Consider the following 72,089-nt stretch of genomic DNA (forward strand, 5'->3'; position numbering starts at 1 on the left):
TTACTGCTTGGACTCTGGTTGGACTTTCCCCTCTTTGCACTTCTTGCCCATGTATACAACCTGCCCTAAGCCTTCAGTGGACTTGCCTATAGCTTGGCTACAGTTTGCATTTCCCAAGTTGCAATTCCTCTGTGGTTACTGAATAAACTCAATTTCTGGTAATTTGAGTTTGCCTCAGTTAACCTCTTTATTTAGGTTGACACTAGGTTATTTGGCCCCTTTGGAACCTACAGATTTTATAGGGTGAAAGGTCACTTGGTGGTTTATTAGGCTTACTCTGCTGTGAAAGGGATGGATAGAATTGGCAGGGCCCTTAATTCTTCAAGAAATTGGTAGTGTGAAATAATGAAAAGACTGATGATATTAAAGTCACGTAAGGGGAGTTTCATGTGAACCTTTGTGTCACTACCTAATTGGGGATTCTAGGCTAGGTTGTATCAGTTCTCTGGACTTCAATTTCTTTATTGGCATAAAATAATCTATCATTAAATGATAAATGATGGAAAAAAACCATATGATATAATTTATAAACTCTATAAAACATCAATTTAGTATGACTTATAATTACCTGGGTTCACAATCACAATAGATTTGACCATGTCTCCAAAGAAAGTCCTGCTATGTAGGACTTTTTCTTAATCTACATATGGTGACTTACAACTGCAGAAACTACATAATTTATATTTTATGTCCCATGGTTAGATATCCATCTAGGAAAATATATTTGTACTAGATGTGATAATTAATATGAGCAAGGGCACCAGGGTTGATCAGGTTATTTTACCTTTTCTTGGAGACTATTCATAATGTTTCAAATTTGAGATATATTTTGATGGACTTAACAACTCCAAAAATAAGCATTTCGTTAGCATTATTTAGCACCAATCACCACTAAGTATTTGTCAAGGTTTGCTAAGGTGTCACCTGTTGGCATTTAGTCACAGGCATGAGCAGTAAGAAGGCATTCAAGCAGTGCTGATCTGGTAGATCCTGTGTGCCCATGTGAGACTCCTTGCTTGCATATCCTCCTCTCCAATTCAGCTCCAGGAAAAGTAGGGTGTGCTAGCTTCAACTGACTCCGGATAGAAGATTCAAAGGTGAGGGTGGAAGGCATCCGAACTAGCTTATGTCTGTAGGGAACTGAGCCTCAGGGAATTATGTTTGGCTCTTGGGCATAGGTCAGCACTCTGGGAAAATCTGATGCTAAGAGTGTAGATAGGAGGAGGTTCAACACAAGTCTAATCATAGCTGCAAAGCCTTCTAGGTTCACTTCTCCTTTCAAGGATGGCTTTCTCCTATAAAATCCTCTGGGGCCGGCCCCATGGCTTAGCGGTTAAGTGCGCGCGCTCTGCTACTGGCGGCCCAGGTTCGGTCCTGGGCGCGCACCGACGCACCGCTTCTCCGGCCATGCTGAGGCCGTGACCCACATACAGCAACTAGAAGGATGTGCAACTATGACATACTACTATCTACTGGGGCTTTGGGGAAGAAAAAAAGGAGGAGGATTGGCAATAGATGTTAGCTCAGAGTCGGTCTTCCTCAGCAAAAAGAGGAGGATTAGCAAGGATGTTAGCTCAGGGCTGATCTCCCTCACCCCCCCAAAAAAAAAAAAAAAAATTCTGGTGCAAAAAAAAAAAAAATCCTCTGAATTCTGCCTACATGATTAGACAATGCAAGAATAGGAACACAGACAGGGCATTGTAATGTTTTTCTTCCCCTCATTTATTGAATTCCTCTCTTAGGTGTGACAATTGGACTTTGACCGGGGTTCTCCTTGAGTCAGAAACACCTATTAGGAAAAAAAAAAGTACTTTGGAATCAAACACGCCTTGGTTTGGATCCTGGATCTATTCATTACAAGTCTTATGAACTTGGCTATTTACTTAATCTATGAGCTTTAGCTTCTTCTCCATAAAATGGGAATAATAACACCTACTTCTTAGATTTATTGATAGACTTCAGTGAAATAATAGTTATTAATTACCAAGCACAGAACCTGGCAAAACAAAACGAAAATACTGCGCAGTAATAGTTTTATAACCCCTTTACTTTTTCTTTCTCTTTTTTTCCCCCAATTAGGCCATAGACTATACCTTAATTACAAGCTGTTTAACTTGGGATATTTTCTTATCAAGACTAAGTCTTAGGTTCCCTTAGAAAGGTGCGAAGGGACCAGGCCCAGAGGCCACCAATTTTTTTATTTGTTTTTTGTTTTTATAATATTCACTTGTAAGTATTGAGCAGATCTTTCTTCTGATCTTGTCATTTCTCTCTTCTTTCCACATTTTCCCCATCTATCATGTACCAAATTGAAGCATTCATCTTCACTGTGGTAAATGTTCTTTGTAATGGATGTTGTGGTGTACCACCCAGATTCCTCCTCAATCGTTGAGGCACTCATCCCCCCACCTGCTGGGAGTTTTGGCAGCTGACGGTCCACAGCTGTGTCTCTCTTTGGAGCGTTCCCTCAGCTGGAGAGAGCTGCCTTGTCCAAGATTTTTACTCCTTCCTGGGGGTAGACTACATCCAACGACTATTCCATGTAGCAGTACAAAGGCCCTACACCTTAGCCTCAATTTGGGATTTGTCTAAAGGACTATCTCAGTTTTAGAGATCACTATGGGATTGGCTGAAGCTTCTGATGATACTGGATTGCAGTTAACTTCCCTTCTGCACAGTCCTCTTCTCTCACCCTCTCACAGCTGTTTCCGAAGACATGCCCCAGTAAACCTCCAGTGGTGAATCTCCTTCTCAGAGTTTGTTTCCTGGGAAACAAGCTTGCGATAGTCTTACATAGGTTGTAACTCAGTAGATTTACTTAGTAAGACTCATTTTGCTCATCTATTACACAGAAACTACAAGAGTAGCACAATGTAAATAAATTCCAGTTATTAGGCTCAGGTGTACTTATTTTTGCAGCTATCTTCCTTTGTGTTAGCCTCAGTAGAGAAATTATGGAAGGCCCAGAAAGACCATTTTAGAAGGTGGAAACACTACCCACACCCATGGACATCTTCATGCTCTTCCTTCAGGATGTCCTCTGTGTTCAGCAAACCTGAAAACTCCATCCTTGACTTCTCACTCAGAATGAAGATGCTACTTTAGACGTTACCCAGAAAAGCTATGGCCTCATGATCAGTTGACCATCTCCCCTGGGCCAGCTACTGTGGAAACCAACAGGATGAAAATACAAGTGATATAGGCCCAGCTGGGTCCAAGCTCTCCTTAGCAATAAAGACAACAACAACAAAAGAGAAACTATCTAATAGCACTTATAATTTCATTTTTAAATTTATTCAATTATACCATTCATAAAAGAAATAAGATACCTAATATACATATGGACTGTATAATAGGGTAAAATTTGTTTAAAAATTGAGTGAAAAGTAAATTAGTAGTGTAAAGTTAGAAAACAAACATGTATAACAAATTCTTTCACATTTTCAAAAAGTGTGTCACAATCTCTTCATGAACATCCTTCATGTAAATTAAGAGATGGAGACAAGATCAGACCGAAGGTTTGCAGGGTCAATAAAATTTGTTTTCACTAACGTCAACGGGAGCTTTTTCCTTGTAGGATCTCAGAACTTATAGCTGACAATAAAAAAAGATGAACTGAACTCACAAGAGATAGTTTTCTGTATACTACACACTAACAATATTCCTAATGAAGGTAGTAGAGATATCCAATCCAGGAGTGCTCAGAGACACCCTGCTTTATATCTAGCTGGCTATTCTTCCTTTGTTGTCATCGGTTTCTAGGCCTTAGTCTTGTTAACTCCAATGAACTTTCCTTTGATCCATATGATGGAGTTTTGTAAGCTGCATTCTAATAAACTGTTTCCTCTCTTGAGAAAGAATGTTGTAACAATGGAGGCTGCTCACCATGGAACACAGAATAATGAAATAATCAAAATACAATCCAGTATTACATATACAGTTCCATCCTTGGGACACCGCAAACAAAATGTATTTGGATCTTGCAGAAGTTAACTCCATCCTGGATCTAGTTGTTTAGACAAGATGAATCTTGCAGAAGCATCTGAAGTCTGAGGACCCTCTCTAGGCCTATGGTGATCCATCCAAGTAGGATAAGGTGATTTTATGGGTTTTGCCTCCGGATGGCTGGTTGGCCTGCTCCACAGGCAATAACTAGCTCATCCATGTCCCTTAAAAACACTGATAGACAAAGTCATTGAATAAAATATCACACCCACTGGAGCAGATGAGGCATGAAACTTTAATTTCAATACCTTGTTTACAGATTTTCTTTTCATCCATATAAACAAATAAGATGAATATGTTTAGACTCAATGTTTGTGATTACCTAGAATCAGTGTTTGTGGTAAATGATTGTAGAGATTGGGTGGGTAATAGGGTTTACACTCCTTCCTCCTCTTCAAATAACACCATCACACAGTGGTCATTGTTGTCTGGTAGTGAAATCTTCAAATAAAGATGAAAATCAGAATAGCTGTGTTGCTTTTATTCATGATACAAATTCCCAGTCCCTACCTTTGGAGAGATTCTGAATTGATGGAACTGGGCATCTAATAACTAGGAAAGAAAAAATTTTCCCATGTATACTAAGGGTACTTGGATTAAGAACACCAGAACAGTGCCTACTCATTGAATCCTTTCCACCTACATGGTTCCTACATCAATCCATTCACCTTCAGCTGAATTATTCTTTGCAAGCACTGTCATGTTCAGGCTAGAACCTTCTGTGATAATTATCTACAATTGTCTCAGCACCTCTAAACCTAAGTCTCAGGGAAATTACATTTATACTAGCAACAATCACCTTCTCCATTGAATAAAGCCATCATCCACATATATCCAAGGACACCTCTACGATAAAGAGGAAGTAATGTGTACACATTGGCCTCATTATTCCCAAGCTCCAGTGAGAGTGGAAAAGACAAAGAAAACTCATCAATACCCAATATTGGGGAAATTATAATTTATGTAATTTTGCTCATATATATTAAATATATCCATGAATCTTTCCCCACAATATGTGTATACAATAGTAAATCATTTCTTTTGCAATGTAATTTCTACGGGGTAGGAATCTTTTCTTTCTCAGCCTTAGTTGATCAATTCAGCATGCTCTAAGAAAAATAGTAACATGGGGAGTGTGTGTTGATGAATTCACTGAGACATTCGAAGTACAATATGAGAGTATTCTCACCTTATAATCATAGATACTTCAAGACCTCCTGCATGCTGTTCCTTTACTCTACTTCATATACAGGATTATAGTTGTGCAAATCCTTGTCACGATAACTCTGCACATACACAGTGTTTACTCATCCTCCATATACATATTCCAAATAATCAAAATAATTTATGGTATAGTCCAGCAAATCTAAAACCATGTTTTTCATGTTTTAACATTTAGAAACTAGGAAAGTTCTAAAATTGATGGTGTCTCGGTTTTATGCATTACGATATTTATACCTTGAATTATATCCAGACTTATGTAAAAATACCTATTTCTTCATAAAGTCAGACACAATTGCAAATCCTATAAGGATAAATTATTTCAAAATTTACTAGGTTTAAAATTTTACACTTTTGGTATATTAGTTATTGTCATGGTGATGCTAAAGTTGAACACTTAGATGATATAGCAAGTCAAACATGAAACAATAAGCAATTGTCTAATTATAATGTTATGTTAATATTGAATAAATGCTTAATACTTTTCTGGAAAAATAATTCATTCTGCCTAAGTGATTCATTAATTAAAAAAATGTTTTATTTACAAAGTAAATCAAGATATCAGGCTTAATGTTGAACTCATGTAGAAAAATAAGTATTTTCCAGGATTTGATTTAAACCACCTGTTTTGCAGCTTTCTGGATAATGTTGGAGATTATCCAGATGAGTGTGCTTGCTCTAAGATTATTTAAGGACAGAAATTAAGACAGCACCAAAAGGATCTCTAATCAACAATTTTTTCACAGCTACTTTCACGTGTTTTGTTTTGTAGACTGTAGATAATAGGATTCAACATGGGGGTTAATGCAACATATGCCGAAGTCATAAATTTATCTGTTTCCTGTGAATCTACAGCCGAGGGCTTCAGATGCATAAAGAGAGCTGTCCCGTAGAACAAAACCACCACAGTCAGGTGGGCTGCACGTGTTGAAAAGGCTTTGCTTCGACCATCCACTGAGCTGATTCTCAGGATGTTGGAGAGAATGAGTGCATAAGAGACACCAATGAGGAGCATAGGCATAGGAAGAAGAAGTATGGTGATCACCAGCAGGATTAACTGCACCATGGAGATGTGCACGCAAACCAGTTCCAAGACAGCCAGAATTTCACAAGCAAAATGATTGAAGATGCTATTACCACACAGAGACAACTGCAGCACCGACACTGTTTCCATCAGGGCAGTGAGGCAGCCTGTCATCCAGCAGCCAGCTGCAATCTGCACACAAACCCTCTTGTTCATGATGATGGGGTATCTCAGGGGGTTGCAGATGGCCACATACCGGTCATATGCCATCATGGACAGGAGCACACACACAGTGGAGCCCACGGCAAGAGAGATGTACATCTGAGCAGCACACCCTGAGAATGAGATGGTGTTTCTCCCTGAAACAAAGTTTGCCAACACTGGAGTGAGAGCAGGAGAAGTGTACCAGATGTCTAAAAAGGAGAGGTTGCTGAGGAAGAAGTACATGGGTGTGTGTAGGTGGGAGTCCAGGATGGTGATGGAGATCAGAATCATATTACCCAGCAAGGTGAGCAGGTGCATCAGCAAGCACAGCACAAATATGATGATCTCAACTTTGGGGTAGCGGGAAAATCCCACGAAGAAAAAAAGTGTTACAGATGCCGAATTTGCCTGGAACGTTTTATTATGTCATGTTTATTTGTATATATGCATAGAAGGATTAACATCACATATTATACATGAAATATAAAATCCCCTCCCTTAGTATTTTCTGTTATTCTTTCTTCAGATAAATTTGTGGTCCGTGCTTAAATGCTTCTCCAGCTTGGTGATAATATTAATAATATGTGTTTGAAGAAATTTGTCATTAACGTGAAAATTTCAAGCAGGAAGTCAATAGATAAAAAATCCTCAAGCTGCTATTTTTGCTGCAAGACTTTTTCTGGCAATGCTGGGGAGGGGAGAAGGTTTATTTCATAAACATCATGAAAGATAGAGGAAAGAAACAGTCTTATGTGTTCTTTCATTTTCCAAAACCACATTTATAACTGATCTATGGCAAAGTCATTCATTTACCTCTGAACCATTGGAGTGATTTTCTTCCCCTAGTTTGGTAACTTACTTAGGAACTGTTTTGCTTTCCAAGTTCACAGTTTCTTCTGCCACTCCTAGAGTTCTGTCCAAAATAATTTGGGAAGTTCAGTGAGTAAAAAAAGATATAGATTTCTGCAGCCACAGATTAATTCACCGAAAACCTTGAACATATAGACACAAGTTCAGAGTCTCTGTCTCAAATCCAGGAAGATGGTGAGATATTCTCAAGGTGAGAGACGTATGGCACAGATTTCTTTCATAGCCAGAGTTTCCCTGGCATCTGTGTTACAGAAACATTTTTGAAAAGACCAACCATTGGCAGTGTAAGGCAGTTTAAGTTATTTGCTGCTTGTGAAAAATTTCTAAATCAAGCAGCAAATTAAAGTTAGAAATGTATTTGTGCAGTATTACAAATTCTGAAACTCCAGGGACAATGTCCCATAGATCCAATTATAGTCAGTATCTGGTCTGTTCTAATTGCAGTGTTATTGAAACAATAAACAAACATGTTTCTAACTAGGCTGTCTTTGAAGGGGAACTTTGCTCTGCTCCCGCAAGTGTTATGAAATCAGTCAAGCTGGTTAATTTGAATAAAGTTAAGGAGAATGAATAATGTTCACAGTTTCTCCTTTCGATTGAATTGAATATGAAGTTATAATATGGAGCCCACCAAAGGAGCCCACGGAGGAAGGAGAGTTTAAGTATGTTCTATTGCTCCATTGTTCTATTGCTTAAGTACTGTTCTATTGCTCATTGTGGTTTAAAGATAAGACTTACGAGATTGCCAATGTTCTTTATGGAACTTGAAGAGCCATTTGTTTTAAGGAACACTTCCTTCAAGGTAGACCCCTTTTGAGAAGTTAGCTTCACCATATAAAGTCATTTTGATCCTCTGAAAATCCACTGAAAACTCTGTTTATTTGAGTGATCCTTTATAAGTATGTTCACAATTTTTCCATTTTCCAAGTGAGAGACTAGTGGTGAATGGTGTATGGTACTGTGGAGAAAACATGCTGTCAATTTCATCACTGTACAATTGTGATCAGATGCTTTGTTTTTTGGTAACAGATTGTAATCACGGTTATTACTGAATTATTTGTCTCACATCAAACATGTCCTCATTCTCAGAGAAGATTATAAATTTGAACTATTGCTAATACCTTTAAAAACACAACCAGAAATCCCCTTCTCACTGTCTAGTTTATTGCAATCAGAATACAGCCTTGGGGTCTTCCATTTACTATGTTCTCATGGAGATATAACCTTCAAGACCCTGGGATGTTGCATATGATTCACTTATTTAACTATAGGAAAGCTTGGTGCACAGGAAAGTCTAAGGTTTTAGTGCTACAAACACTTTCCACTTCACCACTTCAGTTTTGTCACCTAGAGCAAGTTGATGATGCTCGTTGAGAGTCAGCTTATTGTAAAAGGGCAATGACGATATTTCTTTGTCAGAGTTGTGAGGAATAGAGATATTTTATGTAAAGCAATTAACATAGTAAGTACCTGATATATATTGTAGGTACTTATAGATAATAGAATTTTCTCCCTTCTGTGGTTTTCTGATTGCTTCTTGAATCCTCTTCCTTTTTGTCATTATTTCTCCTTCTCACTGTTTCCCTGCTTGTTTGACTATGGCAATGTGCTTGCATTTCTTTCCTCATTTAGAAAAGATTGACTACAACCATAACACTAATGGTTGAAACAAAGGAGAAAAGAGCTTGATTGATATCTGGCCCCAGAGTCCCACTTCCCTCTGAAATTTTTATCCAGTATGACTCCCAACTCACTTGTTCAATTCCTATAGACCAAGGGTGGAAGTAAATCATTTAGGTAGACCTGATTGTGCCTAGGGGGAAAATCAGAAGAGGATCTATACTAGGGCTACCCCCACAGAGAGTCAGATGGAGGTAGTGACCAAGACTGAGGAAGGTTGCCAACCTGTCTTCCCACTATTTATAAAGCACCAGACCACCCTTCTGCTTTGGAGATACCTCAAAGCACACTGAAAAGAAGAGAAATTCTGAACCTCCATGTAATTTTGTGTCTGAAAAAGAAATAGCCAAAATCTAGGCAAGTTTCCTGATGCTATGAGTCTCTAGTTTTCCCCCCACCCCCCTCCATTAATAGCACAAGCATTTACTCACATACTAAGCCAAAAAACTAGAAGTAATCTTTGGTTCCTTTTTCCCCCTCGTAACCCGTATCCAGCACAAAAGGAAATCTGTCATATCTTCCCAAAATGTATATCTCAGACTTCCAACTTCTAGTAACAATAGAGCATCTTGTGGTAGAGTAGGTTAAATCAGACTAACCCTCCTTCTACTAACAATTGTAAACCCTGAATCAGGTATAACAACTGTTTGAAGGCCCTGGAGAGTGGCCCAAAGCAGGAAGGTATTCAACCTCTGAAAGAAGGGAACCATGCTGGGTGAGATTTGAATTTATATGGTTTTTCCTTTGAGGGCACTCCCCAGTCTGTGTAGCAGATGGTACTCATGTGGAAAATAGCAGTCTTATTGATCTGAGAAGTCAAAGATCAGCATTTGGGGCTTCAGGAACAGCTGAAAAGGTAGGAAGAAATCCTTGAAAAGAGGAGAATACAGAAAGAAACTAAACCACATATAAAATCTCCCATCAAATCCTGACTGACCACTGAGTTGGGCATGAAGACAATGAGACTTCTTGGAACCTAAAGAAAAGTGACAATTAGAAAGCTAAAAGGGTTAAGCAGAGATTTTAACAAGAAGCTCATGGCAGGGGAGACAGAGTTTGGCATTCAAGTCCCACCAAAGAGAGGGGCTTGGTAAATACTTCTAGATTTCCATTGAAACCCAGGTTGTTTCTCCATGCATCAGACAGGCACACTGGCCCAAGAATAATGGATGTGGTCTTAAGTGAGATTTGCAGTTACCTCACACAGAGCATTTAAGTTAAGAAGCATCTCATTTTATACCCCAGCACATTGTGTAACATAAGAAACATTCTTCAGGGAGCCATGTATTATATAGGAATTTGCAACCCCAGAAGAGATTATTTACTGTAAGTGATTCTGTATCCAAGGACACTCTGAAAAAGGCATTGAGTAGATAAAGTAACTTCATCACAGCAAACGTCATTAGTCTCCACTCAGAGATGCAGTTGATAAGGAGCCTACATTGGGCAACCTGTTTTTTCTTCTCTTTCCCCCAAGAGATTCCTCCTGGTAAGGGGAGGGAATGGATCACAGGTGAGTTGCTTTCACTCCTTCATTGTTGGGCAAATGGAAATTTTCTGCCATAAGGTTTTTACAATTTACATTAGGTGATTTAATATTAATTCAATGTAGAGTGAAAGAAGTTGAGGAACCATACTGAAACCCTAAGAGCAACCACTATAAATACTAAAAATAAATTTAGCTTATATAAGAAATATATAGAAAAATAGAGGGAACAAATAGAAAGCAAATAGTAAGATGATATATTTAAACAAAAAATATTAATCATTACATTAAATATAAACAGACTAAAAACTCCAATTGAAAGACAGAGACTGTTAGACTGGATAAAAAAAGGAAGACCCAACTTTATGTTCTTTTAAGAAATTCACTTTGGACAAAGATACAGATAGGTTGAAAGTAAAAGGATGGAGAAAGATATAAAATTCAAAGACTAAATGAAAGTTGGAATGGCTAGATTAGTAACAGACAAATTAACTTCAAGAATTAGAGTATCACCAGAGATAAATGACAAAAAGGTCAAATCATCAAGAAGACATTAAAATAAAATTTAAATGTATTTTCAGCTAATAGCATAGCTTTAAATCCATGACCTAAAAATTGACATAACTAAAGGGAAAATAGATAAATTTATCCTATCTGGAGATTTTTAACACCCACCTTCAGTAATTGGTAGATGAAGTAAACAAAAATTCAATATGCATTTAGAAAATTGAAAAACACTATCAAACAAATTCGTCCATTGACATTTATAAAACATGATTCAACAATTGCAGAATAAAATTTTTTCAAGTATGGAACATTCACCAAGAGATATGCTTGTTCCTAAAACAAGTCTCAATAAATTTCAAAACACTGAAAATACACAGAGAATGCTCTCTGACCACAACAGAACAAAATTTTAAATGAATATCAAAATAATAACTAGAAAATTTCAAAATATTTATAAATTAAGCAATATGCCCCTAAATAAACAATATGTGGCAAAGAAGAAATCACAAGGGAAGCTAAAACATGTTTTGGACTGAATGATCCTGTAAATAGAATATGTCAAAATTAGTGGGATGCAGGGAAAGCAGTGTTTAGACAGAAAAGAATAGTTTTAAATGATTATAGTAAGAAACAAGAAAGGTTTTAAGTCATTTACCTAAGATGTCAACTAAAGAAGCTTGAAAAAGAAGACCAAAGTATCTCAAAGCAAGTAGAAGGAAATAATAAAGAGCAGAAATAAATGAATTAGAAAGCAAAACAAAAAAAAATAGAGAAATGAGCAAAGCCAGAAGTTGGCTATTTGAAAAGATTAAGAAAATTGATAAACCTCTAGCTAACTGATTAAGAAAAAATGTGAAAGCACAAATTAAACATTTCAGGAATGAAAGAGGGGATATTACTGCAACCTGGACAGCTTTGCTAGTGAATTTTATCAGTTTAAAGAGTAAGCAATATTAATCTTACAGAAACATTTATAAAATAAAATGCACTCAGCAAACTAGCAATAAAAGGATACTTCCACGAGGACATCAGCAAGATGGTGGAATTGGAGTTTCCAGAGCTTGTCCCCTCACAGAAATGTCAGCTTGAACAACTATCCGCAAGTGAAAATACCTCCACAAGAGCTAAGGATTCCAGGTGAGAGATTACAGGTTGGTAAATACTTCTGGATTTCCACTGAAACCCAGTACAAAAATAAGAAAAGATGTATTGAAGAGAGTAAGAACAACAGTTTCACGTTACCCATGTCATCCACCCCCTAAGCCCAAGCAGTGCAGTGTATAGAGAGACACCCGCCTCGTGGGGAAAGAAGAGTGAAGTGAAAGAAAAGGCATCCAAATTGGAAAGGAAGAAGTAAAATTGTCTGCTTGCAGATGACATTTTCTTATATCTAGAAAACCCTAAAGACTCCACCAAAAAAACGTTAGAACTAATAAACAAATTCAGTCAAGTTGCAGGATACAAAACTTAACATACAAAAATCAGTTGCATTTCTATACAGTGACACTGAATTATCAGAAAGAGATATTAAGAAAATAATCTTATTTAAAATAGCAATAAAAATAATAAAAAACTTAAGAATAAATCTAGCCAAGGAGGCAAAGATATGTACACCAAAAATTATAACACATGTTGACGAAGGAAATTGAAAAAGACACAAATAAATGGAAAGATATTCCATGCTAATGGATTAGAAGAATTAATATTGTTAAAATGTCCATACCACCCAAATCAATCTACAGATTCAATGCAATCCCTATTAAAATTCCAATAGCATTTTTCACAGAAATAGAAAAAATAATCCTAAAATTTGTATGGAACTACAAAAGACCCCAGATAGCCAAAGCAATCTTGAGAAATAACGAAGCTGATAGCATCACATTTCCTGAATTCAAAATATACTACAAAGCTGTAGCAATTAAAACAGCATGGTTCTGGCATAAAAACAGACCTATAGACCAATACAACATAATAGAAAGGCCAGTTATAAATCCATGCATTTATGGTCAAATAATCTTCAACAAAGGTGCCAAGATCATGCAATGGATACAATGGGGAAAGGACAGTCTCTTCAATGAATGGTGTTTGTAAAACTGGATAGCCATATGCAGATGAATGAAATAGGACCCTTACCGTACACCACATACTAAAATCACCTCAAAATGAATTAAAGACTTAAATGTAAGACTTGAAAGTGTAAAACTACTAGTAGAAAACATAGGGAAAAAACTTTCTGACATTATTCTTGGCAATGACTTTTAGTTATGACTCCAAAAGCACGGGCAACAAAAGCAAAAATGGGCAAATGGGATTGCATCAAATTAAAAAGTTTCTGAACAGCAAAGAAACAATCAGCAGAGTGAAGAGTCAACCTGCAGAATGGGAGAAAATATTTGTAAACCATACATATAATAAGGGGTTAATATCAAAATAGATGAGGAACTCAAACAACCCAATAACAAGAAAACAAATACCCAATTAAAAGTGGGCAAAGGACCTGAATAGACATTTTTCTAAAGAAGATATACAAGTAGCCAATAGATATATGAGAATACTCAACACTGTCATTTTGTATATCAAAACTACAATGAAATATTACCTCAAATCTGTTAAAATGGCTCTTATCAAAAAGACAAAAGATAATTATTTGTGAGGATGTGGAGAAAAGGGAATGCTTGTACACTGTTGGTGGGAATATAAATTAGTACAGCCATTACTGATAATAGTATGGAGGTTCCTTGAAAAACTAAAAATAGTGCTACCATATGATCAAGCAATCCTACTTCTGGGTACACATCCAAAGGAAATGAAATACGTATCTATCTCAAAGAGCTATCTTCGCTCCCATTTTCATTGTAGCATTATTCACAATAGCCAAGATATTGGATCAACCTAAGTGTCTATCAATGGATGAATGGATAAAGAAAATTTGGTATATTCATACTATTCAGCCTTAAAAGAGAAGGAAATCCTGTCACATGCTACAAAAAGGGTGAACCTTAAAGACATCGTACTAAGTAAAATAGGCCGGGCACAGAAAGACAAATGCTACATGATCTCACTTATATGTGGAATCTAAAAAAGTTGAACTCATAGAATCATAGAGTAGAATGGGGCCAGGGGCTCAGGTTAGAGGAAATGGGGAAATGTTGGTCAAATGGTACAAAGTTTCAGTTATGTAGAATGAATAAGTTCTGGAGATCTCATGTACAGAATGGTAAGTGTAGTTAATAATACTATATTTTATACACACACAATAGATGATAACTATATGAGGTGATGGATAGACATGTTAATTAGTTTGATTGTGGTAATCATTTTATAATATATACCCATTTCAAAACATCACATAGTACATTGTGAATACATAAATTTTTGTTTGTCAGTTGTACCTATATAAAGCTGGAAAAAAAATAGCACCTAACAACAAGGACAAAAAATGAAGGATACTTCCAAAACATGATAAAGGACTTTTGTGGAAAACTTGAGCTAACATCAAAAATAGTGAAAGAAGAGCTGAAGTTTTTAGTTTTGAAAATTATAAAATTTGAATTTTTCTCTTATAGATGGTGACATTTTTTTTATCTTATCTAATAAATCTTTGCCTTCCCGAGGGTAAAAATGATATTCTGTGTGCCCCACAAGGACATTTATAGATTGAATGTTTTTGTTTAAGTCTATGATCTACTTCAAGTTGATTGTTGTGTATGGTGTGAGATATTGATATATAGTTGTTCCAGCATTATTTATTGAAAAAACTATCCTTTCCCCATTGAATTACCTTACCATCTTTGTTGAAAGTCAATTGATCATATATGCATGGATTTCTTTCTGTACACCTTTGTTCTGTTCCATTGATTTATTTGTCTGTCTTTATGTCAGTACCACAGTGACTTGATTATGATGGTGTATAATAAGTTTAATAGTGAGGTAGTGTAAATCCTCCAACTTTATTCTTTTTCAAGATTGTTTTGGCTATTCTAGGTCCTTTCTATTTCAATATCAGTTTTAGAATCATCTTTTCAGTTTCTGCAAAATCTCTGTCTGGATTTTGAATGGGTTGGCATTAATCTGTAAATAAATTTGGGAAGAATTGATATCTTAATAATATTGAGTCTTCTAATCTGTGACAAGGCATCTCTGTAATAGGTCTTCCTTAATTTCTCTCTGCAATGCTTTGTAGCTTTCAGTATAAAAGTTTTGCATGTCTTCTGTTCATTTTCTCTCAGTTATTTTATAATTTTAATCTATTACAGATGGTGTTTCAGAATATATTTTCCAACTGTTTGTTGTTGGTAAATAGAAATGCAATTGCTTTGTGTGATCTGACACATCCTGACAGCTTGGTAAATTCTCTTATTAATTTTATTAGTTATGTGGTGGATTCCTTGGCATTTTTTGTAGTTGTTTAGCCACACGATCTGTTTGTGAATAAAGACAGTTTCCTTCTTTCTTTCTAATTGTAGTGACTTCTATTATTTCCCTTGTCTTATTGCACTGCCTAGGACACCCAATACAATGTTATACAGAGGTGGTGATGGTGGACATTCTTGCTTTGTCCTTGATCTTAGGAGAACATTCAGTTTTTTAACTGACTTTATCCTGCTGTTTCACCTTGGACATATCCCCACGTGCAGCCCCTTTTTTCTTGTCTTTAAATGGAGGGGGTCAAAATAGATCATCTTTTTATTTTTAATTGTGGAAAAATTGGTTAAATTTACCATCTTAACCATTTTTAAGTGTACAGTTCAGTTGTGTTATATATATTCACATTGTTGTGCAACAGATCTCCAGAATGTTTTTCATCTTGTAAAAGATGAAACTATATACTAATTTGTTGGGCAACCAACTTTCAGTTTTATGTTTCTATGATTTTGATTACTTCATATGACTAGAAATCATAGTTATTTGTTCTTTATGACTGACTTTTTTTCACTTAGCATAATATCCTTGAGGTTCATTCATGTTGTAGCATGTGACAGGATTTCCTTCACTTTTAATGCTGCATAATATTCCATTATATGTATATATCACATTACCTTTATCCTTTTAATTGTTGATGGGCATTTGTGTTGATTCCTCCTCTTGGCTATTGTGAATAATGCTGCATTAAAGGTGAGTGTACAGGGGCTGACCCCATGGTCTAGTGGTTAAGTTCAGTGTACTCCATTTCAGGGGTCTGGGTTTGGTTCCTGAGTGGGGACCTACACCACTCTTCAGTGGCCATGCTGTGGCAATGACCCATGTACAAAATAGATGAAGATTGCACAGATGTTAGGTCAGGACAAATCTTCCTCAAGCAAAAAGAGGAAAATTGGCAACAGATGTTAGCTCAGGGTGAATCTTCCTCAGCTGAAAAAAAAAAAAAAGTGTACAGATATCTCTTTGAAATCTTGCTTTGAGTTCTTTTAGATATATACTCAGAAGTGGGATTGCTGAATCATATGGCAGTTCTATTTCTAATTTTTTGAGGAATCTCCATGTTTTCCATACTGGTTGTGCCATTTTACATTTTACATTCTTACCAACAGTGCACAAGAGTTCCAAACTCTCTGCCTCCTCACCAACACCTGGGCACAAGAGCTGTTGGATTGACGGGCTTCTCTTACTCAGATGACCCAGGTATTGCAAAATCAACATTTTTAATACTTCCAACCCCAACCCTGCCAAAAACACGCAAGCAAGCAGACATCATGTTCCTCCTGTTCTATTCTGATCTTGAATAAATTACTTAATTATCACCAGCCAATTTTCAATTACTGTGTTAGGTGCTGGTGATCAGAAGATGATAAAGGTATAAAACCTTCTCTTAGCATCTTCTCAGTCTAATTAGGAAGATACAGTGTAAGGACAGAATTATTTATGAGGCCAGGGAGTGAGTGAGTAACCTTTGCTACGGTCTGGGAATGGGTTACAAAGGACTTCCTGGAAGGGTTGACACCAGAGTTGAATTTGGAAGGTTATTAAGGACAATCAAATGAATACGTGAAAGAAAAGCCTCTCAGGCAAGGAGAATAACATGTAAACTTGAAGTTGTAAAATGTCATTTTGCATTCAGGAAAAGATAAGTAGATCAGTGTGATCTGATCATTAAATGTGAAAGAGGAAGTAGCAGGTGATAAAGCTAGAATTGTCACATGAGGTGCTCTATGCCAATTTAGGAGCTTTATAACTCACATTTTAGTTACTGAAGAAGGACTTTTTTACCAGGAGAAAAGCAATATGAATGTGGCTTGAATTTTTTAAAAAATCACTTTGGTGAGGTTGGAGAGAAGGAATTAGAAATGATTAAAATTAAAGCTCTGACCATGAAAATGGATGGGAAGAGTTTGAGTCCTGAGATATCAAGATAGACTGGGGTATGTATTACTTGGGTTATAACGTCATCTGGTGTTCACTGAACAGTATAACTTGATTCAGGGAGCTAGAACATCATAGTCAAATATAATTTGAGAAAATTGAGAAAAGAGGAAAATGAGCTCTCAGCTGAGATCATAATGCAGCCTTGCAGGTGCTTAATTAATGTCTTATTTTGACACTTCTAGAAGTTCTTGGGAGCAACATGGAAGATGTATTCATAAAGGACCCGGGGTAGGGGGGTGGATGGCCCCTTTCAGTGATCTCAGGAGGATCTATGTGCATAGTTCACTTGTGAGGGAAGCAACCCGATCAATATGTGGGGCTGAGGGAATTTGATACTTTACTGATCTTCCCTAGAGAGGACAATCATTCAGCCTGACAGAACATAAGTCTGACTGAAAAATCATTATAGCTCCCCAAAGAAGAGTCAAGATCAAAAGAAAGAACATCATCTTCTAGAAGTAGGTCTGTTACTCAAGTTGAAGTCTCCATGGAGTCAAATTTTCCAGAAGGAAAAGAACATTGAATCAAAATTAGGTTATTGCATAAGATATGTATTAGTTTGGTAGGCTGCCATAACAAAATACCACAGACTCAGTGGCTTACATGATAAATTTATTTTCTCCCAGTGCTGGAGGCTGGAAGTCCAAGATCAAGGTGTTGGCAGGGTTGGTTTCTTCCCTGAGAATGCTCCCCTGAGGCTTCTCTCCTTAGCTTGCAGATGGCTACCTTCTTTGTGCATGTTCACACAATCGTCTCTCTGAATGCACCTGTCTGGTGTCTCTCTGTATGTCCAAATTTCCTCTTCTTACAGGGACACCAGTCATATGATTAGGGTGCACCCTGATGAATTCATTTTAACTTGATTATCTCTTTAAAAACCCTATCTCCAAATATGGTCACATTCTCAGGTACTGGAGGTTAGAACTTTAACTTATGAATTTTGGGAGATACAATTCAGCCCATAACAGAGAGTATGATCACTTGGCACCTGGTTATTTTACACTTCTTCAGAAACATACCCACGGCCTATTATTAAGGCTAGTGCCTAGATGTGGGAAAAATTGGGGGGTCCTGTGAAGTAATCTGCCCACCAAAATCCATACTGATCTGCTCCCCAAGTAGTAGTGAGTTTTCTTTCTTGGTGGCAGGCAGCACATCCACCTGATAAGCTTTCTGCCACTTTTCTTGAGCTGGGACCCCAGAAAAGCAGATGCTTTAGGCAAGTGTACTGGCCATTGCTGACAGCTGGATGCACACAATTGTGTTTGCTCTGCATTTCCGGAACAGAGAGTGAAGAAAGCTTTGTCTCACCCCCAGTGAACAGGGACTTCAAGGCCTGAGGATTTCAATGTGGTGTCATTTTTGCTTCCCAGTACAATTTTTGGTTTGTTAGGGTTCTCTAAGGCTGGCATAGAAGCTAGAGTAAAAAAAAAAACCTATGTTTAAGAAAAATTTTTAAGAAGCAAAATCAGAAGTGTTGCCAAAATGTCATCAAAACAAAAGATGATTTTCAGCCTGAACCAGGAACATGGTGGCAAAATCAAGGGGTTAGAAAATCCAGGGAGATGAAATCAAGCAATAATGGATCCAACTGGTTGGAGGGAGGGCTATTAGTGAACAGAGCAACCACAAATGGGTGGGATTTTGAATATTGCTGGTAGCATAGCAAGGGCAGAATAAATTAATTTAAACAGACATTTAAATCTGACTCCCTTACATCATATGACTTCCTGTTTTGTGGATAAGGTGGCTTATATTGCTTTTGATTGCCATTACAGTGCCTGGAGTACAGTGGTGGCTGAACAGAGATTTGTTTCATGGATAAATAGTTCATCACAAAGGTCATGCTCCTGCAGACTGGCAGAAGGTAACAAGCAAGGAAAGACTACACTGACTACCCTGTGTAGAAACAGGAATCAGCTCTACATGTGAGCTCTACACTCCTGCGTTTTACTAAGTGTAATTTTAACTATTATTCCTTCAGAGGGATTCAGTTTAGATTTAAGCTCTATACTGTTATAATCCTCTATTTTCACTAGGTGGCGACAGAGACTAGCTTGTCTTGAGGCCGCCCTACTGGAAAGCTTTCTCAGAAAGAAAAATCAGAAATTCACTTCTTCGTTTTTCTACCTGTTGTTATTGATATTTACAAGTGGTGAAAAAAAGTCGTTTTACTTATATTTTTATTCAAAAGATTTTAAAACAAAAATAAATTATCAAAGAGAGTTGATAGTGTCTTATATCGAAGATTAAATGCTAATTAATAGGTCTGCGCTCAGCATTGAGCTGGAGGCTGTGAGGACTAAAAAGAAGACTTCATCCCTGCTCTTGAACTCATTAATTAATGTAATTTAATGTGTCAGTAAACAGCTCTCTTGCCTCGCCATTGCTTAAGGTAAACGACATAGAGCTTTCTATGAGGAGCGTCTGTGGCTCTAACGCTACTCCTGCTTCTGCTTTGTGTAATCATGAAGGAACAAGATAAGATACAGTGTTGGTTTCAGTGGCAAGTGATTTTTACAGCTTTACCTGAGGCAGAACTCAAGGTTGTCCCATAGTATGGTTTCAGTGGGAGTGGGAGTGTGGTAGTGGCCTGTCTTGACAAGACAGAAACTATAATTTCTGGTCAATGACTTCAAAGAAGATGTATTAGTTTGCTAGGGCTGCTGTACTAAAGTATCACAAACTGGGTGAGTTAAACAACAGATATGTGTTATCTCACAGTTCAAGAGGCTACAAATCCAAGACCAAGGTGTTGGCAGGGTTGGTTCCTTCTGAGGGCTGTGAGAGAGAATCTGTTCTATGTCTCTTGCCTAGCTTCTGATAGCTTGCTGGAAATCTTTGGCATTCCTTGGCTTGTAGAAGCATCACCCCAATCTCTGCCTTTGTCTTTGCATGGTGTTTTTCCTGTGTCCATTTCTGTGACCAAAATTTCCCTGTTTAAAAGGACACCAGTCATATTGGGTTAGGGACCCACCCCACTCTAGTCTGACTTCATCTTAACTAATTACATCTGCAATGACCCTATTTCCAAATAAGGTCACATTCTGAAGCACAGGAGGTTAGGACTTCAACATATGAATATCTGGGGACACAATTCAACTCGTAACAGAAGGCTTTAAAACTATTTCCCAAGAAGGTATTACAAGTATCCTCTGGTTGATTTCTTTCTTTGGGAGGGATGGGTGTTAAATTTCATGAGACGGCCAACATACCCCCATGTAGAAATGTGTAAAATGTATCATAGAATCTTTTTGTTAAAAAGCAGTGATAATTATCTATTTCTTTTCTCCTTCCTTCATTCCTTCTTTATTATTTTTTTTTCACACAATGATATTGAGATTACATCTGGTAAATGACTGAAAAATATTGAATCATTGGAAATAGGAAGGACATAAAAGTGGGAAAGGATAGGAGAAGTTTATAATTTATCAAAATATTAGCACTCATACTTCATGCTTTAGCCAAAAACAACAACATAGAGCCTCATTAAGTTATGAATAACTAAGTTTCCTGTAACAGATATTCTAAGGCCTCTTGGCCAAATGGACCCAATTTTTCTTTCCGTTCTTTTTTTTTTTTTTTTTTTTCACGTCTTGAAGGACACTAGGTCCTTATGTCATAGGCAAGGCAAGGTGCTCCTTGTAACAACATTCTGACTTCTGTTTGCTATCCAAGATGAAGCCCACTAGGGAATAATGTGTGGTCTATAGCAGCCAAACTGGCCATGAGGAGGAATGCTCAAAAACAGTATGTTAGTGAGTGACTTTGCTTTACGGAGCACATGAGTCAACTATGGTTGAAGAAAACTTCCTATGTGTAGGCTCAGTTTTCAGCACAGAGAACTCTGAGCTGGATAAGGCCTTGTTTCTGTCTTCAGGAGAATAATCCCATGCAGTTAAGCTTACTCAACAACCTAGATACCCACGTGTGCATTACAGCATCGTGAAGAATGATCTGAGTATCCACTGAGACTAGTGTGAAATCCAGGACAAGTGCCAGAAACTCTGCATGTGGTTGATCGAGATCCCACACCAGCTTGTGGGTAATTCTTGTACTCTTGCCATTGTCTCTTTTCTCAAACCTCTTTGACCATTCTGTTGGCCACGTTTATGGGTCAGACAAGAGAGGGTGGGCAGAACACCTGGAGAACATCTCCTGGATAAATCTTTGAGCATATTTGCTGAGTATGATTGTCATCATGATTAGTGTCCTCTTCCCCAATGAAGGAGGACTCTTGAATGTCCTCTATTAACCTGAATGTGCTCATTAATTCTTCAATTCATTAGCATTCTCAATAATATGATTTAAATACTTAACTCTTCTTTCATTGGCTTAAATTTATTTTCAACACTCCGATTTTGCTTTATTCAGCAGATCTTTAATATATGAAACAATGTATTCCTGATTATAATTTTACAATTTATTCATGCAGTACAGTCATATTTCTGCAGAAAAATTCTTCCTAATTTGTATGCCAGATCAACTATACTTTTTCAGAGAACACTATGTTTTTCAGGTGCTCTGCCAAACACCTGACACCTATAGGAGCCCTTGTAGCAGGACCTAGCCAAAAATGGAGCCATACATGCTAATATAAAATATGGTCCAAGCCTTCAAGGAGTCACACAGACTGAAGATGGCAACTCATTTGTTTTTATTCACACTGTGTTCCCAGCATTAAGCACAACATAAATACATGTTTACTGAGTGTTATGACTGAACAGATTGAAAACAGTTTACTCAGAAGTTTTGGAATTGGAGGCCATATTAAAAACTGTATAAGGACCAACAATTTGTTTGACAACCAATTTTCAGGCAAGTCACAGGAAACCTTGTAGTCTTGAGACTATAAGTCCAGATGTTTTTATTATTGATTTTATTATTTTTAAGAAGAAATAATTTAGAAATTGACAAATATAATTAAAGTATGGTCTACAAAATCAGATCAAATCAAATTTTCAAATTTCTAAATCAATAATCTAGAAAAGTTGTATATCATGGAATAAGTTTAAGTTCTTTGTGACCCTAACTTCTTATTAATTCACCATAATGCCTAACATAGTGCTCCCAACTAGAGCATGGTGTTTGCTTGCTTAGTCAGTGCTCAGTAACCATTTATTAACTTGAAATTGAAGAAGAAATGACCCTAAAGTAATCTCAAATCAAGAGCAATGAAAATTCTTTTGTAATCAAAACTTTACACCATGATGATAGATTTAGAGCTCTCATTTAACATTAGTTGACTTCCTACTATGTACCAAATACCTAGATTCAAGATGTAACCTCCTTTTCTGAACTTTATTCATTATTCAACAATAACAATTTTTCTTATCATGTCGATACAAAATTAAATTGCATATCATTCTCTATTAATAGTGACAAAGAGTTTCTATTATTAAGCTTTTATTGGAAACAAAATTCTTCCCACTGTGAGAAAGATCAAATAATTTCTAGCCTTTAAAATTCTTTAAATTCATAAAAAATTAATGCCAGGAATATTTCAATTAGGAAATATGTGCAGTAGTTAACTTGCTTAAGAGCTTGGTAAAAAGTCATTTCAAAGAGATTCAATTCATGGGGGACATTAATTATATAGCAAGAGGTCTTTTGATATTGACATCGTGTTTGTGCTAAGGTCATAGACGTTCTTTATAGTATAAGTGTTTTGACATGTGCTGACATGTTTAACTTGCTGAAACACATTTAAATATTTCTGTAAATCATTTACCAAAGGTGAAGAGAAGGCTACCCATAACACCACCTATCCTTGAGAAATGACCGTGGCATTCACTGTGAAGTCACATTACAGAGTCGAAGTTGCCAGTCCTTTTGCAGTGTAAAATGAAATGTTTTATGTGTCTTAGTGGGACCAGTGGGTGTTGGTGCTGCCATTTCTACAGGAGACATGGCGAGATGACTTCAATGCCTGGAGGTAGGTAAAATCATCTTCTGTGAGGGTGTCTCATAGGACTCAGCACACAATATCCAAGAGTTTAATGATCTGCAGACATGACCATACAGTTTACAAACAAGTACAAAGACAAATGACTGAGTTGTGGACAATGTCTTATTAAAGTGACCAGGCTGTAACAAGAGAAAGTTGTCACTGAGTCATCTGCAGTGTGCACATTTCTGTGAACAAAAGAGGAGTCTTATCTGCTTGAGTCTAGAAAAGAGGAATTTTATCCAAGATAGAAACACTTTATCCAAAAGACACAGAGACTGATCCCTGGAAAAGTGACCAGGATTGGGGGACAAGGAGAGACTGCTAGCTTCTCTATATTTTTGTTGAAATATTCCTCAAGAGCATCTGATTACTTTGCTCTGATTCTTTGTTACTGAGCAAACTTCTGATGACACATCGATTTCCAAACTACTGAAGTATCTTGTATCTAATACCAAGGTAAGAGTGCCCTGAGTTTGTGGGAAGTATTTATTCTTCCATGGTAAATTAACAAATCTACCAATGTCTGTTTTAACATCTGTCTCTTGAGTATTTGGTTGTTATGAACCAGCCCCTAAGACACCAATTAACTGTTGGCACATGGACAAATTCAAGTTTCTGGGACTTTTGAAAAAGAGGAAACTTTTGAAGGTGATGAATATAGTTGTGATCTGGATTGCGGTGATGGTCTCACAGGTGTATACATATGTCAAAACTCATCAAGTTGTATACTTTAAATATGTGCAATTTCTTGTATATCAATTATACCTCAATATAGCTGTCTAAAAAAAAATCAAGGGCCAGACTCTGGACCTTGTAAGCTCAGCAGGCTCTGAGGGAGGCTCTGAGGCCCTGCTAGGCCCACTGCTTGTCCTCTTCTCTGATATCTGTGCTCTTTCAAAGTCAGCATGTTCTAATTATAAGCATCCGTTGATTAGTATGTGACTTGGAACATCCAAATTTTCTCAGAAACAGATTTTTTGTCTTTAAGCAGACCTAGCAACCTAAAAATGCATGGATGAGGTAAGATCTCCTTATAGATTCTTTTAGTTTACAGGAAACATTTTGATACTACACGTCCTAGCATGTCAGTTAATTCTTCTGCTGAGGTCCTCTGTGTAAAGCTGGGCCCCAGCCACTAAGATCCTGTCGCATGCGTCAGCTCTTCCAGGCTCTACAATGCAAAAGACTTGTCCCAGGTGCAACTGTTTGGAATAACAACAGCAGCAGTGACAAATCTGTCAGTAATTACTATGAGTTAGCCAATATGCTGGGTACTTTCTCATATATTTAATTATCTAATTAGCTCCTTGCCTGTGAAACAATTTCCATTTTACAGGTGAAGTAATAGAGTCTTGGGATAATAAAGTAACTTACTCAAAGTCACACAGTGGTGTATTTACGGTTTGGACCTAGGCTTATCTGAGTCCAAGATCCGTGCTTTCTGTGGTATTGCCTGCTGTCTCTCACTAATTTATTAAATGAATTTTAATAGACACCCTGTCCTTTACTACTACAATAACTTTCTGGTATAAAGAAAACTCCTACATTGCAAGCAACCTAGATGTTACAGAGGAATATATCTCACCAATTAAAACAATAAAATACAAAATGTACTATCTGCTAATTAAACTGATTTAGAATTTCTTATAGACCTCCATTTAACTAAAAGATTTTTGACTATTAATTAACTCGGCCATGGTTGGGCTGGATTGATTGTCTGCCTTAATTGCTCCAGCGCCTTCTGCATTGACAGTCTTCTCACAAATACATTTAAAGTTGAGTCCATTACCTGGTGTGTGTGAAGGGCTACTAAATTTACCATTTACGCTGAATTTTCTCAATAGCCCAAGTGTAATAAAAGAGATAGTAAGATAAATATAATTGTAATGAAATGTGTTGTTACGACCATCTGAACAAATTGCTGTGGGAACCAGAGGTGAAGGCAATGAATCACCTGGGCTTGTGAGATAGCTTTACCTGTGAGGAGGTATCATTTGGGTCAAATGTTAAAGGATAGATGGGTGTGAGGCTGGTCCCATGGTGTAGTGGTTGAGTTCCACATGATCTACTTTGGCAGCCCAGGTTCAAGTGTTTGACGTCCCAGCCCAGACCTATACCACTTGACAGCCATGTGGTGGCAACCCATATACAAAATAGAGGAAGATTGGCACAGATGTTAGCTCAGGGCTAATCTTCCTCAAACAAAAAAAAGAGGAAGATTGGCAACAGATGTTGGCTCAGGGCAAATCTTCCTCGGCAAAAAAAAAGGATAGATGGGTGTTTGCTAAGTGAAGAATTAAAGATGGGAAAGGGCTTTGCAGGCAGTGAACCTATGTTCTACAAAGACATTAACATGAAAAATTCTGTGAGACTACAGAATGATAAGAAATGCAATGTGGTAGGTTTTTATTTGTTTGTTTTTGTAATTGTGAGCACATTGGTTAGAGATTAAGATAGGTGGCTAGCAAGCCGGAGCCAGATCACGATGCTTGACGTGCTGAAGTGCTTGACTCTGTTGATAACAGCTTTAACAGCTTTTCTCTCGGTGAGTGACTTCCAGTCTAAAGGAGGAGACTCAATGAGACAGACTTAGGTCCTCCATCATCAGGTAGGTTCTAATTTTAACGTCTGATTATCTCAGTTTCCTGGACTTTGATTAGCTTCTGCTTCAGGTCACATTCAGTGTATGCACTAGAAAAAGGATGGATCTTTTCAGTCACACCGAGCATTCTTTAGATAGGAGATTATCAATGTGTGGTTATGAAACCATTGTATCAGAAAAATCTGGAGAGCTTGCTGAAAGGCAGATTCCTGGATGCTGGAATTCTCATATTATTGGTTTGAGTTCATGCCAAGAATCTAAATTTTTAACAAACATTCTTCAAGCTTCTGTTATATACATAAATCTGGGTACCCTTGTCTATAAGATAAAATTCAAAAAGATGTAGTTACATTAATTAATTGGAACTCTCATATAGTCAAACTTTTCTACACTTTAAAAGAAACTACAAGACAACATATTGATAACATTAATATAGAATTACAAGTCTAGCTTCTAGAACTAGAAGACTGTATACAATACGGGTTAGGATTAATTCAATTTATGTATTATTCTTATATGCATTCGAGCAGAGGCTACAAAATGAAAGTCCATTCAATTGGAATTTGCCCATGGAAATGTTTGTTTTGGCCTATAGTCTAATTTCTAAAAGCTCAAATTAACTTCCACATATAAACACTGTGATATCTTATACAAAATATAGCATGCAGGCAAAGCAATATATGGCTGGAACTGGTTAGGGGATGCCTCCTTTGGGAAAGAATCCAAGGTCTCTAGTTCACCATAGACCCCACTCAGCCTGCTCCATCCTGGGCTTTTGTCTGGTCCACAGAACTTGTCCTGTCTCCCCAAAGTAAGGCCGCTCCACCTCTGGCCACTACATGCCTTCTGGTTTCATTCCTGCTCTTTCCTCAATTCTCATGCTCGAGCATTGCCAGATATTGGGAGACAGTTGCACAGAGACTTTCACACCTCTGTGTCTTTGCACATGCTCTCCCTTAGGTCTAAAATGTCCTTGTCAACTTTATATTCCTGGTCATTTTTTAAGACCTATTGCAACTATGATACCAATTGTGCAATCTTCCCTGACTCCTCCTGGACTAGGTTAGTAATTCCTCCTCTGCTTTCCAACAACTTGCAAAACTCTCTTGTACCTCTTATCAACATTACACTATAATCAGCTATTTACTTGAAAATCTCCACCACTAGACCATAAATTTATTCGGTACTTAACACTTAAAAGAAATTTTTACCAAAGCTTAATATATAAAAAATCATCTCAAACCCACAGTTAACCAGAAGACCTAATAATCCCACAGACCCAGTTCCTTAATTATCTTAGTAGTAGAAATTTTGACCTTATTTTAGAAGAATGCATAACCATTTTGACTTTACCAACAAATGTTTAGGCAGAGTTCTTCAAGTAGGTGCAGTGCATTGTTTTTTTTTAATTTTCTTATTCCATTATTGTGATTACGCTTCTGAAATGAAGTTGAACATATCACAGAAGACCTAGAAATCTACTTTATTAAAATTCTTCCTATCAGAAATGTTACAACTACATCTTAGCTGAATGCAATTTGTGGTAATTTCTTAGAAGAAAATCCTGTTCTATATTCAGATACAGACTTATCTGACATTGAAGTGACATTTAACTCTGAATTCTGTTTATTCCCTTGTTGGTAAAATAGTCTATCACCCCTTTATAATAATGCTAGTTTCAGCTATTCTCCATCACTTTCAACATTCCGTTTCCTCCAAATATCGTCTAAAGTTATTTTTCCTGTTCTTGAATGTACTTATTAGTTTCTCCCACTCCTTTTCTGGCCAAATGCTGTGTGGGTTTTAATTAATTTCTTCTGTATTATTTGCATGCTATGATTTTCTTTAATTTATTCTGTCTACACTTTTGCCTTGTTTAATTCAAGGGAACATTTGGGGAATGGATATAGTTTGCATAAAGGATGCTTTGCAAATAAATTATGCTGCTTCCAACTGCCAGAATGGGTAAGCAAAACCTTGCAAAGCCATTTCTATAAAGTCCATCTGCAAACAATGAGAATATTTCTGATTAATGTAGGTTAAAGCAACACTGAAAGTTATTTATGCACTTCAATTGCATTTGCCCACTGCAAGTTTTAAAAGGTAACCCTGAGTTTAAATTTTTGAAATTACTTTTTCAGCACCAGTTCTAAAAAGAATGTGTAAATCTGGCCATGTTTGGCTGATAGTTCTCTGTCCAGATGGAATTGTGCGTGTGAATTTTTGAGCATTACAAGCTCGGAGGTCCAGTGAGTGTACCATGATGTTTCACAAATCTAATTCCTGTCTTTGTGAATTGTTGCCAATATGGTAGCATTTAATTTCTTGAAAATAACTTCAATGCCATTAAAATTAACTGGACAAAGTAATATAAAGCATATTTTTGGAAGCTGTTAGGAGATGGAGGAAGCCTGAGGAGAAGGAGAAGCCGGCTTAGAGGTAGAGGTACCGGCATAAAGTGACACCAAGAGGGAAAAGTGTCTGATGAGACGTCTCCAAGAGGGAGAGAGAGAGAGGATACAGAGAAGGGGCCAAGCTGGAATGATTATTTCACTTTTCTCACTGTCTATTACCTCTCTCTGTTTTTTTTTTTCCTATAGAAAATTTTACAATTCAATATTTTATAAACACTTATTTGTTTAATTGCTTATTCTCGCTCTCTTCCAGCAGAATGTGGGTTCCAGGAGTGCAGGGTCTGTGTTAGTTTTATTTTCAAATATATACCCAGCACCTATCACAGCGCTGGTATGTTGTAGACTCTCGATAAATATTTGTTTAATAAAATAAAAAAGGCTGAGAATTTCATACATTTCTAGGTTCTGGAATAGAAGCGATAAAGATCTGAGCAACCCAGGCAGGAAAGAAATTGTGAAGGCAACTTAGAGTTAAGTACAAGGGAGACTGAAATAGCAACAAGATGAGAGATGGAGCAGGAGAAAATTCTGGTGATTCCCTACAGAACCAATATGATAATCTTAAAATTCCTTAAAAGATAAAATAATCTGTTGGTAATGGATTAAAGTAGAAAAAGAAGTAATCAATATTAGTATGTGTGTATATGAGTTTTATTTTGCAGGGGAGAGTAGAAGAAGTAAGAGCAGAATATTTTAATGGTGTTACACCAGGCATAGTTATTATAGCCATGTTTCTGAACAAATGGGAGATTCTTCTTCTATCTCTACCAAAAGAGATAAGAACACAGTACGGGCTGAATGGGCTCCTTTAAGGCTGCTCCCTGTAAGGCAAAGGACTGGGATGAATTCCATATCAATTTATGGTAGGGGATAAGGAATAGGCTTTATTGGAGGAAAAGAAATCTCACAAGGCAAGATCAGTGACACAGAGATACATAGTGTGCCAGTCTCTCACCATTGCACAGAATGGTACAGCAGAACCAAGGCTTCCATTGTTGAAGTTGCGGGTCCTCCTTCTTAAAGGACCAACATAAGAAAGTAGCCTTATCAAGGGAGGAATAAACAGGCCATTTGGATTTTGGAGACTAGCTATTTATAGGAGTTGTCTGCCATGCTCATGGCCCAATACCTGAAGACCTTGGGACCTGTGCAATATTGCAATTCTCTGGGGAAGAAAGCCCAGATGCTGAGCCTGCACAAGCCCCTTTTATTGTGAGCCCATACCACTTCCTCAATCTGCTTGTTTTCTGGGAAACCCGGGCAGAGAAGCACAAGTCATTAGTAGTACTTGCTTTGTGCCCTCTGTGCCCTTGGACAAATTAACTTCCCAAGGCCTCAGCTTCCTTATCTTAAAATAGGAATTATGTGTGTCTCATAGAATTCCTTGGAAATTTGCATCTTATTCCAAATGAACTAGATGTATTTGTTTCCAAAAAAAGAACTATAGAATCATTTATCGGTGACCACTGAAAACCACAAAGTTGCATTTTCTTGATCTTTTCGAATGTGCACGCAAATGACAACTCCATTCCAGGTATGAGCTAATACTGGGATTTCAGTGGAGAGTGCCAGAAAACTAGAATTTCTTCTTAACTTAAACATTATTTAACATTTGTTTAAACATTATTATGTGGACATGAATATTTAGAACAAAATGCCCAATGATCAAGATTTTGAACTTTTTATTTATAAATTTATTGCAATGTAGCTCTGGCTGCAAAAAGAAAAGGACAGAAAGATTGTTCAGGTAACGTCAAAAGGACAATTCCTGAGTTTTCTGGCACATACCAATTGCATATTTCTCTGAATCTCAATGACATTGACATGGAGAATCTCGATATCTATGTTCTTCTTGTTCAGAAATAACTCAAGCAAGACATTCCATATGGTCAGAGAGCCTCAGGCCTTTCTAGACCAATCTATGAAGAGGGAAGCTTTAGTGTGGTGTGCGGTGGAACTTACAAAATGCCTTCTATGTGTCAGGAGCCAAGACTTGCTTTTTATGCATATTATTGCATTGCATTTTCACAGCGTTCCTATTGCTCTCCTTCAGAGGTTCATCTAAATTAAACAACAGATTACTAATGGATACTGGGTAGCTATCTGAGGAGAAAAGATATCTTCTATTCTTATTGAAGAAATGAATTATTTTAAAAACTTTCCATGGACTTAAGGTCTTAAGAAATTTCAGAGCTAAGCAGCAGAAATATTTTTTTAAAAATACCAAAATTGGCCAAAGGCTAATAGACTAAACTCTAAATAGAAGAATAATTTAAGTCAGAAAAAGACCAAGGACAATGGCTATACTCACATTCTAATGAGAAGACAGGCTCGTTGTCTGCAGTGAGAAAACTGGATAGGGCTGTTCCAGATACAGCGAATAATGCCTGAACTCATCATAGTGCTAGAGATTAGAAGATTAGGAGCTGGAGTTAGACAGATGCAAGTTCAATCCAGGCTTCCCTATTTTCTAACTCTGTGGCTTTACGCAAGTCATTTAAATTCTTTGAATATTTGTTTTCTATTTATAAAATGAGAATAGTACAATGTCTACGTCATATAGTACAGATTAATGTAGTTGGTACAAATTACATCTAGCACAGTGCTAGGTTCATGAACATTCAGTAAGGGGAGTAGTTGCTATTAAAATGTTTATTGCCTGGGCAACTCTTAAAAGGTAGGCTTCCAGGTTTCTAAGATCGGAGTGAATCTTTGGTGCCTAGGATTCCTGTATCCCCAGTTGAGAAAACAGTGGCTGGGCACTGTGCCTGGCCTCAGGAGTTCATACCTTAAGGGAATAAGGCAGATCTTTTTCCATTTATAATACAGGGAATCATCAGGAAGCAGATGCTCTTCTTAATCTTGTTCAAACCAAGTTACATGTTTCCCTTTCCTTATAGAGCACCACATAGATTTCAAGCCAAAGTCCTTGTTAATGCAAATATGATATGAACTATTGGCTTTAAGAAATCATCTGTACTATTTTAAATAGTTGGTACTGATACGTAGTGTGTGTATATTAACAAATACACAATGCACAAATTTATAGCAAAACATAGATCTTATCTGAATGTCTTTTGACAATAGAAATCGTTAACTGCTCATTCCTTACCATTTTTTCTCCCATGGTAAAGAAAAGGCATCAGCGCTTCCTGAGAGTGAAACCTGAGAACTACTTTTCTGCATACTAGATTTATAAATACTCTAAAGTATTGTCATAAGAGTGATAGTAAAATTCCAAATCAATCACTGCCACAAAAGTTAAAGTACAAACACCTACTGGAGTTTCTTCTAATCATCTTTTAGTCTACCAAGATAGTCAAAGTAGAATACCAATGATTTATATTTCTGAAAATACTTTCCCTTAGGGCACCACGTTGTTGTTATCAGACCAAGAACTCCCTTATACCAATTTGTGTGAGTTTTATAAATTAATGAAGATCTTGTTTGAGGGAAAAGCATACCATTTAAGATATTGTATGTTAGAGAGAAAGATCTCCAAAATTCGTAGATTCCCTTCCACTTAGATGCTTAAATGCTCAGGTTATTCTGAAAGCTTCTTGAGGAATTCCATGTGCAGTTGCCTCTGCAAGTGAGCAGCAAAGTCCAAGAGGGTCATTTGAGAGATGTTTTGATCCATAGCTGATGTCACTGGAGGGATGGCTCAGTTCAATATAAGACACGAGAAGTCTTCAAAGACCTAGGATCTGTGGTTTAATTAAAATGAATGGAGGGAGGTGTTAAGGGGGAAATTTTTTCAAGAACATCAAGAGAAGAATTTATTGACTTCAAAGACAAAGAAAGTAGACAAGATGATAGTCCCAGAGGATAGAATATAATGGGCTAGCAAAAATGGAGAAGCATTTTAATTCTATTTAAGACCTCTTAAACATTGCAAAACAAATAGAAAATGTTCAAAGCACCCTTCATAGCTCTGGTTCTTAGATTTCTATGTGCATGAGGATCATCTGTTAAAATGTAGATGCCCAAGTCAGACACTAACCCTAAAGATTGAGATTTTCTGAGAGACAAGCTAGGTGACTTCTGATACAAATCAAGGTTTAAGAATAGCTACTCCAGGGGCCGGCCTGGTGGCATAGATTTGCATATTTAAAAACCCTTTCTGTCACTCTGATCACATTATGAAGGATGATTAAAGGTGTGGTCATGCAACTGAGGTCTGAGAAAATATGGTCATCTGGGCAAATGACAATGAGAGAGATGGGAATGGATAGGAAAGATATGAAGAAGACATTAAACAAGACTTGCAGACTTAATATGAGTTGGCTGTGAGTAAATAAATGCACACAAAATCAATATTTGCCCTGCAGAAATACTTCACTGCCAAATGTTTGAATAAAATGCCCATTCTCCATAAGCACACAGGATTTAGAGAGAAAACTAAAGTAGACTTGACTCTCTTGAAATCCAGAAACACTTCCCTGTGCTCTAGGCATCGGGGCGGCAGCTGTGTAGCAGGAGTCCTTGGAGTTTGATAGGCATCTGTTCTAGTTCACTATCTTCTTAATATTTTCTTAATTGGAAAATGATCTGGTAAGTGTTTTAAAAATACTGAATTTGGATCAATGGGAGGAAAATATATGGGTTTCCTCTTATTAATGTTTTAAATAATCTGGTATTAAGGTGGTTAACCTAGGGTTAACAATATCTATTGAGCATTCAACAATATTAATTGCTCAATATTAGGCAGCTATTATAGTCCATGAACTGAGAAGGCTGAGTGAAGAACTCTGCCTTCATAGGACTTATATTCTAGTCCTAGTCTAGTGTAGGGCACAACACATCGTGTTCTATATATCAGATCGTTCCAGCAGTGTTGTGTGAGGTGGAGGGAAAGGTAGTCACCTGCGACACTTCACGGAATGGATGAGACTCAAATTTGCTTTAAAATCTATGGTATTTTTGATTTCCACAATGGCACAAAAAGACACCAGGCAGAAGTAAAAATGTAGATCCATTTAAGGGGATTAATAGCATTTATTTTTTCCTGATTAACTGTAAGAAGAAGAGAGAGGAAGGAGGAAGAGAAGAAAGACACGGAGGAGGAGGGGGAGGAGGAAGAGGAAGAAGAGGAGAAAAAAAGAGAAAATAAAGTGAGAAAAATTATTTTAAAAAATTACCTGTAACACTTCCATTCAGATATAGGCTTCATTAACAGTTTTCTGAATAATATTCAAGTCTGTTTTTAAAGTACATATTATACAGTTTTTGCAGCTGTTTTTTGCCTTAACTTTATATCGTTTTACATAAAGTAACTATGAGACCAATAAGTAAAAAGGTCTGTGTGAGAATATTAATTACAGCACTGTTTACACTTCTCTATCTGTCCAGCTTATTACATTTAGCCTTTTAGTGTCATTATGTTTATTATTTTAAAATGATAACAAACACAAAAGTAACATTAATATTTTGGTATATTTTCTATATCTCTACCTATATATTTTTTAAATAAACATTGGGACAATACTGTATATACAATTTAATATTCTTCTTTTCCTTCTTATATAACTTTATCATAAGTTCTTTAAATATTTGTTTTAAACATTATTTAAAATGGCTGCATGGTATTGTATCATATGAGCCACATTTTTTAAATATTGTTAAGCATTCTGGTTATAAATAAATATACACATGTACATGTATTTTCTTAGTACACCATGGTAATATGGTGCTAAGTAATAGGCTTTATTTCACTGGTTCATGCTGCATCTGCTGGTGCAGAATCCCACCTTCTCTTTGTTCCATCATCATTTCTGTAGCCCTCTGGATATATAGATTAGATGTGCTTATCACCAAGTCTGGCCCACTGTCATATGGCATCTGTCATTTTCCTTGCTCCCTTGCCTGCCTGGACTCCAATGGTCCTGCTTCTGCCCAGTACGCAAGGCAGGTTTGCCTTGTCTCACCCTCCTGTACTCGCAGGTGGGCTGCCTCCCCTCTGGTGCCATGATAATGCTGGGTACCCCCTCATTTTTTTGCCTATTTTCTTCTGGCTATGGGCTTACTTCCACAATGTGCCATGTCTTCTTACCGTGGTAAGATCCGGGTGAAAAAACAGCTTTGGGTACTCTGGAGCCAAAAAAAAGAAAGTGAGGAAATTTTCCTCTCAGAAGCAAAAGCTTTCTTTCTTTTCTTAAAATTACATTTTCAGGTCCATAAAGGAGTACAGCATGTGCCTTAATCATTTATACAGGTTTTTATAAACTAGCTCTTTCAGATTTTATTTATTGCTCTCTCATGGGCTTTAGACATACGTACAATAGGAACTCGGCTAGAAAATACATCTAGAATGGGCAACACGTTATATTTGAAATCTTTCTGCCTCTTCAATGACTATGGCTTTGTTATTAAGTCAACCTCCTTGTGCCTGGGTTTTTCTGTCTTTATAATTACGTCTCTGGGAGTAAATATTTTTAAGAAAGTATTGTGTTTAGGTTTAAACTGGGACTTTTACTTACTTTTTCTTTAGAAAGTTCTTAAAAATTTTTTGAAGAGGTCCTTAATAATATCTAATAATCCATTCCGGATGGGAATGGGATGGAAATATTTTTAATATAGTCACCCTGTCTCTTCTCCTTGGGCAGGCTGTTAGAGATAAAGACAGCTATTTGCCAACCCTTGCTAAAAGGTAAATGAGGTTCTCACAAGATCTATATGAGTGAGTTTGGCACTAGTCGTATTTCTTTGGCTTTGTCTTGGGAATCTCAACCTCTAACTAGGCCTTTTCAATCCCTGAGCTTTCTCTTAGGCATGCTTGCCATTTTCTCAGGCAAGATGACCCGTTTCTGTGGAAGGCTGTCTCATACCTGGTGTGGTGTAGGAACTGATACTGAATTGTTGGCTCAAAGACAATAGAATTGGATTGGCAACCCTCATAAAACCCCTCCCTTTCCTAGCAGATTTTCTCTAGTTTCTGCTTCAGACTCTGCCCATAATTAACCAATTATCAGAGAGCTGAAAGAACTACCTCTGTGAACCATGGCATCCTCTACATGCTTCTATGTAGGTTGGGATGGTACGTGCTGATGGCCTCTTTCTCTGCTCTGGTTCTTTTCTCTAGTGTTCTTTTCCAATACAACAGCAAAGAAAAAGAAGCATTGCTCCCAAGCATCTGATTTCTGAACTTAATTGATCTGGGTTGAACATAAAAGTCAGAAAGGAATAGAGTTGACAAAAAAGAGAAGACAACCAATAAACATATGAAAAGACTATGACCTTTTCATATACTATAAAGAAATGCAATATATTAAAACAACTATAGAATTTCATTTTTTATATATCATGTTGACAAAAATGCAAAGGTTTGGAAATGTCTTGAGTTGGTAAGGACAAAATTATGCAAAAGCATATACTGGTGCTGAGAGAGTAGACGTGTACGTGTCAATTTGGTAACACTCATATAAATTAAAACTGCCCATAACTTTTGTTCCAGGAATTACACCACTAAAATATACTTCATATATACCCTCACCAAATTGTGCCAAGATATCTGTACAAGGATATTTATTTAATGTTGTGGTATAGAAAAATAATCAGTAACCGTGAAAAAAGAAACAAAAAGACATCAAAAAAGATCTGGATAGAACCAGGACTTCAATCAACAGAGGACTGAAAAACATGTTATGGAAAAGAATAAGAGTATATACCGAAAAGGAAGGACTTCTAAGATATACTAAATGAAAAAAGCAATATAAAGAACACAATGTATAGTGCGATTCTGGTCTATGGAAATAAAAACAAATATATCTGTCTTTGTGCTATTAACATTTTTTCCAGATGATAAAAGAAAATACTAGTAGTTATTACCTTTGGGACGATAGATTGGTTGGAGAAGAGCAGCTCTCATTTTCCATTTGGAATCCTGTGTCATTTAATGCAATTTTTATTTAGTTTTTATAAATGTCAATAGGAGATATGTGGACTGAGTTTTTACACCAAGTTTTTATTATGTAAACACACAAAACAAAATGTGTGTGTCTATATGTATTTAAAATTGTTTTTATTTAAATTTTAAATTTTTAGATCATTGTATGTTCACACGCTATTGTAAAGAACAATACAGAGACTGTTTTGATTATGTCTCTTTGTATAGCTTTTTTAATGTTGCTAAATGAGTAGCGAAAGCTGTTTAAATATATAAATGCTTACTGGTTAAGGAGCTGAAGTTTTTAAAGTGTTATTGTATTAAAACATGACTGGGGTGGGAAAAAGACTCTCAAACACGGCAGCACATTAGAATCACCTGGGAGCTTTTAAGAACTCGTGATGCTCAGGCCCCACATCACACCAATTAAATCAGAATCTTTTGTGAGCACAGGGATAGGACGCAGAAATTTTTAAAATTCTCCAAGTAGTTTTAATATACAGCCAGAGTTGAGAACTATTGGCTATACCAATGCTTCTCAAATTTTAATGTACAGAAAAATTACCTGGAAATCCTATTAAAATGCAGATCTGATCCCACAGGTCTGGGGTGGGGTCTGAGATCCTGCATATCTAACAAGCTTCAGGGTGATGATCATCCATGCATCCATGGACTGCACTTGGAGTAGCAAGAGGCTGTAGTATTTGCTGAGACCTTGGATTTTGAAATTCATAGGATTCTTTGTAGGAATCTAGGGGCTGCAGATGTAGGATAAATTGAGTTGGGAAATAGAGGGTAAAAGGGAGGAGGAGGGGGGACTGTGAAGGGGAAAGAAGAGAGAATGCTGGTGAATAGAGAGTGGATAGAAGAAGGTTCTTAGGGTTGTGCCTTTCTTTTTATAAGACTACCGTTGACCTTTGAGGAACTTTGTGTAACTTTCACCGTTATCCTAATCAGTCATTATGCCCATGTATAGTTACAATTTTGAGGAAGAGTTTTGGATTTGTTCCTTGAGAAAATACAAACACCTCAGTGAATTTATAGCTCAGTTCAGCCTTCTCTGAGTAAGGACTTCCACATCATAATGTCTTTGAACATTTTGGAAGCATTGTTAAGGGCAATGAGATCTCACAACCAAAGGGTAACAAATATTTATTGAGTACCCAATATGTGCCCAGAACTTTCACTCAGATTATCTAATTTAATTTCGCAACAACTCTATGAGTTAAGTACGTGTTTGTATTCTTATTTTGGAGATAGGGAAATTGAGTCCAACGCATTGAAGCATTCAAGTTATTTCCCAAGGTCACATAAATATAAAATAACAGAGCTAATATCTATACTCGGTGTTTTTACTCCAAGTTCAATGTTCTCTCCATTTCAACTAGAAGTGTCTGAAACTATAGAAATAATAGATTGAAAAATAAAGAAAAAATAAATATTTTATTGCATAATATATACATCATCAAAAGATAGAGGCTAGTATGTAGATTATAGAAACAGTTATGAAAAAAGCATTATATTTAAAGAACATAATAAAAAAGTTCAAAATATAGTCTGGAAAACTGTGAATGGTTTGCTAGTAGACTACTCCAGTAAAAGATTAAACTATTAAAAAATAAATATAAAAGTAGTTTAGGAACCTAATATTATATTTAGAAAGTTTCCTGCTCTAAGGACTTTCTAATATTAAGAACAATCCTTAGTTTTTCCCAGCTCATTTACTCAGAACTACATGATAGACTAAAGCTCTTGTGCAAAGCTGTAAGTACCCCTATGAGAGAACTACACAGAATATTATCCTAGGAATAGAAAAGAGGTATGAGTAAATGTGTGTGTATGTGTTAGAAGAAACCCAAGTTAAAAAAAACTGGATAAAGACATTTTAGTATCAAGGTTGAAATAGGTTCAAGGCCATGGTCATCTATGGAGAATATGTAAAATAAGTTTTAGATTATAATAAGATACATACACTCTCATGCTAAATGTCAGTCCATGCTAAAAGCCAGCTCTCATGCTAAATGCCAGTCCAAAACCCTCATGTACTTACCATATACCAACCTATAATAAGTTAGCAGTGGTTGCATTAGATTCTTTTCAGTGATTACCGTGAACTCTCTTTGCCTCTGATTGCTGAGCTCACTCTCAAGTTGCTGCCCCATTTCTCCTCCTGGTTTTGAACTTAGTGTGGTTTGACAAGGACTTGGTATCCCTCGTGATTAATTTTCAGCTCTGGGAAGACGCTCCTTTCTGATTTGATCTCTTAGAACTCATCCTCTGGCACCAGGTCTTAGGTAGCCCCTTGCAATGCCCTCCCCTCCTTCATGAGGAAAAGGGGCTCAGATATATGTATTGTAATTACAATTATGTTGAATTGTATCATGCCTGATGTTGATGTGCAAAGAGTTATTAAGTGGTAAAATATCAAGGCCGATATTCTCATCCCTACTGTCTAGAAATACATACTGACAGTGTGATCTAAGGAAACCAGAGCTACAAAAAGAAGCCTCTTCTAACCCATTTGTAAATTTTGATTTACAGCTAAACCTTGTCAATCTTTGTTATTGTCAAGTAATGAGTTATTGCTGAGGATGTGTAAAACCAAACAGGAAGGAATTTGCCAAGAAAGATTCAAAGCAAACATGTACTTTTTCCTGTATTTAACTCTCTTGTTTCTTTACTAGTTTCAGACTCAGGCATTTCATGAAACTCTGGGCAAATGCCAAGGATAAAATTCAATATGTTGTGCCTGACTTGAAAAACTAAATGCTGGAAATTACAGAAAAAGTACTTTCAGGTCTATTCCTTCAATCTCAGTGATGTGAAAGCATACTAAATTCTGCCTGTGTTATTATCACAATTACTTTTTACCATTTAAATGTGAATTTTCATTCTTCATTAATTAAAGAGAAAATGTTAAAGAGAAAAAATTCTGGCTTTTTGTGTGTTTATATACAAATAAATGTATATTAAATGACTAAAGTAGGAATGATAGTCTCTTCCACATCTTCTTATTGACTGAATTTTAAGACACTCATACAGTCATTAAAATTTACATTCTATTTCTTAAAAACCTAAGAGGATCTCTATCACCTTCAGAAATGTTACACGTTTTGATAGTGTCACACAGTTCTTGAATGTTTTATTCTGTTTTTTTTTCTTTTCTTTTCCATTTTTTTTTTTTCTATTTGTGTTTCAGGTTGGGAAATTTCTATTGACTTGTCTTCAAATTCACTGATTCTTTCCTCATCTATGTTGAGTCTAATGATGAGCCTGTAGGAGACATTCTTCATTTCTGTTACTGTGTTATTTTTTTCTCATAGTTTCCATCTCTCTGTTGACATTACCCATTTTCATCTTCAGATATGACATCAAAACACTTTTGCGTAGTAGACATACTTCCACAAAATTTTTTGTCCCTTTTCGCTTCACGTTGTACACTATAGTGGCACCAAATTATTTCATGTTACTTACAAAAAGCCCTTTCTAATTCTGTGGTTAGTGAAATTCTTATCTTTTAATACTAAGCTCAAATATTACTCAGTGAAGTCTTCCTGGTCTTACTTCACCACCCCTTGGCATAATTAATGGCTCCTTCCTATGTTTTGACAGAATATTTTCTATATATCTTTATATATTATATACCTGTATATTTTATACCTATTGCTATTATATTATATTATTATACCTATTATATTATATTGTTTTTATATCTATTGTCGGGTGTCTATCTCCTTTAAAGGCTATAACACCCTCAGGAGCAGGAAGGCATTTTATCCATATTTATAATTCCTGGCACATAGTAAGTGTTCAATATTTTACTACTTATACTCTGTCTCATTCTTTAAAGCATGTGAGAAGCTTAAACTAAAATATGAGCAATAAAAGAGTGGTAAATTAAAAATAGAAATATAGAATCCAAACAAGTAGAGAGAGCGGAGTCAAGATGGCGGCGTAGGCAGACTCTGAACTCACCTCCTCCCGTGGACACAGCCAATTTACAACTACTTGTGGAAAAATTACCCCTGAGACAGAACTGAAAACTGGATGAGAGGAACTCCTGCAACAACGGACAATCCTAACTGGGGTAGAAGAGGCAGAGACTCCCTTCTGGAGAGGAAAAATGCCGCCTTCACAAGCCGCCAGCTTCACGGCCGCCGGGAGCAGCGCACAGGTACGCAGCCTCCCTGGAGGCGCGGGGCCCTGAGCTGGGGAGCGCCCCCGCCGTGGGCATTTTGTGGACCCAGCACAATCGAGACCAGTGGCATAATATCTGACTTTGCTGCTACTAAAGCATTGAGTAGCACCCCCAGAAAACCCGGTTCACAAAGAAACTAAAACTGGCTCTTAAAGGGCCCGCGCACAAACTCACCCATTACAGAAAGCATCCTAAAATCACCAGAAAGAAAGGTGCACAGTGCTTCGGTGACAAGAGACTCACCTAATAGGCCCTGAGTGCATCTCGGTGAGGGGTGAGACCTCTCCGGGGACTGGGACATTGGCGGCGGCCATTGTTGTGGCCTGGTGTGAGCGTGCTGACACAGACACCATTGGAGTTCTCCCTGAGACCTGCTAGCCCAGGGTCTGCTCCACCCGCTAGAGCACCGATTTAATCCAGCTCAGCCAGGGCAGGCAGCCCACCCTAGAGACTGGCCCCACCCAACAACAAGCCCTCAGGCAACGTGTGGGCCTGCATAGATTGGTGACTGGATTCTCTGCAGCCTGGCAACTGAGCTGACTTGAGCGGGGCAGGGTGTGCACAAGGAGCGGGTGGAGAGTGTGGGGTGGTGGCGGAGTGTGTGGGGCTCCCGCCTTGGAGAGACTGGGTCTGCTTGGGGAGGTCGGGGCGCTCACACGGGGCAGGACTGTGTTGACTGTGTCTGTGGACCTGTGGGCAACAGGGCTTGTCAGCTGCAGAAGACTTGTGCTTCTCAAAGACCCACATAGGAGGTTTGCCCCACCTTCCAAAGCCTGAAACAATTGGGTGCTCCTGTGCCTGAGGGCAGCCCCACCCAGCTGCAATCCTCAGAGAGCTGACAAGAGACCTAATAGGCTAGAGGTTTACAGCAATTGTAAGGCCCTGAGCCTAACAACCTGCCACACTGGGGGCCTACTCACTTAAAAGAAATACTGCAACACAAATGTGGTATTAGAACTTACAGCCAACTGTTCTGGGGCTCCCCACACCTGACAAAGAGACTGAAGGGCCCACAACAACTACAAGCAGATGAGCATTACAACAGCTGGCCAGGAGCATAACTCAGCCTCCCTGGGCGCCTATAGGGAGAGCTAACAGGCCACAATAGAAGGACACACATAGCCCACATAGGGGCCACCCCTGGAACATTGAGAACTGAGGGAAGCATACTGGAAGCCTCCTAAGGCATCACTTACATAAGGTCACCTATCCAAGAGCAGGAGACGTAGCTCACCTACCTAATACGTAGACACAAGCACAGGGAAAGAGGCAAAATGAGGAGGCAAAAGAATACATTCCAAGTAAGGGAACAGGACAAAACCCCAGAAAAGGAACTAAGTGAAACAGAAATGAGCAATCTACCCGACAGAGAGTTCAAACTAAGAGTGTTAAGGATGCTCACTGATCTGGGGAGAAGAATAGATGAACTCAGTGAGAATGTCAACAAAGAAATGGAAGATATAAAAAAGAACCAATCAGAAATGAAGAATACAATACTGGAAATGAAAAATTCATTAGAGGGACTCAAAAGCAGAGTAGAGGATACAGAAGAACGGATCTGTGAGCTGGAAGAAAGACTAGAAGAAATTACCCAAGGTGAACAGGTAAAAGAGAAAAGAATTAAAAGGAGTGAGGACAGTCTAAGGGACCTCTGGGACAACATCAAGCGCACTAACATCCGTGTTATAGGTGTCCCGGAAGGAGAAGAGTGAGACAAGGGGGCAGAGAATTTATTTCAAGAAATAATAGATGAAAACTTCCCTAACCTAAGGAAGGAAACAGACATCCAGGTACAGGAGGCACAGAGAGCCCCAAACAAGATAAACCCAAAGAGGCCCACACCAAGACACATCATAATCAAAATGTCCAGAATTAAAAATAAAGAGAGAATCCTAAAAGCCGCAAGAGAATGTCAAGTTACATACAAAGGAAACCCCATAAGGCTATCAGCTGACTTCTCAGCAGAAACCTTACAGGCTAGAAGAGAATGGCACAATATATTTAAAGTGCTAAAAGGAAAAAACTTACAGCCAAGAATACTCTACCCAGCAAGGTTATCGTTCAAAATGGAAGGAGAGATCAAAATTTTCCCAGATAAGCAAAAATTAAAGGAGTTTGTCACCAAGAAACCAGTGTTACAAGAAATGTTAAAGGGACTGATTTAAGGGGAAAAGAGAAGACCACAAATAGGAAAAATTATCTATTTCCACGATTAGAACGTAATGGACACAAATGCACAAAAAAGAGGTTAGCTATGATATCAAAAACATAAAAGGAGGGAGGAGGGTACTTAAAGAGTACAGGTTTCAGACAGAGGTCAAACTAAAGTGACCATCAATTCTGTATAGAAGAAGTAAGGAACAGAGAAGGACTACTAAAACACTGAGAAAAAAAAAAAAAGTTACAAAATGGCAGTAAGTACATACTTATCAATAGCTACTTTAAATGTCAATGGACTAAATGCTCCAATTAAAAGGCATAGGGTGGCTGACTGGATAAAAAAACAAGACCCATATATATGCTGCATACAAGAGACACACTTCAGACCTAAAGACACTCACAAACTGAAAGTGAAGGGATGGAAAAAGATACTCCACGCAAATGGCAATGAAAAGAAAGCTGGGGTAGCAGTACTCATATCAGACAAAATAGACTTTAAAACAAAAACTGTAAAAAGAGACAAAGAAGGGCATTACATAATGATCAAGGGAACAATCCAACAAGAGGATATAACACTTGTAAATATCTACGCACCCAATGTAGGTGCACCTAAATATATAAAGCAATTATTAACAGACATAAAACAGAAATAGACAGTAACACAATAATAGTAGGGGACTTTAACACTCCACTTACACCAATGGATAGATCATCCAAACAGAAGATCAATAAGGAAACATTGGCCTTAAATGACACACTAGAACAGATGGACCTAGTAGATATATACAGAGCATTCCATCCAAAAACCGAAGAATACACGTTCTTTTCAAATGCACATGGAACATTCTCCAGGATTGATCACATATTAGGCCACAAAACAAGTCTCCATAAATTTAAGAAGATTGAAATAATACCAAGCATCTTTTCTGACCACAACGGTATGAAACTAGAAATCAACTATAGGAAGAAAATCAGAAAAGCCACAAATACGTGGAGATTAAACAAAATGCTACTGAACAACGACTGGGTTAACGAAGAAATCAAAGAAGAAATCAAAAAATACCTGGAGACAAATGAAAATGAAAATACGACATGCCAGAATTTATGGGATACAGCAAAAGCGGTTCTAAGAGGGAAGTTTATAGCGATACAGGCCTATCTCAACAAACAAGAAAAATCTCAAATAAACAATCTAAAAATGTACCTAAAGGAATTGGAAAAAGAAGAACAAACAAAGCCCAAAATCAGTAGAAGAAGGGAAATAATAAAAATCAGAGCAGAAATAAATGAAATGGAGACCAAAAAAACAATAGAAAAAATTAATAAAACCAAGAGCTGGTTCTTTGAAAAGATCAACAAAATAGACAAACCTTTAGCTAGACTCACCAAGAAAAAAAGAGAGAAGGCACAAATAAGTAAAATCAGAAATGAAAGAGGAGAGGTTACAACAGACACCTCAGAAATACAAAAGATTATAAGAGAATACTATGAAAAACTATATGCCAACCAATTCGACAATCTGGAAGAAATGGATAAATTCTTAGAATCATACAACCTTCCAAAAGTGGATCAAGAAGAAGTAGAGAATTTGAATAGACCAATCATCAGTAAGGAGATCGAAACAGTAATCAAAAACCTCCCCAAAAATAAGTCCAGGACCAGACGGCTTCCCTGGTGAATTCTACCAAACATTCAAAGAAGACTTAATACCTATCCTTCTCAAACTCTTCCAAAAAATTGAGGAGGGGGGGAAGCTCCCTAACTCATTCTACGAAGCTGACATTACCCTGATACCAAAACCAGACAAGGACAACACAAAAAAAGAAAATTACAGGCCAATATCACTGATGAACATTGATGCGAAAATCCTCAACAAAATACTAGCAAATCGCATACAACAGTACGTTAAAAGATTATACACCATGATCAAGTGGGATTTATTCCAGGGATGCAGGGATGGTTTAACATTCGCAAATCAATCAACGTAATACACCACATTAATAAAATGAAGAACAAAAATCACATGATCATCTCAATAGATGCAGAGAAAGCATTTGACAAGATCCAGCATCCATTTATGATAAAAACTCTGAATAAAATGGGTATAGAAGGAAAGTACCTCAACATAATAAAGACCATATATGAGAAACCCACAGCTAATATCATCCTCAATGGTGAAAAACTGAAAGCCATCCCTCTAAGAACAGGAACCAGACAAGGATGCCCACTGTCACCACTCCTATTTAACATAGTATTGGAAGTCCTAGCCAGAGCAATCAGGCAAGAGAAAGAAATAAAAGGGATCCAAATTGGAAAGGAAGAAGTGAAACTGTCACTATTTGCAGATGACATGATTTTATATACAGAAAACCCTAAAGAATCCACCAGAAAACTTTTAGAAGTAATAAACGAATATGGTAAAATTGCAGGATACAAAATCAACATACAAAAATCAGTTGCATTTCTGTACACTAACAACGAAGTAGCAGAAAGAGCAATTAAGAATACCATCCCATTTACAATTGCAACAAAAAGAATAAAATACCTAGGAATAAACTTAACCAAAGAGGTAAAAGATCTGTACACCGAAAACTATAAAACATTTCTGAAAGAAATTGAAGAAGACACAAAGAAATGGAAAGATATTCCGTGCTCTTGGATTGGAAGAATTCACATAGTTAAGATGTCCATACTTCATAAAGCCATCTATAGATTCAATGCAATCCCTATCAAAGTTCCAACAACATTTTTTACAGAAATAGAACAAAGAATCCTAAAATTTATATGGAACAGCAGAAGACCCCGAATAGCTAAAGGAATCCTGAGAAAAAAGAACAAAGCTGGAGGTATCACACTCCCTGATTTCAAAATATACTACAAAGCTATAGTAACCAAAACAGCATGGTACTGGCACAAAAACAGACACACAGATCAATGGAATAGAATCGAAAGCCCCGAAATAAACCCACACATCTATGGACAGCTAATCTTTGACAAAGGAGCCAAGAACATAGATTGGGGAAAAGAAAGTCTCTTCAACAAATGGTGTTGGGAAAACTGGATAGCCATATGCAAAAAAATGAAAGTAGACCCTTACCTTACACCATACACAAAAATTAACTCCAAATGAATTAAAGACTTGAATGTAAGACCTGAAACTGTGAAACTTCTAGAAGAAAACATAGGCAGTACGCTCTTCGACATCGGTCTTAGCAACATCTTTTCAAACACCACATCTGACCGGGCAAGAGAAACAATAGAAAAAATAAACAAATGGGACTACATCAAACTATAAAGCTTCTGCACAGCAAAGGAAACCATCAACAAAACGAAAAGACAACCTAACAATTGGGAGAAGATATTTGCAAACCATACATCTGATAAGGGCTTAATCTCCAAAATATATAAAGAACTCATGCATCTCAACAACAAAAAAACTACCAACCCAATTAAAAAATGGGCAAAAGACCTGAACAGACATTTCTCCAAAGAAGATATACAGATGGCCAACAGACACATGAAAAGATGTTCAAAATCACTAACTATCAGGGAAATGCAAATCAAAACTACAATGAGATATCACCTCACGCCCATCAGAATGGCTATAATTAACAAGACAGGAAACAACATGTGTTGGAGAGGATGTGGAGAGAAGGGAACTCTCATACACTGCTGGTGGGAGTGCAAACTGGTGCAGCCACTGTGGAAAACAGTATGGAGATTCCTCGAAAAATCAAGGATAGAACTACCATATGATCCAGCTATTCCACTGTTGGGTATTTATCCAAAGAACTTGAAAACACCAATTTGTAAAGGTACATGCACCCCTGTGTTCATTGCAGCCTTATTCACGATAGCCAAGACTTGGAAGCAACCTAAGTGCCCATCAAGGGACGAATGGATAAAGAAGCTGTGGTATATATACACAATGGAATACTACTCAGCCATAAGAAACGACGAAATCCAGCCATTTGTGACAACATGGATGGACATTGAGGGTATAATGCAAAGTGAAATAAGTCAGAGGGAGAAGGTCAAATACTGTATGATTTCCTTCATTAAGTAGTAGATAATAACAACAATAAACAAACACATAGGGACAGAGATTGGATTGGTGGTTACCAGAGGGGAAGGGGGGAGGGAGGAGGGTGAAAGGGATAATTGGGTACATGTGTGTGGTGATGGGTTGTAATTAGTATTTTGGTGGTGAACATGATGTAGTCCATGCAGAAATAGAAGTACAATGATGTACACCTGAAATTTTTACAATGTTATAAACCAACGTTACCGCAATAAACAAAAAAAAAAAAAAAAAAAAAAAGAATCCAAACAAGTAGAAATGCATATAAAATTAAAAACTTGAAACCCTTTCAAATAAGTGCCCAAACATGCAGACTATTTAAGGACACAGCTGAGTTTTAAATTTGGCTCTGAGCTTCCTAGAAGGCAAATAAGTGAAATGGGATACATGGTGTATTTGGTAGCAATTGCCACAACAATGAGAGATAACAAAGAGCCACAACATCTCAGTGGCCCCTACCATTTACTTGTCACTCATCTCTGGGTCAAGTTGAACAATTCTGCTGGTCTCAGCTGGGCTGAGATCTGTGGGTTGGCTGGGTGGTGGCTGATCTAGACTTCAGTGACTGATATATTCTGCTTCAAGCTGATGGTGTGAGGGTCTGCTCCAGTGTCTCTCAGCCTCCTTGAACCAGTGGGCTAGCCGGATCCTCAGGACAATGCAGGGGTCAACAAGACAGGACCAATGTTGCAGGCACTTTTTAAGCCTTTGGCTCTGTCATGTCTACTAACATTCTGTTGCCCAAAACAAGTCAGACCCAATGTCAAGAGGCAAGGAAGCACCCTATTCCCATGGAAGTGGCACCAAATGAGTCACTGAATATTTCTGAATCATAATCTAATCATACTTGATAAATTCTGAATTTATCTCAATTGAAAAGAAGAAAAATATCATTTCATAAGGGAAAACAAAACTTTACCCTATCCCATGCACCAAGAAATATTTATCAAATGCTATTTTATATAGGAGGTTCTTAGTGATACAGTGGACATATCACTGACAATATTTTCTAAGCCTATCTGGTTTTAAATTTGTTCCAATATTTCTTCAGCATCACCGAATACAAGTAGATGTTTATGTTACAGTTATTGTTTTACTTGCATTATTTAATAATACCTCCATGACCATGTCAGAAAAGGAAGGCAATATCTTTTATTTCCATTTTATAGATGAAGCAGCGATACTCAGGAATATTAAGTAATTTTTCCAGTACCAAAGATTTGGCAAATGACTTAAACTCAGCTGTCACAAACTCCTAGTTCATTCACTACATCATGTCATTTTTCTAAGGCCTGGAACAGCTTTAATTCTGAAATTTATAATGATAATATAAATAGGAGCTATGTGCATACACAAGCATGTGGATGTCCATTTGTTCCAGCACAATTTGTTAAAAAGAGTATCTTTTCTCCATTGAATTGCCTTTTCTCCTTTGCCAAAGATCAGTTGGCTATGTTTGTGTGGGTCTATTTCTGGCTGCCTATTCTCTTCTATTGATCTGTTTGTCTATTCTTTCACCAAAACCACACTGTTTTGGTTATTGTGGCTTTATAGTAAGTTTTGCAGTCCTGTAGTGTCAGTTCTCCCACTTTGTTCTTCTTCTTCAGTATCATGTTGGCTATTCTGGGTCTTTCGTGTAGATCCTGTGTTTTTGTATATTTTGTTAGATTTATTCCTAAGTATTTCATTTTTGTGCTAATATAAATGGTAGTTTTTAATAGATCTTATTTTTTAGAGCAATTTGAGTTCACAGCAAAATTGAGTGGAGGGTATAGAGATTTTCCATATAGCCACCCCAACATATGCAAACCTCCCTCATGATTGACACTCCCTACCAGAGCGGCACATTTGTTACAACTGATGAGCCTGCATTGACACATCTTTATCACCCAGAGTTCGTAGTTTACAGTAGGGTCCACTCTTGGTGTTGTACATTCTATAGGTTTAGACAAATGTATAGTGACGTGTATCTACCGTTTTACTATCACACAGAGTAATTTCACTGCCCCAAAAATCCTCTGTGCTCTGCCTATTCATCTCTCCCTTCCAACCCCTGGCAACCACTGATCTTTTTACTGTCTCTATAGTTTTCCCTCTTCCAGAATGTCGTTTAGTTGGAATCATACTGCATGTAGCCTTTTCAGATTGGCTTCTTTCACTTAGTAATATGCATTTAAGTTTCCTCCATGTTTTTTCATGGCTCATTTCTTTTTAGCACGGAGTAATATTTCGTTGTCTGGATGTACCACAGTTTTTTATTTTTCCATTCACCTACTGAAGGACATCTTGGTTCCTTCCAAGTTTTGGCAATTATGAGTAAGCTGCTATAAACATTTATGTGCAGGTTTTTGTGTGGATGTAAGTTTCAACTCCTTTGGGTAAATATCAAAGGGCATGATTGCTAGATCATATAGTAAAAGTATGTTTAATTTTGTGAAAAACTACCTATCTGTCCTCCAAAGTGGCTGTACCATTTTTCATTCCCACTAACAATGAATAAGAGTGGCTCCACAGCCTCACCAGCATTTGGTGTTCTCAGTGTTCTGATTTTGGCCATTGTATTGTGTTTTTAATTTCAAATTCCAATTTTCCTTTGTTGATATATGGAAAAGCAATTGACTTCTGTGTATTAACCTTGTATCTTACAACTTTGCTATAATTATTAGTTATAGGATTTTTGTTGTTGTTGATTCTTTGGGATTTTCTACATAGACATCATGTGATTTGCCAAAAAAAGAGAAATGAAACAAAAACAAAGAAAACCAACCAGTTTTATTCTTATATCTCAATCCGTATACCTTTTATTTCCTTTTCTTATCTTATCGCATTAGCTAGGACTTCCAGTACGTGTTCAAGAGGAGTGGTGAAAGGGACATCACTATGCCCTTACATGGTTTTTCCTCTGTACACGTATATCCCTGGTGTCTCTTTTGCGTGCCTAAATTTTCTCTTCTTATAGGGACACTAGTAAGATTGGATTAGGGCCAACACATATGACTTTATTTAACCTTAATTACCTCTCTAATGATCCTGTTTCCAAATATAGTCACATTATGAGGTACTGGGAGTTAGGGCTTCAACATGTCAACTTGGGGGACACAATTCACCCATAACAAATGCTCAGCATAAATCTGCTGAGAGCAGCCTCCAGTAACCTAAGTCTGACTGAGAAGGACTCGGCTGCTATTACTTCTCCTCTTCTTCCTTTTTTTCTGATTGAATGAGGATGTGACAGATGGAGCCAGAGCAGCCATCATGTGATCCCGAAATAAGGGCTAAGTGAATCAAGGATATGTCAGAACCTACGTTGTGGAGTCCAAAATTAATATCAGTAGCCATCTGCCTCCGGACTTCTTGTTATATAAAAATAATAAGCCCAGATTCATTTAAGCCTTTTGAACCAAATGTATTATTATTTATTGCCAGATAGAATCTCAGCTAATATACTTTCTATGTTAGAGATTTTGTAAATCTGAATGATTAAATTTTGATTATTAGCACAACGAAGATGCTGTATCTGTTTCAATCAGGGTCCCAGCAGGAAAACAGAATTCACCCCAAATGTTCCAAATGAAGAGACTTTAATGAAAAAGTTATGTATACTGAGTAGGGCTAAGAAAAGGAGCAGTGAAAAAATACTGCAGTCTCTCTCTTTCTGCCTTCAGATTGCCTGCCTCTTCCAGCTGGAAGACTTTTGTCAGGGGAGGCTAATGGATGGAGTCCATTTATGTCAGCCTCTCAGGGAAAGTGCAGGGCAGGGAAAGGCAGAGAATAAATCTTGGAGAGGTGTGGGGGAAATGCAAAATAATCACACAGTGTCCCAGAAAACTTTATCCTCATTTTGACCATTTTTCATTTCAGTTACTATTTGACATAATACAGGTCAGTAGCTCTTCTCTAATATCAGATATCCATCCTTTAACTTTAATGCACAAACCTATGAATGAAATTCAACCATCCTTGGGAAATGAGATTTGACTAAAAAGTATATGAGTGAATTGTCTGTGATAATGCAAATAGGGAAACTGCAGCTTGTAATCAGTTGTCATCCACCAGAATATTTTAAAAAAATGAATCCATAGCTTATTCTAGGAACAGCTTGGTTTTAATACAATAATGATGAAAAAATGCTGCTTAAAAGCAATTAGAAGATCTGGGAAGAAGTCTCAGTTTCTTTATCTGTAAAATGAATAGAAGCAATCCCATCAATTTTATTACAGGACTCTAAGAATAAGACAAAATATCAGTCATAAAATATATTATTTTTAGACTAGAAATTGATAAACATTTTTATAACGAATATGGTAATTAAGTTAGAGGAAAATCTTTATGTTGATGATAACCAAAATTTATTAAACACCTCTGATGTGTGAGACGAGTTATTAACGCTTCGTTCCTTTCTTCCATTTCCTTCTTTCCTTCTTGCCTGCCTGCCTGCTCTCCTGCCTTCCTCCGTTCTTTGCTGCTTTCAACAAACATTTCCTGGCTTTGTGGTAGTTATTGAGAATACAAAGTGCTATGGTATTACAAGGAGAAGCACATAATCTAAGCTGGCGACAGGAAAGTGTTCTTGAAGGATATAGAATCTGTTCCGACATTTGAGGATCAGACAGAAGTTAGCTGTGGGAAGAAATGGGGAAGGTATACAGATCATGTGCAAAGACGCTGAAGGCAGAGAATATAACGCATAATAATACTGCGAATTTCTAAGCATGCCAGGAAAATACAGGGTGGAGAGTAGAGGCAATCAAGGGTGGAGGAATGTAGGTCTCAGAGGGATTCAGATGACTTGCTGAAAAGTGTGGGTTTAAAACTAAAAGTATTAGAGTTGCTATATGTTATCATTCAAACTAGGAAACTGATAGTGAGAGTTGGTGCTATTAATAATTACCCTGGGACAGAAGTTATAAACTGAGAATGGGCAAATCAGGATTTACAGTTACTTTAAGTATTAGAGATACATTGAAGGGTTTTAAAGAAAGATGTGGTATGACGAAAATTCCCCTTTAGGCAAAACCAGTTTGAACCCTACTAGAATAATCAACGAGACAGATTCTGAGACCCTGGGCAAGCCAGCAGCAGTGGGGTTGAATACAAGTGGTTAGATTTGATAAATATAAAGCAAGTAGTATTATCAGGACTAAATACAGTAGGTAAAGAAGTGTAAATATCTCCTAAGTCTCTTGTGCAAGACAGCCATCACACATTCTTCAGCAATAATAATAATTGTTTGATACCCATACCCACTACAAATAGATTTTCAAATTATAAATCAGGCCTTTTTCTTGCTTAAAATTCCTAAAGGACTTCCTATTGCTTTTAGAATAAAACACAAATTCTCTACAACCCAAAGTCCCTGCGGAGTCTGACGACTGCCTGTCTTTCAGCTAAACTCCTTCCCTTGTTCACTCAGCTCCAGGCACCCTGGCCTCAGTTCTGCATCCTAAACACTCCAAGTTCTTTCCAGCCTTGGAAGCTTTTCTCTTACTCTTCCCATTGCCTGGACTCCCCTCCATGGTCTCTTCACAGGGCTGGTTCATTCATTGCTTCAGGTCTCTGTAATGTGCCCCTCTATGGGGAGGTTATTAATAAACATCCATCAGCAATACATGTGCCCGACCTTCCACCTGACATTAGGTTTATTTCCGTGGAACTTATGAGTAGAAGTCAGGGTCAGCAAATTTAGAACTGTTGATCAGTGGATGGTCCACCATCTATTCTCCCATACAGCACTGGAACAATCCTTGAAATTTAAGGAACAAAAACCTCCAAGCTCCTTCTCTTGCAACTAAAATCAAATGAAAAGTTCTCACCTTCACCTTTATGATTCTAATGGTCTTCCCTCTGGCTCCCTTTATGATCTGATATCCTGAAAGTCTTGCCTTCACTCTGTCCTCTCCAGACCCTCTGGCTTCCTTGCAGTTCATCAAATACTCCAAACACACTCATACCTCAGTGACTTTGCACCTGTTATTCCTCCTGCCTGGAAAGTTCTTCACCCATTCCCTCCCATCCTGCAGGTCTCTACTCAAATGCCACCTCCTCCAAGAAGCCACCTAGACCAATCTATCCATAAAGCAACTCCTTCCAGTCCCTCTTATTCCTAACCCTACTTTATTATTTTGTGGCCCTTATCACTACCTGCCAATGTAGATATGTGTTTATTGTTTTCCCCCACTAAGCTGTAAGCTCCGTTAAGGCAGGAATGTTGTCTGTTTGGCTTATTGTTTGTTACTCAGTGCTTACAACAGTGCATGGCACATGGAGGTGATTAATGAATATATGTTGAACAAAATATACCGACATATGGCTTCTCCACACAGTGTTCTTAACCTAGGCTTTGATTGGGAAGAAAATTAAAATTTATGTAATGGGTATATAATTATGTAATGGGTATATAATGGGTCATTTATAGCTAGATGAGACCAAGAGAAGTCATTGAATCAATAGCCTTCCTTCAGACAGGTAATTTAGTAGTATTAGTCTTGGTTAGGGAAAAGAAAGAGAGGCTCAGATAGTTAACTTATTTATCTACAGTCACATGTCTTGTTATTGTCAGAGCTGGTAAGAATCCTCAGTTTCCTATATTTTAGCAGAAAAGCACTCATGTTATAGTGTATTTTCTACATGCCAATTCTGTGTTAAGTGCTTTACTCAGTAAAACCACCCTATGGATAAATACGTAGCTAAGAAAGGTTAAGTAACTAGCCCAAGGTCACATGGCTAGTAAGTAGCAGAGTTGGAATTTGATTGCAAGGCTACCTGGCTTCTCAGCCTCATGATATCCAAGTGAGTATCTGTTACAACGAATGCTTAGTCTTAGCTCCATCTCAGTGGCAACGTCTGAGTCAGATTTTAAAAATCTAGTAGAAAATTAACAAATAATTCTAAAAATGTCAGTGATGAAATAATGATCATATCAGGGAAGAAGTGAGTATTGAGATCTCCAAGAAAGGGAGATCAGAATAACTTTCTGACACTAATACACATTTTTGTGTTCAAATACTGTAAATACCCTGATGCAATTGTGCTATTGTATTAATAAACTGCAATTAATTAAATAATTGGTTCATTTATTCAACAAATGTTTACTGAACATTCTACGTGCACAGCAGGTTACTAAGCAGTGGGAAAGGCACAGAGGAATATAGACACAGTCTCTCCTCTCAAGGAATTTCCCATCTAATTGGGAAAACGGAACATGCACAGACCAAATTTAAATATACCTTTGTGATAATAAAGGAGGAGACTTCCAAGAACGCACATAGATACTTCATTTAAATTAGTTGTTTTCATTTCTCCCCACATTAAATCTTCTACCAGAACATCAAACAGTTACCACCTGGACTGATTTTAGGCTCATATTTACTCCATTCTTTAGCTTGTCTTTTAGGTGGCCACACTCACTGGACAATTAACGAACAAAAAGGAAAAGAAAAAGTCGAATAATTCATGAATCATTATTTTCATTTAGTGAAGAATCTACTCTGTCAGGGACCAAACTGGGCACTGAGGATACAGGAGGCTAACACAGACACTGTCATGCCCTGAAGGATTCAGAGTGTAGCAGGGGACAGAGTCATAAACTGTAGTGCTCCAAGACTCTTATCTGCTGTGATAAAAATCAGTATGGAGCAGCATTAAAGCATGTGGATGTTCTGGATTCGGTCTGCCAGAGGTCATATCTCAGCACTACCATTTACTACCTGTGTGATATTAATCCCTGTGAATATCTGTATCCTCATCTGAAAAATGAAGGTAACAATAGATCCTGCTTCCTAGGTTTATTGTAACTACTAAATGAATTAATATGTCTAAAGTTCCTGGCAATAATAAGAGATACTCTCATTAGCTATTCCATCTGCAAACATCTGGACAGTTTTCCTACAAGAAGTTGACTCTGTCTGAGATGACTCACGGAAGAATAATGAGGAATATTTCCGGATTTGGGAGAACATTCTGGACAGATAGAACATCATGAAAAAAAAGTCACCGTGAAAGAGATGCTCAGGGCAATGTGAGCCTGTTGATTGGCCTAGACCTCTGGTCCTCTGGTTAAAGGTGGGTGTGTCATTTGGGAGGAGGATGAGGTTGGAAGACAGACAGAGGCCAGATAATGTACAGCCCTGTATGGCATGTAAATTGGTTTGGACTAGACCCAGACTACAGTGTAGAAAAAGAGAATTTTAATCAGAAAAGTCACATAGTCCAATTAGACTTGGACAGAAGTGTAGAAATACACTGGACCAGGGCGAAACTGGCAGCCAGAAAAGCAGTTAAAAGATAATTGTAATAGTTGAGGTAATAGACAGTAATGGTCTGAAGGCTGTAGCTGTGGGGGTGGAGAGAAAGGCGTAATTCTAAAGGATTTTAGAAGGTAAAATATATAGGACTTAGTGCTGTATTGAGTTTGTGGGGTGGTTAAGGAGAAAATAGGCTGTCTCACAAAAATGTCTAAGAAATGAAATAAACATATTCTTCCAGAAAAGTTAAGTGATGACTATTGCAATTAGTGCTGCCGTTTGTTTCCACTGCACTCACCCCTGGGTAAAAACCAGTTTTCCTGGGCCAGCCCTGTGCCTTAGCAGTTAAGTGCGCGCGCTCCTCTACTGGCGGCCCAGGTTCGATCCCGGGCGCGCACCAACGCACTGCTTCTCCGGTCATACTGAGGCCGCGTCCCACATACAGCGACTAGAAGGATGTGCGACTATGACACACAACTATCTACTGGGGCTTTGGGGGAAGAAAAAAAGGCGGAGAATTGGCAATAGATGTTAGCTCAGAGCCAGTCTTCCTCAGCAAAAAGAGGAGGATTAGCGTGGATGTTAGCTCAGGGCTGATCTTCCTCACAAAAAACTAAAAATAAATAAATAAATAAAAACAGTTTTCCTCACTGATCAAGTACTCACTTGACTGAAGATAGGCAAGAACATTATTGATTCTTAAAGGGCCATAGATAATTTTCTGCCTAAACATTCATGAAAACTAGTGCTTTTGCTACAAAAATAAAATAAATTTCAATCGTCAATTATAATGCAGGATGTTACAGCTAGTTGAAGAGATCTGTGACTCAAAAATGAACTTTGAGTTCATTTCTGGTTCTAGCATTTCAAAGCTTTAAAGACTATTCACTAATGGATTTCATTCCCAATTCAACCAGTATTTTGAAATTTAATCAGGCAATTTCATTAGTTCTATAGGGAAAAGGTTCCTAGTCCAAGGTTTACAATTGCTATATGCATTTTTATACAGTTACAAAAAACAATATTTTTAGCTTTTTATGACTTTGAAAACCTTAACTTCATCTTGGGAAAGCCTAATATAGTCAAGGAGAAGGAGTATTTTGTGATTACACATTGGAGTATTTGAATCTATCTGGGCTAGTCTTCTACTAGCCCACTCTTATTTGTTCTACTGGTTAGAAGACTTCTTACTAATGCATTTACTCAACCAAGGAGATAATCACTTAGTCAGTAGGCATTCCATTTTGGTTTAGGAATGGAGGGTGAATTGTAACCTCCTTCAGATTAGGCATCATGATATAAAATGAGATGTTGCTCTCTTTCAAAGTGCATTTTACTTTTGTTCAGTTTGCGAAATATGATTTACATGGCGCGTGGTTTTTTTTATTTGTATATGTGACTATTGGATATTAAACGAAGGCATGCATTAGTTAAGCAGTATATTGTATTGCAAGATGCCAGCACTGACCAGATGCATCTAGAATTTACCTGATACTAGTTATCAATTATCAAAAGTTAAAATTACTGCAAGAAATATAATGTTGAATATCTGATAGTATTATAGAAAGAAATACCAAAATGTTTTTATTTCAGTCTTTCTTTAGAGCAGCCTCACTACTTATTATGAGATATTATATGTTATGTTTCAGGAAGGCTGAATCAGGAGGTGATTAAAGAAGAAATTATGAAATATTCAAGAGTTTATTATACATAAATTTTTGGGAAATGTTTACTTCTTTGAATTGAGCTTAAAACTTCACAATTTCTACTCCAATTCCATTTTCTACTCGGAAGAAATGATTGAAGGAAAATACTCCAAGATATGAATGCTGAAGTTTTAAATATTTAAGAAGATTAAAAATGATAGAGTTTGGATTTGAATCAATTTTTTCCATCTAAATTTCAGTCTTTTACTACAAGAATAATCTTGAATAGTCATTAGTCTATGTGATTATAAGCTATATCTCCCATGGCTACTCAGACTGTCCCATTTAACTAAAGCGACAACAACTCCATCAAGGCCAAACAATCAATTTTTGTGTGTCATATACCTTCTTCAGTGTATCATTAAGTTCTTTGACTTATTAGCAAACTTGGGCAGGCTTATGACCTGTTTTATGTATCTCTACTTTGGTATTCTACTCCTCTATAAAATGCCAACACAGCTCACTCAAAAGGGTACCCAAAATACAGCTTTTAGTCTGCAAAAAGCTCCTAGATGATAAGAGAAAGAGAAAATTATTATAAATACTAGCTCTGAAGGAAAACAACACACTAAAATGAACAAAGAATAAGAGTTTATAGATATATGTGGGATAAAGCCTTGCTAAACAGAAAAAAATGCATTATAAACTATATGATAATCTCCAGTTTTATGGTATAGTGAAAATTAGATGTTAATAATACTAATTTTTGGTAAGGCTCTATCATATAACAAAACAATTATTTTGGTACATATTTTTGGTTATAAGAGGTAGAGAAGGGATGAATAGGAATTGTTTCAGCTCATAATGTGGTTTATAACTGTTGAATTTATTATTTCGGTTTGTAACTTTTACCTATAGAAAACGCAGGAGACGGCATTTTGACAAGGCTGAAGATGCAGTTCTTTCAAAATAGCAATCTCACGGTGTAAAAGCTCACTTACTTTTCATCAATGTGCACAAGAGACATTACCTCATTTCTCAACCTTGCTCAGTTCCTTGTCTTTCCCCTGCATTTTTGTCATTCCCAAACACTGGGAGTGAAGTGAAGAATATGGTGAGGTCGAGAGATGGAAAAGTTGTTTGTGTTGTACATTCTCTAACATTATCCAAAGGTGAAAATTTTACTATTTGTAAATTTATTAGAATCGCATTTAGTGTATTTTTTCTCGAATATAGTAGATGGATGAGAAGGTCTTTCTAAACACATGACACTGAAGGCAGAAAAGTGGAGGAATAGATTGATCAATTTGACTCCATAAAAATGAAAAAAAATTGAAAAACATTTAGAAATAAACCAAAAACTTGAATATCAAAAGCCTATCTGAAGGACAACTTCACGAGGAAAGATAGTCACAAGGTATATACCTTGTGACAGATTAAAGGTTCATGTTTTTAATAAATCGAGGGCTATCATATATCAATAAAAGAAGATGGAATGCAGAATAAATAACACTGATATGTCACTTGCCCCTATTAGATCAGCAAACACTGGAATTCTGGCTAAGGCCAAGTGTTGGTGTGGAAGTGAGGGTGTAGGAAGCCTTAGGCACTGTTAGTGAAATTATAGATTGGTGCAGCCATTCTGTGTAGAAATTGGTAGTATTGGGTGAAATTCAATATATACATACCCTATGACCCAGTGGTTCTAGTCCTGGGTAAATATCATAAATAAACACTCACACAGATGTGTAAGAGGATATGTTCAAGACATCCATGACAGAATTATCATGAGGAAAGCAATCTGAGGAAATGAGTAATGTGGGGGGTACAGACCACAGCTTCCTAGCTAGCACTGAGAAGCAGTAGACTAGATGTACATAAAGCAACATGGATAGATCTTAAAAACAAAGACCTGTGTTTACTGTATGTGTGTGGGTACACACACACACATATATTTTTATGTATATATACACATATATGTATATATAATAAATGAAATAGAAGTAAACTTATAATACTATCTTATCCATATAAGTAATATGCATGTCTATATACACATATCACAAAACTATAATAAACATTTTACAAAATATGTATATCAAAGGATGTATTAAACATATTAAAATGGTTGCTGAGATGGGGATGGATAGAAATGGGAAAAGGGATAAAAAAGAATAAATCAATTACAATACTGGGGCCCTGTGTGACCACTGATAACCACCATGACTTCAGCTGAGGAATGGTAAGTTAATTAAACAAGAAGGTTGTTAGACTGTGGTGGCTCTAATACCTTAGCAGCCTATGTAAGCAACCAAAACCTAAGCCTATAATTACCTCAAGTTTAAGAAATCAAAACCTAAGTATAGCCAATCACAAATAGCCAACAAGGCTTTCCCAAATAAGGCAACCACTTAAGCTATAGCCAATCAAATAATTTCCTTGCTTTGCTTCCACCTTGTCTGCATCAAAGTCTTTCCCCTACTCCTATGGCAGAGCCCTCCTAACCACTTCCGGTTTGGTGCTGCCCGATTCATCACTCTCGTAACTGAAACACATTGTCCTCTGTCATCTTACTGTGTGTTGTTGACGTGTGCTTGCTTGATGTATCATTAACTTTCTATATTTCATTCTATTGATTGTGATTCTTTTGCTCTCCATCAGTTTGGGAGTTACTCATCTGGTTTATCATGTCAGTAGGATTCCATGATAAATGTTTATTGAGCACTTACTATCTATCAGTTTTTGTGTGTAAGGGAAAATATAAATTAAAAATGAGGCCTTAGTTTTCTCTGTCGAAAATAAGGGAAAAGACCTCTCCCTTTCCTTATTTATTTATTTTTTTCCTTGAAAACAGATTTAATATTATTCAAATTAGAAATATTTTGTGTTTCTCTCCCAAACCCTCCAAACAAAGATCTCTTTCTTTTTTTCCTTAGGTGTGAATTGTTTTAACTTTTTAAATAAAAATTGTATATATTTAAGGTGTACAATATGACGTTTTAATATATTTACTTAGGAAAATTGTTCTTACCCTGTCTTTTTGAGATGTATATAAGTCTCTTAAAAACTAAATAAGCCTCTTTCTGGCTTGATGGCCCAAGAAGGTCTTTTTCAGGGACCTAGAAAACATTTCTTTGAAATGTAACCATCAAAGAAGTTAGGGCCTCTATCTCCCAGTTTCTATGGGAGGGTAAGAGCTCAACTTTAGTGAGTGCCTTGCCCCAAGTTGCAAAACTACCTTTTGTCATAGAGGTATTAGAAACTTTTACTCCTTTGGATAAAGCCAATTAGCTAATACAGATGGTCACCCCAATTACCAAGTGAATTTAGGATGAACTATGTGACAAATGGTGCTATGAAGTCCACTTACTTGAGGACCAGTTGTTGTTTATCTTGAGAACATGTATATAATGCATTGTATCTGTTAGGCCATGTAAAAGGGTGAGAATTATTTCTGTTTTTGCAATCTCTTAGCAACTGCCTGTGATGCGCATCATATTATGGTGCATTGCTTGTTTAATAATAAAATGGTTTCCTTTCTTTTCTACCTTTAAGGAGAAGTTTTCTGGGTTAGGAGGAGATTTTTTTTTTCCTTGGAAAGATTCACCCTGAACAAACATCTTTTGCCAATCTTCCTCTTTTTTTTTTTCCCTCCCCAAAGACCCAGGACATAGTTGTATATTCTAGTTGTAAGTCCTTCTAGTTCTTCTATGTGAGCCACCACCGCAGCATGGCTACTGACAGACAAGTGGTGTGGTTCTGCGACCTAGAACGGAACCCGGCCCACCAAAGTGGGGAGCGCCAAACTTTTAACCACTAGGCCATCAGAGCTGGCTCACAAGATTTTGTTTTTAATTATATTTCTACAACATGTGCAAAAACTAAAAGTTAAACAGTAAAGAGTTAAATAATTGCTTGGAATGGTTTGTTCAATCACATCAGTCCGTGCTTATATACACAAGTTTATGCTTCCATAAGTATGTCTAATATTACCCCCTTCCCTTGTAACTGAACATTTTATAACCAAACAGCTGCTGCTTTGTTGAATAAAAGCTGGCAAGTTGATCCATGGAGCACCGTTGTCATCAATGTGTGTTAAATTAATATTCCAGGTACACCAGCTGCCATATCATTGCCAAGATTCTAAATTTGAAATTAGGGATTCTGCACTCAGGTTCTTGAAGAGCTTAGTGTCATGATGGATGCTTGTGGAGGGTTGAGCTCCACCTTCCACCAACTAATGTCATGTAGGCCTCATTCTGCCTTTGCTCCTGGAGACTCTGGCCCTGGACTGAAGCTCCTGGGACCTTGAAATCTATAGATAAACTAACCTGAGGTTGCCTGCCTGCTTGCCCAGACTTTGGACTATTACTCATCCATTCAGCCTCTTTACTTCTAGCTACCACTGATCGTACCACTATACATTTCATTCTGAACCACCCCTGGAAAGTGGTGAGAGAGTAAATTCCTGGTTGGGAAGGAGCAGTCTCAGACAGTAGCCAAGATTCTGTAAGCAATTGGGAGAGCAGTGGGCAGAGAGAAATGCCAAGGGGCGTGGGCAGCAAAGAAGGAGAAATAAAAAAAGAAATTATTGTAACCATGCTGCTAATGTAGTATTACTTTATGCAGGTAATTCCAAAGTATGTATGTGTGAGCATGTGAATGTGTACGTATGTATTTCAATTCAATTACATTTAACTATAATAATTCAAACCAAGCCAACAAAGTTCAGTTATTTATTATAACTATAGTCTGTCTATGGCTTTATGGGACAATATTTATAACTCTTTTGTTTTCAAACCAAGCCTGTGATTTTCACATGCCTGAGCCATCCAGACGCTAAGTAGCCAGCACACGAAAGTAGCGAGCTCTGGCCAGGGCGGCCCTGTTTATAACTGAAGTCCTTCTCCTTTGCTCCCTGTTTGAGCACTTATTCTTGCCCAGCTCCTCTCTTCATCAAGCTGCTGAACTCTTGCCTTGCTTACCATTAGGATCCTAGTGCTTGCTCTTCAGAAGTAACTGATGACAGATACACATTGGCTTGGTTTTTAATCCTGGCTATCCTTCTTAGACATAGGTTTGTTTTATGGCCCCTCAGAGTAGCTCTCTCTCCTTGTCCAGACTCCCCTAAAAGATAATTTGTAATGTTTTGTATGAATTAAATTATTCTAAGTTGCTAGAAGTTTTATTCTTAAATATTTTAGCCACTATTCCACCACATATTCCAAATTTTTTTATAATGTCTGCTGATTGCATTTGGAAATATTTATCATGGAAAGCAAATGAGAGTGTGTTCGAGGGCTCCATAGAATTAATGAGGTTTTATTATGATGCATCTCTTAATCCGTACTAGACATGTATTCATCATTAACAAAAAGATCCACATAACCAATGTAGGCCTAGAGAAGTCTACAGTAAAATAATAGTTCACTTGAGAAATTAGAGGTCAGAAGAGTCAAAGGTCAAAATCTAAGAAGATTGTGTTATTAAAGAGTCATGTTCCAATTTTCATACTGCAAAAGTGTTAAAAGGTAAAATCTAAAAGAAAGGACCAGCATATTGGATCACTTACCTAGAGAAATAATGGTCAGAAAAGGGGATTAGGACAGTTCAAGGGGTCTGTGAAGGAGACAGAGAGTGAACAAGAAATATTTCCCTTTCTTTTCAAGGCAAAGGCACCATTAACTTGACAAATGGCTGGTTCGTGGTTGTGCTGTTGATCACATACATTTATAGTGTCAGAAATGTGGTGTGACAATGAGAAATAGGGTAGTTTGAAACTATGGTTAACAAAACAGAGATGAAAATAAATGAAAGATTGTCTTAAAAGTTTCCAAGATAACAGGGAATAAAGGACCCATAAACATTTGCCACCCCCTGGAACTCCCTAGCCTTTGACTATCAATACCAAAAGAGTTAAATTTATCTAAAAATACCATCAGCACCCAAAGCCATTCATTTCTAGGGGAAAATTCTAGAAGCTTATATTAAAAGATTATGCCAAATGCTTTTGAGAAAGACTTTTTCAGTCCTAAAATACATTTCCCTAGGCTAGAGTTTGGGAGAGATATATAGGAGACAAAGCAGATTGGAGGATGCTAGAAAGAGGCAAAGTGAAAGATTGTTAGGTATGTGGTAAGATCTGAGATAGAAATGAATGTATATACATAGTCAGACCAACCACACATAATCTTGCAGAAAAAGGTTCCATGTTCTTAGCATAAAATTGAAGTAGCAAAGAAAGAGCAAAGGGCTACTATGTGAGGCATTGTTTGATCACCCAAAAGCTGCATGGAAGCTCAGTCATCCACAGCTAACCACTCATCCTTTGCTGAACCTATACCAAGGGTCTACGATGTGGGTGCGTCAATTTTTCATGTGGACGTGTATTCACCAGCAACTAGAATCTAGCCATGAGACCTCCCAGCAATGATTTAACACTTGACTATGCCCTGAGACTTTGTCCAGTCTTCATCTGACTTAAGCAATGTGGACACCCAGTAGGCATTTATACAACATCTGGTGAGACCCACAAGCTCAGGAATTGATGTAGGCCCTCTCTCCTGGATAAAGATGAGGGAAGTACTTGCTTTGGGGGAAGGCTGACTAAGCATCCCAGTTATATTTTTATTGAATCAAACACATAGTAGATGCTCCATAAATGGTGCTGATTGTCATCATCATTATTATTTCATTCAATATTATTATTTCATTTATTTATCATTTTGGGAAAAATAAGTTTTACAATAACCCCTTAAAATATTGTAATATTGAAATACCCAAAGCAGTTGAACTCATGGTCAAGACCCTGATGCTCAAGGATCAATCTTCCTTATGATGTGCTGGAACAAGACTTGTTTCTGGCTGGACTTTTTTTTAACATATTATGGATCTAATATACAAAGTTAATTTTCCTGGGCTTGGTTAATGTTTGCATTGTAATTCTGAGAAACATTTTGTATATCACTTGGCCTCAACTTATTTATTTGTATGTATTTCATATTCTTTTCATCTTTATGACTATAATGGTGATCTTACTGCCGTATTTGTCACACCATTTTGACCCCAGGACTGGTTCAATGATCTTTCTGGCTAGCAGTTGCCCACTTTATCATTTGCTGGTCCAAATGTTACTTCCTAAAGCTGCATTCTTAACTGAAGAGATAATCTTATTCATTCATTCAACTATGTTTATTATATCCCTGGCCTCATAGAACATAGTCCACTGTAGGGGAGAGAGATTGATTAATCGGTTTATTTTTATGCAATTAAATACTACATAAACTAATGCAAAAAAATTTTTAAATGTGATAAACTATATGAAGGAAACTTCTCAGGACTATAAGAGGACATAATGTAGTGCCTTCCATCTAGAGGTGACAGTCTTCATTAAAGGCTTTTCTGAGGAACAGTTGTTTGTGCTGAGATTAAAAGGATGAATATGAGTCTAATAGACCAGGGGTGGAGAGGAAAAGGATGGGATAGAGAAGACCATTTGAGGACAAATATTTTGCTAGACTACAGTGTGATTTGCTAGCAACAAAAGGGGGAATTTCTATACTGCTGATTTTCATTATTTCATTCAGCAGAGATTTATTGAGCACTTATTACAAGCCAGACACTTTACAATATGCTGGGAATACAATGATGGTTAAATATTATTTCCTTGGCTGTTTGTTTATGCAGTTTGTTCATTTAGCTGGTAGTCTAGTGGCGTAGAGAATAACTAACAAAATGACTACAAAATAAGCATAAAATTTCAAATGCAACAATACTATAATAGATACAAGGTGCTTTAATAACATATAATAGGAGGAAATCTTCCCTGAAAATGACATTCTTAAGCTGAAAGGTGAAGGATCAGTAGATATAAACTAGAAGAAGATAGGAGAGAATTAATTTCAATATGAGATAACAGAAGGCCAGTGTTAGAGGACAAAGTATCAGAGGAAGTGTCGTACAAGATGGAGATGTAGGTAGAGGCTAAGCCATATAGGTCCTTCTAAGTAGAATGTGTTAGTCTGACTCCTCCAAGAAGCAGATGCCAAGACAGGATTCTATTAGGGGGAACACTGTTCACAGGGAAAAGAAATAGGAAGGAGTCAGGGAAAGCTGGGAGATCTTTCAGATCATGAGGTAAATTGGGTGGAAGCATCTTAGAGTGATATTCAGTCCAAGGAAATTTCAGTAAAGCTTTGAGGGATACTTGGCACCAAAGTCTGTAGACAAAAGAGCTCCATGTCTCCTAGAAAGACGTCTGCCATAGTAATTGGTGGAGAGCAGGCCACGGGTGTCACGCCTTGCAGTAAGAGCAGAGACGGATTTCAAAAACCTGCAGCTTTGTATTTTGCTAATTGCATCTCTGGTGTCACTGAACATGTTCTTCTGAGTTTATAATACCTGCAAACTGGTAGTTACATCTAGAGACGAGAGCAGATTCAAGTATAATTTCTTTGCAAGTATACCCTTTCTCTTAATTTTCTTTATGATACCTTTTGATATACAGATATTTTATATTTTGCTGTATTCAAGTCTGTCAACATTTTCCTTTTTATTCCCTTTCTTGTTTACAATGTTTAATCTGTGCCTATGCAGCTATGTATAATAATTAAGAACATATGGACTTTAGACTGCCTGTGTTAAAAATCCTGTCCCTGTCATTATATAACTTTGGACAAGTTTCTTAATAAAACTAATATTTATTGAGCTCTTATAACATACCAGGCATTAGTGTAAGCTTTATTTCTTTGCTTTTTGTTCATTGCTTTTACTTTATCTTGGTTTTGTATTTCTTTTCCATTCTTGTACTTTCAATCATTTTGTATTTTTGCATCTTAGATGTGCCTTTTGTATCTAGGTTTTGTTTTTTTATTAAGCTTGACAATCTTTGGGTTTTTTTTAAGTGAAGCACTTAGTCCATTTTTACGCAATAAAATCATTGAGATATTTGAAATATTGCAGAAAGAAATTATTGAGATTAGAAAATTCCATGCAAACAAAGGGCAGTAGATTCTTCTTTGTATGAAATGGGGAGGAGGAAGAAGTTTTTTAGGGATGATAGTTACTGCCTTATTTTTAAAGAAAGATAAGTCTGGTATCAGTATAGAGAGGAGACTCTATAAGCAGGGTAATAAATAAGGACACTATTCTAATAATGCAGATAGCACTGAGGGCTTCATCTAGGACAATGATAGTGGGAATTGACAGGAGAGGATGGACACCATATTGGAAAAGCTAGACTAAAAAGAACTTGACAAATAATTAGACGTATTGACTGAGGAAGGGCAGAACTTTTTTATAGACTTTCTTATAGGTTTTTAGACTTTGTAACTTACAAAGATGTGTAATCATTCATTTATATAAGAAATAAAGGTGGATAAGGAGACTTCTGCCAGGGGAAGTAATAGTTATGGTTTTACATAGGTTGAAGTTAAGGGGTCTGGAAGTAATAGGAAAAGAAGTCCAAGGGGAGTTCAATATTTAAATCTGAAGTTCAAGAGCTAAATTAGAATATAAAGTATCAATTAAGAAATTACCAACATATAGGTGATAGAGGTGGTAGTTTCAAAAAAAAAGTGCATACATGAAAAAGAGATGCGGACCAATAATAACCCCTAGGAAACAACATGTTGAAAGATAAATACAGTATACTGAAAAGAAAGACAAGGAGAGAGAAAAACACTATGATAGTGGGGCATGATGGAAACACTGGAAGGCAAGTATTTCCAACAGCAGGAAGTGATGTTTACTGTCAGATACCTCAGTATTTTCATGAAGTAGGAAATGAAAAGAGATCATCTATTGGATTTAGAAAATTGGGAATAATTTGAAAATCTTAGCAGGAACATTTCATGAGTTTCACTGATGAGTACCAAAGGAAATTTCATTAAAAGTCTTGCCCCAAGTCACAGGTGCCAGGGCTGATTGTTACAAATGGACTAAGGTAATATCTAGCCATTATGCTTCTGTGTACTTCTACATGTGGAGCTTGAAAAATTCCCATCAGATATGATAGTCATTGAGAGCACTGCTGTGTTCTGGCAATGGAGGCATCTGCCATCACCCAGGGTCCTCTCATTCATCTTGAATCCTATTACCACAGTGCCTGAGACATAGAAGATATTCATTTGTCTAACAAACATTTACTGAACATTGACTCTACACCAAGCACTGGGAACACAAAGATGAATAAGACTTGGTTCTTCCATTTGAGCTCCTCTTTGACTAATCAGGGAGACAGATGGCAGTACATTAGGGAACTGATTTTTCTTCCTATACTAACATAATCTACTATGTAGGAAGCAAAGATTTCTTATTAAAAAGACATGTACGTTATTTGAATGAGCTTAAATCTTTTAGAACTACAGTAATGTCCTTTTTGCTTCTCTGTAGATAAATGAAAATAGTTGAAAGTGTGCCCTACCATTGAAAAAAAAAACCTATATAATCAAAGTGATTGGTTGAAAGACAAGGTCCTTCACTGCAAATTCACTACCTGCCTCAGACCTTCTCTGTAATAATAGACAGATGCTCAATTATTATTAGTTTATATGTATACAGAGCCAATAAAATGATTTTCATTCCATGTCTACACAGAACCAATAAGATGATTTAGATATAAATATTTGATTATTTATATTTGGTCTGCAGTAAATATATCAAACATATGAAATGCACACTTCCAGTTGTCCTTTCTCCATCTGTGGCAGACACTCCTAACCAGAAATTTACTCTTTCTCTCTAGTCATAGGCATGGACATAAAATCCTTTTCAGCAGTGTTCCAGGCAGCTATTAGCATCAATTCTCATTGGTACATGAAATGATACCTATTTGTTCTCCATAATCTACCTAGTGTAAAACTTCTGTTAAAAATCAACATAAATGGCATAGTAAATCATTTTAAACAAAGCCTCTTAGATATGCACCTGCCTAATAGGTATTAAACTTAAAAATATAGCTAACATTTATCGATAGATTATATATATATATTAAGCACTATACTTTCCTGATATTAACTCATTTAAATTTTATAATACTATTAAGTAGATACCATTGTCACAACCATTTTACAGAAAAGAAACAGAAGCACAGAGAGATCAAGTAACCTGTGTACAGTCACACATATAGTAAATGGGAGACCTGGGATTCATTCTGGCTCCTGAGCCGGTGCAATTAACCACTGTCGGGAAAGAGGGAGAATGTCCCTCTGCCCTTTTCCTTAAGGTTCTTATGGCTGGCCAAATGATTAACAAGACAGGTTAGGAGGAGAAAATAATACCAAGTTTAATAACATGTATACGTGGGAGAAACTCAGAAATGAGCAACTTGTCCCTCTGTCTAAGCTGCCCACTTAAGTATTGTAGCTAAAGGCGAGGAAGATGTCGGGGGTGGGTAGTGGTCTGGGACCTCAGAGGGCAAGAAGACAACTCACATGGAGATAGAAATGCAAATGTTTGCCTGACAACTCTACTCAGGGTCATCTATAGATAATGTGGTCAGGGAGAGAGAGAGTTTTTGATAAAAGGGGCTTGGTGCCTTTCCTATTGTAACCTCTATCCTACATTATCTTTACAGCCATCATGATAATAACTCCTTCCTGAAAGAGATCTTTTGTGTTAAATTCTTTAGGCAGTTTGGGAGGGGAAACTCAAATATTCTTCCTGAGTTCTCTGAGTCCTTATTGTCTTCAGCTCGAAATAATCCTCATACCAGAGTGGTGCCTCCTGGGGTAGCTTGCCCGGAGCACCATCACCACCATAAACCAAAACTGAATTCATGTAAAGATGCACCTGAAAAATGCTTTATCTAGAAAATTAAGATAACCAATACTCAAATATTCTAATTTGTGTTAAGGCATTGTATATATTTTTTTAGGAAACACTACTGGAAGTTAGACCAAATGGTAAAATATGCAGGTGTACCTACCAGATTTATATATACTTTTTGCTAGTATGCTATGCCGTGCTGAAAACAGTACATGCTGCTGTTGCTGCTTACCTCTACATGCCACAGTGAAACAGAATATTGGCAACACTTCAGGGAAATAAACACATGTATTCATTGCTGTTGGCATTGTCAATTAAAATAATGTATTTGGAAACTGGTTTGGCAACAAATACTCACTCTTCAAAATGTTAATGTTTTCTGACCCAGTAATCCCAATCTGGGAAAACATTCCAAAGAAATAATTTAAAAAAATGAAGAACAACAGATATTTACACAAGATTACTTTAGTAACTTAAAGTTATAAACAACTAATATGTCCCAAACTAAGGTGATGTGGAATGAGCTTTTATAAATTTGTTATTATCATTTTCATTACCATAGCTTTAAATAGTAGTAGTAGCATAGAATAATAGGTGTTAGGAATGAAGAATAATTGCCATAGTAAGTTTAATGGCTTTAAATTAAAAGATCAATTATAGTTGAAATGAAAATTATAATAATGAGCCAAAATGGCTTTATGTCAATCAGTCAACAGGAAAGGAGAGTTTGCCATGTATGTGTGAATGGGTACATAGATGGCAAATTGCCAAGGAATGGAATTGGTTCAAGTAGAATTTCAGTAGAATTGCTTAACTAAGGAAATTCTTCCAGAGAGAATTACAAATGTTTGTCCTGATGCCAGAAATCCTAATAATGTCAAGATATTGACTTGTGGCCAAAGGATACTCTTAGAATTAAGATGCTAGGACTTTCCTTCATGACCTACTATGCCAGTTATTTAACACATCACAATGGACAGTGGACCTTGCAGACTGATAAACAGGGAAAATCAAGTCATTTCAAGTAGAAGGGGTAGTGTGTGTGTCACAGTGCCATTATTGTGCATAAAATATCCAGGAAAAAAGGAATTCTTTAAGATATTTTATCAGAACTAGTGACTAGAGTCTCTTAACTTTTGCATACCAAAGACTAGGGCAATCTGTTACTTTAATGTGTCTACTAAACATTCATTACGTGCTAAACGCTCTACTAGGCTCTGCCCAGTGTTATCTCATACAATCTCCCCAAAGCCTTATTTATTTAACAAATACCATAAGAAAATTATTATTTTCATATTATAAATAAGGAAAAAAATACTCAGAAACATCAGGCAATATATCTAAGTAATGGAGCAACTATATGCTATAAGTATTTGAACTCAGGTTGGCCTAATGCCAGAGCTCTCTTGCAGTACAGATGAGTAGAGGGCTTCCTTCCTTTCTATTTAGTAATTTGGCAGCTATGGAGTACACTGCTCAGATGTCCCTTGAAAAAAGAATTTTTGTCAGCTGTGCGGAGTGTGAACCTGCAGGTGTAGAACCTACAGCCACAGCCACATTCAGCCTTGAAGACAAGGACACGTTCTTCTGGAAAGTTCCCTGTCAATGATTGAGCACAGTAGGGGGACTAGGGCTTGGAATTTCTGCCCAACATTTGACTCCTCTAATGGGCAAATGTTGGGTTGGCCAAGACTTTGTCAGCTCTCAATTCTGTTTCCTCCCCTTTTATCTTTCACAGGCATTTAAGAAGAGATGGGAGTGGATAATGAAAGCAAAGACAACAGAATTGGCTGGCTATTTTTAAGTTGCACTGATGCTCTAAAAAAAGAAACAGTTAAAAGCTGAGGATATTTAACGAACAATTGAAAGACAGTGGTAAAGGAAAACCTTTTTAATAGTAAAACTTCAAGCCTCATACCTGGTCATGCATTTTGTATGGAAGGAAAAGTGGCCTGAAATGAGAAATGAGAAATATATATACACTAATCTAATAAGACCGATTTTTGGTAGAAATTGACAACCTAACTATAATTTTACAAGGAAATGCAAATGACCTGTAATAGCCACCACAAGTTTAAAAAGGAAGAATAAACTTGGAGGACTTAAACAATCTCATATCAAAACTTTAGACTGTATAGATACAATAATCAAGACAGTTCACTACGGGCACAGGGAGACATACATATTTATGGAACAGAATTGAGAGTCCAAAAATCCCTCATTTATATGGCAAAGGTGATTTACTAGAGAAATGGTAGATTTTCCAACAATTTTTTCTTTACGGAAAAAATAACACCTTCACACTTACCTTACACCATATTCAAAAATTAGCCCTAAACATATCAAAGACCTAAACATAAGAGCTGAAATTATAAAACATCCAGAAGAAAAAAATAAATGAAAATCTTTGTCACCTTGGATTAGGTGAATAGTTCTTAGGTAGAAAAACAAATAAAAGGAAAAAATGATGACTTTATCAAAATTAAAAACTACTGGTATTAAAAGAACACTGCTAAGAAAATAGAAATTTAAATTGTAGTCTGGGTGAAAATATTTGCAAAATGTTGTTAGGAATTGTATTTAGAATATATAAATAACTCTTACAATCTAATAATAAAGTTGTCTTGTTTGACAATTAAAAAATGAGCAAAGGATTTGGACAGACACTTCACAAAAGATATGAGAATGGACAATAGTAAGTATATGAAAAGATGTTCAATACCACTAATAGTCAGATGAACACAAATGAGATGCCGCTAGACACTCAACAGAATGGTTAAAATGAAAAAAACTGAAAACATCAGTGTTGGTCGATAAACAATTTGGCAGGTTTTTTTTTTCTACGAAGTTGAACATACTCTTGTTATATAAGACTCAGCGGTTATACTCTTATGTATCTACCCAAGAGGAATGAATGCATGTATCTACACAAAGACTTTTACCTGAATATTCATAGCAGCATTATTCAAATAGGTCCACACTGCAAACAACCCAAATGCCCATTAACTGCTCAATGGATAAAGAATTTGTAGTGTATCTGTACAATCGACCACTCCTTAAAATAAAATGGAACTACTGATACATGCAACAATTTCAAATATATTATGCTAAGAAGCCAGACACAAAGTCCACATATCTACTCTATGATTTAATTTATATGAAATTCTAGAAAAGCTGTAACTGTTGTCACAGAAAGCAAATCACTGGCTGCCTGAGGTCAATGGTTGAGGGTATTGGCTGCAAAAGGGCACAAGGGAACTTTTTGTGGTAATGGAAATGTTCTATATATTTATTGTGATGGTGGTAACCTGACTGCGGACATTTGCCATAGATCCTCTAACTGTGCACTTAAAACGGGCAAATTTTATTTTAATGTAATTTATACCTCAATAACACTGTTTTTAAAAACCTCCAATATTGATATTGGCTTACACTTACTGTTTTGCCACGTGTGAGGTTTTGTGCTACATATTTTTATTTTGTTTTTACAAGAAACTCTGGAGTACATATTATGAAAAAAAGGTGAATCTCATAAAACTTAAGCAACACCTTTGGATCATGTCACTAGGAATTGACGAAGCCAAGATTTGCAAGCCTGGGATCCAATCATGTCATATCAGATTCTGTTAAGGTAATAGAGCTCGAATACAAGAATTTGTTGATGAAGCTTTTACGACACGCCATGTTTGTTCTAGGACAAGGATATGGTCTATTCTGTGTTGGTGCCATTGGTCATTGCAAACCACAAAAGCAGGAAAGGAGGTAATTCAGAAACAAATCATCC

At 36.9% G+C, this 72,089-nt stretch overlaps 1 protein-coding gene and 1 long non-coding RNA gene across 3 annotated transcripts; both read right to left on the reverse strand.

Annotated features, from left to right (window-relative positions):
• Positions 1-5,910: 5,910 nt before the first annotated feature.
• On the reverse strand, positions 5,911-8,158 carry OR13F1 (olfactory receptor family 13 subfamily F member 1). The gene is given in 3 exon segments (XM_014781902.2): positions 5,911-5,988; positions 5,990-6,862; positions 8,063-8,158. Coding segments are annotated over 3 exon segments (1,047 nt in total).
• A 17,851-nt stretch (positions 8,159-26,009) lies between these two features.
• Positions 26,010-40,826, reverse strand: LOC147913245 (uncharacterized). Of its 2 annotated transcripts, XR_015548980.1 has the most exons (5): positions 40,653-40,826; positions 33,193-33,342; positions 31,791-32,033; positions 30,638-30,730; positions 26,010-26,230 (listed from the first exon to the last, which is right to left on the reverse strand). It is a non-coding gene; the product is annotated as an uncharacterized LOC147913245 (long non-coding RNA). The 2 variants fall into 2 exon arrangements; XR_015548981.1 differs by lacking the exon at positions 33,193-33,342.
• Positions 40,827-72,089: the final 31,263 nt, after the last annotated feature.

This window comes from Ceratotherium simum, chromosome 29 (genome assembly GCF_057802395.1).
Source record: "Ceratotherium simum simum isolate JZ-2026a chromosome 29, ASM5780239v1, whole genome shotgun sequence".
NCBI lineage: Eukaryota > Metazoa > Chordata > Mammalia > Perissodactyla > Rhinocerotidae > Ceratotherium > Ceratotherium simum.